Genomic DNA, 72,089 nt, shown 5'->3' with positions numbered 1-72,089 from the left:
GGCAGGATTATATGAAACATGAAAATTCCTAATTATGTACTCCAAAACCAATCTTTGTATTATACTTGTTCAAGGGTTGTCTTTTATGCTTCTGTTTTTATTTTTCTTTGCTTGAGAACAAGCAATGACTCAAGTGTATGAGAGTTTGATCTGTCATAATTCGATGTCACAGATTAAACTAGTTTTTTTTACTTGAGGAGCTTGAATATGAGCAATTTCAGTATGTTTTAGTTATGTTTTCTTAGTTTAGTTAAATTCAATAAAAATCGCATTTTGAGTCTTTTATTGAACTTAGAGGCCAAATGTGGCCTAAACGCGAGCTAACGTGCTTAGTAAGTGTGCAGGAGACTATTCAAAGGCATAGGAACTCAAAGCTGGTCGTTGTGTTGCAACACAAGGAGTTAGATGTCACAACATAGGGAGTAGAATGCCATAATTGCTATACTACCTTGGGTGTCGCGACATAGCCAAGGAATGTCACAACACACCCCTGAAGCTACCCCTGAACCATGCATACTGCCTTCGGTGTCACGACATAGGGACTAGAGTGTCGTGACATCGGCCTTGTATGGGAGGCACTTACGTGCCAGGGGCATTTTAGTCCACACAATGGAAATTAAACACTAGAATGTTAGCTGAACTAAGGTCGACGACGAAGGCAACCCTAACTCTATAAATAGGCTCTTAAAACACTTGTTTAAGGAAAACTTTTCATACTTTAAGTTTTCTTTGAAATTTTAGTTTTTAGTTTTTCTTTCTTTTAGGCCCTAGGTTTATTTTCAGTTCTTTTCTATTTTGTGTTCTTTGGAGAGCATAGATTGTAACCGTGATCAAATTATTGTGGATTTTGCACTTCAATTAATACAATTTAGGATTCTCTTAACCATTTCACTTAATTCATTATTTATGATTATCTTTATTATCAAGTTTATTGTGTTCATGAGATCTTTGAGGAACTAATCCTTTTTTGGGTGATTAGTGAGTGGAGGTGTGATTAATTAATTATTATGTATTGTTTTCTTAGCGGATTAGCTGTTTGGGAGAGGAAAAACTTAAACTCGAGGCTTGATGACCCTAGGATGTCATTTAGGTAGGAATTAACCCAAAATTGGTATGACATAGTTGTGAACACCTTAGCCCCGAACCGGTCTAGACTGTGCGGTCGAGAGATAAGTAGTTATTGTTGACTCATTAATTTAGTGGAAGATCGAGAGAGCCTGCTAAGGTAGCGACTAGTTGATTGAGTAGAAACCTGAAATAGGAATTAGTTATAATCACCAAAGCGAACTAACCATCGATTCTTAGATTTGATTAAGTTAGAACTGAAACACCTGAAGTTCACTTCACATTTGCTATTTTTATTTTCTTTATAAAAACTAAAACATCTCCTATTTATATCTTTTCGTCATATGCTTTATTTAAAGTATTAATTAGATTTATTTGCATTTAGGTTAAAGTGAATTTAGTACTCGTCTCATTTGGGTATGATCCTCGGAGTACTTAGCTACTTCGTTGTAACTATATTACTATTATAGTATGCCCAAAGACCAATCAAAAGATGATTGTAATTACGTACATGTTTTATCTTGTTTATGAATATAAGGCATTGTCATTATTATTTCAGTTTCTTTTTCCATGTATATAAATAAACTAAATTCTAATAAAGTCCTGAGAAAAATATGATTATTTTTAAAAGGTCCTTAGTCAAGTATTATTGTGGGCTTGGACAACAATAATGCATTGAGCCCAATGTGTAGTTGATTGATGACAAAGTGTTGTCATTGACATAGGGATGTCAAAATCAATACATGAGCATGTGCTAGAGAACAACATATTAGACTGGCCCATTATGAGTAAGTTTCTTGGATTATTATGTATTAGTCACAACATTACTCATAGTGATAACTATGTATACGATTCTCAAACTTGAGATCATCATTATCCCAACATCATGAGTTGTATATTTTGATACTTTCAAAAATCTTCCGTAACAAGTTATACTGAAAAGACTGATGTCGAATATGCCACAATATATTTAATGGGATATGGTTAGTAAATATAGGATTTGTCCCTCCTACATAGTGGGAGAAATATCTTAGGCCACTTGATTGAATGAGACTAGAAATGCATGGTCATACTTGAATAAGTTGATATAAGATACCATACTTATTTATTTATTATAGCCTACTAGAGATATCAAGAAACATGAAATTAGATTATGCAAGTGTGATTGTTCCATGGGTTGTGTCCAATATAGATATAAAAGATAAAAGGATATAATACATGAATGGTTTATCACAAAAAGGTTATGTCGAATTACGACTTCTTGTAACTTAGGTAGCAATGATGTATTACTAGATGCCACTCATTACTTGTATTATTAGAAATGTTCTAGTATTACTACTAATGTTATAAGAACCTCCAGGGTCACACCTTATGGTTAAAACAAACAAAACCCAAACACAGTTGGTATTGTGTTTAGCTATCACATGAATTAAATTAATTATTGAATTAATTTAATTTGAAAATTAAATATTAAACGAATTAAATCTACAAGCTTTTTGTACTCAAATAGAGAACATATTTAATATTAATATATGAATTTGATTCATATAATCTTTTAATAGGATATAGTCACTGAAATTATTATAATAAATTATTATAATTAAGATTTCGGTCAAACATTGAAATATGGTAGTTATAATTCTTTTTGAAAAGAATATAACATTTTTAATGCTTTCCATATCTTCTTTATAGGTTGATTCTGTTTTAATATATAGATACCAAATATCTCGAATTAAGGTTAAGTGTGTTTTAAAAGAAAAATAAGAAAAAGATCTAGCAGCCATTTTGGGAGATTTTCTCTAGATAAGTTCCAATAGAGTTTTTGCCATTTGTTTTAATACCGGGTGGACTACATAGAGGCCAGGATGTTTTCATTGTGGCTTGGAATCGACACCGAATAAGCAACATCCTTTCATTGTGTTTTTTCATTTAAGAATGTATATCTTCAACCTTATTTCAACCTGTTTCATTTCTCGTACTTGGATCCATGGCTGAGGATCGCTGAAATATTTTTTTCGCTTCGTAACGGGGAGTATCAGCGGTCCCGATAATACAACCTGACCCATATACTTACAGACATCGCTTCAAATCTCTGTCTATAGTTGCAGTATTCACACTCTTGATGTTGGTACGTCCGGAGGTGGTCATGACGAATCACTTCTTGAGTTTTCAATATATCAAATTACATGACTTATATACACATGACAAATCACTTACTTCAATGAGGTAAGTCAGAAAATGAACGTCACAAATGAATACATCCATATACAGATCAAAGATAAATTTAACTTGGGTCCAATCCGATGTATTATCAGTCCTGATAATCACATCTATGTCTCTATCTTTAAGAGCCAACTGTTTTGATAAATGACTATCTAAAATGTTTATAAAGCTAGCCTAAAGATACTAAATGTTTAATATGGAAATGGTATTACTGTAGGTAAGTTTCGAAATGTTTAATGATGATAACTAAGATGGAAAATGTTTATATGTTCCTAATAAGATTATTAGCATTAATTTGAAACTTCCAAAGGTTGTCATGATACTTGTCATGTGTAACATCCTATACCCGACTCAAATTATCAGATTCGAATATTGAATGTTACAAAACTTAAACACTTAGCAAAAAAATTTCAATAGTCGTAAAACCATTCTAAAACATACTTCTTTTTCCTTTATATATTGTTCTTAAAGCAAAAGAATAATAAAAGAGAATGTTTAATAGTTACATCATATTTTCAAAAGCACCATATGACGTTACAACTTAAAACCTTGTTAAAGAGAGACTTCTTCATGGCATAGAGTACTAAGCGCCATATCCCTATGGTGTCCTATGTATGCATAATATCGCAACTCGAACTACCACATTGGCACATTCCTGGCTTGGTCCCTTCAACATACCTACTCTTTAATTAGAACCTACATCACGGGTAGGCGCATGTAAGTTCAAATGAACTTAGTAAATTTTAACTCAGGTTACCTTTGCGTGTTTATTAGGATGTGAGACCCAGTTCGCATCTGAAAAATATTTCTTTTGTGAAAACAATGCTTACAAATAATTTCTTCAAAAAACTTGCTTTAAAAAGGGGCTTGCATTAAAATTGCGGAGCCATATTTCTTTCAAAAACATTTAAAAACCCAACATTAGGTTCACCTTTGGTCGCAAAGCCAACTCGTACATGATTTTTAGAAAACATTCCTTTGAACAAGTCTGCCTTAAGTTGCAAGACCGGTTCACACTTACAAACAGAGTCGGCCTTAGTTCACACAACTGGTTTGTCACTTAGAGTCTTTGTCTTGTTGAGTATATAATACCCAATCGAACTCACAGAGGAGCATGCATTTTGAGACATATGACATTAGCTCATATACAGAGCTGGGCTCACTAAGGATCAAACTTTGTCTTGTTGAGTATATAATTACCCAACTGAACTCACAAAGGAGCACGCACTTTGAGACATACCATGGGTGGGTACTCACACTACTGGTATACCAATCAGAAGTTTTACTAAAGAGCTCACAGAACAGAAAGCTAACACTAAGGCAAAGCTAAGCAGAGAGCTTGCACAAAGTAGAGCCAACAGAGAGCTCACACAAAGCGAACTTATTAGAGAGTTCCCATAAAGCAGAGCTAAAGAATTTTCTATAAAAATCTCATATATAAGTGCCTTTCAAAACACAGTTTAAAATCGCTCTTTCAGAACATTCTTATAATCAAAGGCTCGCATAAGAGCTCGTATAAAACTGTGATTTAAAAATCATCTCTTCAAAATTGTAATTTTGAAAACAAAGTTTCGTAGCTTAAATCAGAACTTTTCAAAAAACTTACTTTTGGGTTTAAAAAATAAAGTTTCTTTTAGAAAACAATATCCATTAGAAAATGTAATCGGAATACTTTGGAAAACCCAAAATTTGACAGTTACCAACCACTCACCAAAAATAAAAAACTTAAACGATTTTGGCTTACCTTTACCCTTGCTAGAAGATAGTTTGGCTAGCTCGCAACAAAAAAACATATTACTGACAGAACATTCATAACTCACACATGTATGCAAACCTAGCTCTAAACACAATCAACCCTAACAAGATAAGGACTTACCCAAATTGCTAGGAACAGAATTTCAAAATAGAGACTTGACGATAGAATATTTAGTGAAGATTTTCATCGAATCAAAGGTCTTTTTTATAGGCCTAATAGTCCTAGATATCTTGGATACCTTATCTAATTTAGGAAAGTTATTACTTGCATGTAAATTATTCCTAGATATACTAAATCAATTTTTCCAAATTTGAGTCCGACTGTATTTTGGCAAACACAGTTCACACTTTGGTTGGCAAACATAATTCACAACTTACTTGGTGAACCCAGTTCGCTATACAGACTGGCGAACTCCTAGCTTGCCAACACATTAGTGAACTTTTCTTATAGTGAAACTGGTGAACCCCTTACCAATTCAATTGGCGTACACTGTTGCTCAGGGAACACCTTCGTTGAAAATTTATTGGTGAACACCCAGCTCGCCTAAATCTTGGCAAACACTGAATTTGCTCCATTTTGGCGATTCTAGTTCACCAAAACACTAGTGAACCTTACTTCTCATGACCAAAAACATCTAGCCCCGATTTTGGGTTGTGATAAAGAACCTTACCAGCTTGTTAGTTTCCCTCCTTTTCTAGCTTAATCCTCTCGAAGTTTGCTCTATGCAAGACCTTCCATGGCCTCCTCTTTTTTAAAACAACCGAATAAGGTGAAGAAGAGAAAATGAAACAATGTTGGGAAGAAAATCATTACTGGGAAACCATTTTCCAACTATATATAGTCATCTTCGCACTATTACCAACCTTAGGAGAACCATTTATCGCTAATTATTATGTCTCAGACTAAGAAATCGACTGGTTTTATTCTAACTGAACCAGGTTTGGTTCTCAACCATGTCCAATTACATTTTTAACTTTCTTGTTTGTTCCAATAGAGACCGCCAACTTGCAGTCTCTTTCAATTTAGTCCTCTTACTATGTCATGTTTTCGAGTTATTAAAAATCTGAGTGTTACACTTAGGGTAAGTTTAGACTGATACAACACAGAATAAAAGCAACTCCGGATAGACAGAAGTCGTATGCAGATCTAAAGAGGAAAGACATTAAGTACAGTGTCGGAGATCAAGTTTGATTAAAAGTGTATCCATGAAGAGAAGTTCTGAGGTTAGGATGAAAAGGCAAGTTGAACCCTAGGTTTAATACGCCTTACCAAACTCTTAAGAGAGTTAGGCCAGTGGCTTATCAGTTAAAGTTACCTCTTGAATTGGACCGTATTTATGACGTGTTCATGTCTCTATGCTGGGACGATACCGATCTGACCCTTCTCATATTTTTCTAATTGAGGAGATAGCAGTAAGACCAAATTTTGTATTTTGAGGATTAACTTGTGCAGATTCTAGATCGTAAGGTGAAAGTTCTGAGAAAAAACAAATTCCACTGGTTAAGGTCCTGTGGTAGAACCATGGCACTAAAAAGGTCACATATGAACCGAAAGACTCGATTCGTCAATAGCATCCTCATATGTTCGAATCCAGGAAATTTCAAGGATAAAATTTCTTTTAAGGAGGGAGAGTTGTCACTGGAACGACCGACTGTGCAAGTGTACACAGTCGTGACAAGTAATAAAGTGATAAGTATATCAAGTTATCGTTTCCACAGGAACTGTACAAGCAAATATTTATGAAATATAGACTTAAGCAAATTAGTAGTAGAGAAAAAATATTTTGACGGAAGTGAGCTATTAACTAAGTATTAAATTAGACTAATATGTAAAGCAAAATAAAAGCAAGATTTTAACAAGTTTAATCAATATGGCATAGGTGGGTTAGATGAATTTCATTCCTTGACTTAGAATTATAAAAATAATGTTTATAATGTTACGGATAATTCCATGGCAACTTGGTCCTTTGTTGTCTGATTCAAACATACTTATTAAGATCAATTAATCTTTTTAGCATATGTCTAGGTAGAGGTGATCATGGGTTGGGCTACCCGGCCCGGCCTGATGGCCTGCCCGAAAAATGGGAGGGTTCGGGTAAAAAATATAAGCCCAAAATTTAGGTTTGGGCAAAAAACAAGGCTCGTTTAGAAAACGGGTCAGGCCTCGGGTAAAACTTTTTTGGCCAGAGCCCGGCCCAGCCCGAATTATATATTAAATATTTTTTTTTATTTTTAATCAAATATCTATTTTATATATATTAAATATATGTATTTAATATGGGCCAGGCCGGGCCGAGCTCGAGCTTAGCAATTTTCTTTCGGCTCGAGCTTGGACAAATTTTTAGGCCAATATTTCGGGCCGAGCCCGGGCCTAGAAAATGGGCCTAATATTTTGTCTGGGCTCGACCCAAACTCAGCCCGGCCCGACCCATGATCACCTCTATGTCTGTGTTAAATTAATTAATTAATTTTTATAAGCAGACACAAGACAGAGTGAAGTAACAATTTATTTCTATACTGAAACAAATTTAATCACAACAATCTTTAGGTTAAGCAAGGCAATAATATTGGTTAATACTATTACTCATTTAATCTAATTTTCCTCTTAAAAATATTGAATATGCACTATTTAGATCTTATGTCAATTAATTTTAATTTCAATATAATTAAATAATTAATTCAATTGCAATCTCACACTTACAATGCAAGAAGAACATAGGCCTGATTTTATCTAAATGAACAAATTACCAAGACTTATAACATCACAACACAATTCTAATAATTTAAGTAGGCAGAAGTCAACTAATCTAACACAAACAAAATTTAAGTCATTTTAATTAAATCAGAAGCATCAAAACAATTAGCATTCATTTTTTATAATATCAAAACAAATTAAAATGAAATAAGAGAAGGAAACTAAAGACAAATCCAGTGTTCTTCGGGGTCAAACTAATGTGAGTCCTTTTCTTTTTTATGCTTTGTTTTGCCAACCAAGGGCCTCCAAGATGCTGATTGCTACTGCTCAAAGGACTTGCACGACTCTTTCAAAAGGGAAAAATAAAATATAGGATAAGATGGATGAGAAGAAAGGATGAATGGTAAGTGAATGAGTGATAGATGAAAGGCAATAAGGGTGGCTATTCATACAAGCTTGGGACAATTAAAGATAGCATAAGAGAGTCTTTATTTTCTCCTCTCATGGTCGTCCCTTGATTGTAGGAAGAGAGGTTTGAATGGCTTTGCTAAAATTAGCTTAGTGCCATAAAGTGAAGGCTTGAAAAGTGGAGGGGTTGGAACGAATTTGTGAAGAATTTTAGGGGTTGTTTTGAAATTATTTTAATTAGCTTTTTGGGTTTATTTAGGCAAGGGATGGGCGGTTTTGGGCTGCTCCTTGGGTTCTTGCTTCTTCTTTCCTCAATTGGTCACTTTGGGGCTTTCCTTTTGCATCAGACTGTCCAAATTTATCAACCCAATTTTTAATTGGATCAAACTAATTTTTTTAGAGGGTCTGAGTATGTTAATTTGGTACGTTCATGGCTATTAATTCATCAGCTAATGCTTCATAGATGCCCCAACAATTTAATCCTCACAAGGTGACTTTAAGGTTGATTTTGTTTCCATTGCACAAAACTGCTCAAAATTGGCAAAATTATATAAGTTTAATATCTAAATAGCTAAACACCAAGATGTGTCTTAAATCATGTCCAGTTTAGTTATTTTATAATGAAGACACAAAATTTGGTAGAAAATACTTAAAATTTGCATGAATTAATGCTTAGAAGGTGTTGGAAAAGTCTATATATTTCAGTGTTTCTAGTCACGCCCCTATTTATTTTTGTTTGTTTGTATGATTAAGCATATATGAGTTACTAGTCTATTGGTTAAGTGTTAGTGAAATTGTCCTTAAACCCCAAATTTGAATCCCTTCCCTTGCATTTTTTTAAAATTTTTTTACATTTCTTTTGTTTTTAACCCTATTGCCGCCTCTAGGGTTTAAAAACCCTAGTATTTAAACATCTTTTTTCTCCTTTTTGCTTTCACATTGCCACCCTTGCCCGAAACACTCAAAAACTTTTCTCTCATCCATCCCTTGTATAGCCCTCTCCTTAGCCTCCTCTCATTTTTTTCCTATTTTTTTCTCTCTTCTTTCTTTCTTTCTTTTGCTTATACCGCCACCCTACTCCCTTGGACCATCGTTGCCGCCACCTTGCACCATATTACACCACCGTAGTATCACCTTGCATCGTCACCACACCACCTTGGACCTCTGCCTGCACCATCTTATGCTATTGTCGCCCCTTCTCCATCATTGTTGCATCACCACCATTTATTTTCTCCTCCTCTCTTTTCGTCTTCATTCCTTTCATTGTGGTCGAATCTCTGCTTATTTTCTCCATTTTTATTCCTTTATAGTCAAATCTCTTATGACTGCCAAGATCTCCACTGATTGTTCGTTCCTAATTTGATTACTGGTGTAGAGTAAGTGTTTTATTTTGATTAGATCTCAGATCTCATATTTGGATCTTCTTCACTGTCTTGGCCAGATCTAATATGTAGGAGTGTTGTTGTTTCAGATTTGTAAATTAGAGAAAAGAGTAAGTGTTCTTCTATTGTTTAGCAAGCGGATCTATAGATCTTTTCTCGAATCTAGCATAATTGAATCTAATATGGTGCATTTTGTGTGTTTTGTTCATTCAAAATTCAGATCTAGATGAGATTTGATCATATTTATAGCGAAGAAGTGTAGCATATTAAATCTAGTGTTGTTTGGATGTACAAATTCAGGTGTGTGCCTAACCATGAGTATGTTTGTATATGGCCAATTATTATGTGTGATTTGATGCCTCTGTTGAATGTATTCATAAGTTTCTTTACTTGGCTGAATGGTCTAGTGTCTTCAAAGTGATGGAAGAATGTGATCTTTGTTATTTCCAACATTGGTTGAATGGGGTAAGTGATGTTTGGGTGTTGGTTGATTGTGTATAAATCCTATTAAGTGATTAAATAAAATCATACAAGTGTTTTTCGTAATGATTGATATGTGATTGTATGATTTTGTATTGTTATTGCATGTCTTATGTTGTTGATCGCACGTTAAGCATGCCCAATGTTCTGCTACTGTTATTGGTTACATGTTAAACATGCCTATTTTTTCTACTAAATTGATTGCATGTTGAAACATGCCTTTTGTACTAATTCAGTTACTTTCATTGTTATGTCATAATGCATTGCATGGAGATCAGGATGATATGTAAGGAAGAAGTTTCTGGCAGTTTATTTGTAATTATGGTGGTTTATCCACATATTTCTTGCAGTTTATCTGCAAATACTAGCGGCATGTCCACAATTCAATGTGTAGAGATGGATGAGTTCTGGGGTGTAACACCCCTTACCCGTATTCGATACCGGAATAGGGTATGAGGCATTACTAAAACACATACACTTGTATACGTATTAAACTGAGTCACAAAATTTCATCCGAATTAAAAATTTTTATATTATTAACATACTTTTATAATTCTTTATAACCTATCCTCGAAATATTGTATTCATAATAAATAGAGCCTATAAGACTCGATACAAACTCATTCATATACTCAATTTATCCATTAAATTATTTCATCCTTGAATAATCCACATTATGCCAAAATCAACACTAATAACAATCATAAATCTCTTCATATTAATTTCACATATTACTACATTACATATCTCGAGCATATGCCAAAAATTTCATATACGCAACCATCAACAAACTCATTTCTCCTTTAGTCGACTAGTAAATTAGACTTAAAATTCATATCAACCATTAAATCTCACAATTTTATAACATCTCGAACCAAATGATTCTAATAACAAGATACTTTATAATCATCCTTATGACTACAAATATTTCACAAAGCATGATTATCATCCAGCATTATCTATGTACCAAAATGACTAATTCACAAGCAATAACAATTCAATGTTTTATTTCAATTCCATTCAATTCATAACTCTCCGTGTTCACAATTCAAATTAATTTCTCAATCCAATTTTCATTTCAATACCACAATAATTCTTTTAATTCAAATCATATTAATAATAATTCCCATTCAACTCACAAACAATTCAATATTGATATTTACTTTATTTTTTATTACTAACATATTATTCAAAATTTCAACAATTGCTATTAATAAATTCAATACCGATACGAATTTACTATTCAATTCTGCGTCTATCGATTATAAACGAGCATATAGCCAATATACATGAATCATTCGTATATTTTATTTTTTCCTCCTCCTCCTCTCCATTCCACATCCTTAGTGTACATAACACTCTTAAAAATAACATTCTCTATAGTTTCACTATTCATTCAACTTCAAATAAGTTGTCTAGTCGGGTTACAGTCACTAAATTCTTTTTATCCCGAGATACAGAGTTCCAAATTAAGTTTCGTTAATTTTCCCAGGAACTTGACGCACATATATTCTTACCATAACATTTTCAGAATTTTTTGCTTGGCCAATTAGTACATTTCATTCATTAAAGTCACCCTTATTTCACTGCTCAACATCTCTGACCTCTCTTCACTAAAAATGAATTATCTCATTGTACAGAATTCGGATGATATTTCCATTTGTTTTCTTTGAAAATAGACTCATTAGGGATTCTAATAATATAAATTATAACTCATAATTATTTTTGTACAATTTTAATTATTTTCCAAATTTAGAATAGGGATTCTAAAATCAATCTGACCTGCCTCACTAAAATTTAAATATCTCAAAATGTATAACTCTTTTGCTTGATCTTTTCTTTTATATAAAATAGACTCATTAAGATTTCATTTAATATCTTATTCATCCTCAAATTCAATTTCCACCATTTTTGTTATTTTTCAAAGTTACACAACTGCTCTTGTCTAAACTATTTTGTTGTAAAATGTATTCTTTCATAATTTCACTTTTCACTATCTCAATTCCATTGAATTAATCACATCTCATTCCAATAGTTCATTTCAATTCATATAAAATCCATTCAATTTATCACTATATTCAAAGCAATCCAATTTCTCATTTCCAATTTCAAGTCAATCTTCAATTCAAATCCATATATATATATTCATCACTCAATTACACTTAGTCAATTTTGCCGATGAACTTATCGGAATAAAAACAGATTTCTCGGTGGCCTACACACAATCTGTACCACCTTTATGTAATAACAGACTCTCGGTGGCCTGCACATAGTCCGTGCCACCCTTGTACCTTAACAGAATATTGGTGGTCTGCACACAGTCCGTGCCACCCTTATATCTTAACAGAATATTGGTGGCCTGCACCCTTGTATCTTAATAGAATATTGGTGGCCTGCACACAGTCCGTGCCACATATGCGACCTATCAGTCTGGTACACGTAGTGGCCTGCACTTAGTCCGTACCACACTTGACCCAATTACGATCATTCATATCTTTTCTATTCCGAGGTTCAATCGGGAAATTTTTACTTTTCAATATTTTACTAGTTCTCCTCTAACCAATCTTAATTCATAATTTGAATCAAATATTTGTTCCACGTATAGTACATTTCTTAAATAAAATAATAAAACGCTTAAGCATTAATAAAACAATATATTATCTACATACAAACTTACTATCATATTTTCAAGGTCAATATCTCGCCTTTCACCGCTTTTAACAACACATTTAACCTATTTATCACTCATATTAATCAATTTGATCCAAAAATCATACTTAATAAAATTACATTTTTGCCCCTAAACTTTTGCAAAATTATGATTTTGCCCCTAGGCTCGGAAATTAAACTTTATTCCTTTTTCTTATGTTTTATAACATACTAAACATTTTTCTCTTCTATAGCAACATCAAATTCTTGCTCTAACATGCACTTATGAACAATAATAATTTTTACCAATTATGTCGTTTCACTTGTTTTCACTGAAAACCGCTTAGCAAAAATTGTTTAAACAATTTCAAGCTTCATATTCTACCATAAAACATCAAAATAAACACATTTCACATATGGGTATTTTTCCAAATATAAACCCTAGGTTAAATTATTACTAGAATAAGCTAAATTAAGCTATCGGGACTTTAAAAACGTAAATAACATTAAAAACGGGGCTTGGAATCACTTATTATGGAGCTTGGAAGCTTGAAAAACCTAATCATGGTTTCCCCCTTGCTATTTTCGTTCATCATGGAGAAGATGGAAAAATTTTTGGCTATTTTGGCCTTTTTAATTCTTTTAATTACTAAATGACCAAAATGCCCCCAACTTAAAAATATCCTATTTCACTTATCTCTTGTCCATTTTTGACCAACAAGTTAACCAATGGTCTAATTACCATTTAAGGACCTCCAATTTAAAATTTCATAACAATTGGACACTTCTAACATGTAGAACTCATCTTTTGCACTTTTTACAATTTAGTCCTTTTGGCTAAATTGAGTGCCCAAACGTCGAAATTTTTGAACAAAATTTTTACGAAATCATTCCGTGAAATTTCAGACCATAAAAATATAATAAAAATAAATTTTTCCTCGTCGAATTTGTGGTCCCGAAACCACTGCTCAGACTTGGCCCAAAATTGGAATGTTACATGGGGAACTCTTGCTGTGGTGTGTAGCAGATGATGGGTAGGAATTTTCTCTGAAATTGAAAAATAAAGTGTAGTGTTAAACATGATGAGGTACATCCAATGTAATTTATGTTATTTGTTATACTTTATTACTGTTCACATGATTGCTATTTTATCCTACTACAACTAAAAAACTTATGTGTTAAGACTTATATTGAGCTTTATAGCTCACTCCCTAGTTTATTGTCTTTATAGAGAATCCATGAGATTAGGATTTAGACTCGACATACAAAAGATTGTCTCAGACTTTTTACTTTAAAAATATTTTTACTTTAATTTATAATTTTTATTTGGGAATTGTAATAATTTATTTGGATTGTGGCATGGTTTTTTTTGTTGGTTTTATTTCGCATTACATGCAAAAACGTTTGAAATTGAACAAACTTATGATTCTACTTAAATATGCATGAAACCTAGTTTTAAATATTAAATTGGTTAGACACACTTTTTTCCACTATGTAATTGAAATGGGATTTCTAAAAGATACTTTAATCAAGAAAATTTACAAAGTTTTCAAAATACAAAACCTTTACAAATTAGTCTCTAGATTTTAAAATGGTTTAATAGCAAACATTTTATTTTGTTTTTGTAAAATTTAAGTTCAACTAAGTATTCCAAATGACATAAGAGTTTTTACAAGATAACACGTAACCAAATTTGGCTTAAAGCCCAATAATTTTTAGTAAACTAAGAAAATTATTCAAACAGATTTTCCGTAGGGTAAACAAATGATTTCAAAAGTAAATTTCTGAATCCAATTGTTTTACTAGGCCATTACGGTGGCCCATGTGACCTTTAGAATCCAAACATAACATTTAGGTCGGGTTAGGGAGGTTACATCAAATTAGGTTACAGAAACTTGAGTTAGGTCATAAAACTCAGAAATAACCAAAATGCCCTAGAATACGATCGAAACATGGAATTTCAAGCCAGAACGAAAGGATTCGGCACAAGAGCACCAAATGATGCAAGGGCACCGACGTAGGTGCTCTTTTTCTCACCCTAGGGCATCAGTTGAGGCCAGAGCACCACTACTCACACGCGAGGCCTCCGAAATGTTGTGTTAGAGCTCCAAAATTCTCGTTTTCAGGTATACCTTTCCTCGGTTATTCGTTTAATCTTCCAGTAATCTCAAAACCCAAGTCTCAAGCTTCCATACACCTATTTCAAGTTCAAAAACACCTAAATTAAATTCAATAATTTAGAAATGCATAAATAAAAGAAAAAAAGACATTAAAAAGATAAATAAATGTAATTGAGACTCAAAATAAATAATCTAAACTAAATTGCAATATTTTACTTAAAGGTAATGCTAAATATTTGAGTAGTTTTTTTATTTTTTATTTTTGGAAATATGTACACTTTGCTCATTGTATGGTTGCCTCTTTGGTAGAGTTCAACTTAGACTCAAATTAAGCAATGGTCTAGATGTGACCACTTTCAGAGTTGGTAAGTTTGAAAAGTTAAAAATATTAATGAGATTAGATTTATAATTACCATATTTGAATGTGTCACAATGATGCTCTCCTCAGAGTGTTCATGGCATAGAAGATACTTAGGCTAGGGGTATGAAAGTACTTTTCTTCCTTTGAAGATCAGTTATTATCTTGGAGATACTATCGATGTTTTAAATATTTTCTACCATTTTGTTTTCTTCTACCATGTTTGATCAGTTGCTATTATATATCCTAAAATCTTGCACTATTTTCTGCATTTTTTTTTAATTTCCTGTTTCTCTGTAAGCATATGATGTTAGTTCAAACTTCACTTTCCCCTCTTCCATGAAGTTTTGACTACAACAGTTTTGTCGTGTTTTTCTGTCTCTCGGGGTCCCCTTGTCTTAATAATTATTCGTAGATTAAAACAGGCACTTTGGTTCAACAGGCGCGATGTGATTTTTAAATTTTGTTTGTACTTTGATTTAATTGGGTAAGTACAATTTTTTATGCAAAATAATGCCAAGTCAGTTGTATATCCAGTTTTACATTATTGCTGCTTTTAGTTTCATGCGTGGTTGCAGAAAGCTTTCTATGAAACAAAAACTAGACAGTCAACGGATATGGAAAAATCAGTAGTAACTATTTTGTTTTTCTTTCTGCTGTATTCGTTTTTGTTTCTGGTCTCTTTATTGTTGTCAGTTTCTAGCTTCTCTAGTTTTCACGGTTCCAACTTCAATCCCAGCCCAGCCCCTGTCACATTCCACACCAGCCGCTTCCTTCAATCCTTATTTCCCAGGTAATCTATTACATTTTGTTCTTCATATGATTTATTATTTGATATTCATGCTTACTGTATACAAATTGTGACATGACAATGGCCCCCAAAGACTATATTTTTCTGGGGGAAAAAAGGCTTCTTAGTCAATTTTCGGTGATCTTTTCCTAAAATCTAAATCCTCGGAAATATTATCACTGAATTTTGCCCGATTAAGGTTTCGGGCCAGGTTGGTCTCATATGGGCCCAATGATTGGGCCCATTATGTTTTAATTTTGGACTTGTTTTAGCCCATTTTTAATTTTTGTTTTAAATATTAATAAAATAGAAATAAAAAATTTTGAAAAAAAATACAAAAATATAAATTACATTTTAGCCCCTAAACTTTTCAAAAATTACATTTTGACACCTAAATTTTTCTAAATTTGCATGATGACCCCTAATATTTTGTAAATTATATTCGGGCCCCTAAAATTTTTAAAAATTACATTTTGGCCCCATATTTTCCTAAAATTACATTTTTACCCCAAATGTTTTGCGTCTTCTACATGTTGGTCCTTCTGGGCATGTCAGATCCCCCAATCAGCAGCCAAACGTGCTCCCCCCACCTCCAGCTACTCTGGCAGATGGCCTAAGCCATGATGCCCTCCACTGCCACCTGAAGACAAGAAGAAAGAGGACAAAAATCAAGAGATTAAAAAGAAAATTAAAAGAAAGGGGAGAGGATTCGGTCTTGAAGAAAAGGAAAGAAAAAAACACAGAGAGCAAAAAAAAGAACCTACATTCGGCCCCCCAGAACCGAACCTAACCACCACTCGCCACCTTCAAACCCAAACCCACACTTATCGACCTTTGGTCTCCCACGGCCGCACAACAAAAATCAATCTCCGCCTATACCCTCGTCGCTCTCCCAAAAACCATCACACCCACGGCCCTTCCACCCTCATCATCCACCATTATCGAAAAAAAACAAATCACACATAACAAGCAACAAGCAACCAAAAAAGCAAGAAAAAAGACAGTAAAAAAAACAACAGCAAAAAAAGCCCATTGTCGCCGTTGATCTCGCGCCACCATACCACCGCCGCATCACTACCGTCCCAACACCTAACAAAGCAACCAAGAAGTGAAAAAAGAAAAAAACAGCCAGAAAAGAAAAAAAATAGCAAGGAAAAAAAGAAAAAAAACAAAGGAAAAAAGAAAAGAAAGGGGAGAAGGAGGAGCACCACCGTGCCCGTCGTACCGCTGGGCAGCAAGGCATTGTCAACGAAAGCAGTGGAAGGGGGCTGAACGGGGAAGAAAGAAAGAAAAGAGAAGAAAGAAAGAAGGAGAAAAAAAAGAAAGAAGAAGGAAGAAGAAAGGGAAAGAAAAAAGGAAAAAAAGAAAAAATTAAGTAACAATCGGGTCAAATTGACCTGACCAAACCAAGACCGGACCGATTCGCCCAAAGAAACCAATGATTAGGCCCAAACAAGATCCCAAAAAATGTCAACAAAAAAAAAGCAACCTTGACCCATTCCAAAGAAAGGCCCAACAACGCAAAGATGGGCCCAACAACGCAAAGATGAGGCCCAACGCAAACGAGCCAACCCAAAGAGCCCACAACACGTGCCCATTTTGTCCAGTGACCAGGCCGATCCGAAGAAAAAAAAGTGAAAAAAAAGAAAGAAAAAGGAAAAGGGACCATTCATCAAGCCCACAACTTTGGGCTTTTGGTAAATTCTTAATCTTTTTAACTTAAATACTTGAATATTATCCCATTTTAATTCAATTAGCATTTTTATGGTATTCATGAAATATTATTTTGCTTATTTCATTTTATAATTTTAAATTTAAATAATTTCATTTTTTAGAATAGAAAAATCATTTTAATGCATAAGGCAATGAACCGATTTAATATTAAGTCATAGAATTCATCGCTATGTTGGGTGAATATCGATGACTCATGTTAAATACGGGACGTCCTTTTAAAAAAACCCTAAAAATATTCAAAAATTCTCGTGTTTTTTTAAAAAATAAAAATAAAAATAAAAAAATTTTCTCGTGTTGTAATAGAATCACGATTAAATATTAAATTGAATCGATTTGACGCTAATTCGATGATTTCATCGCTATGTTGACTGAATATCACCGGTTCATGTTAAATACAATTCGTCTTTAAGAAAAAATAAAAAAATTAGTGTTTTCAAAAACAAATTCGTGTTTCAAAAATATTCGTGTTTTCAAAAATTCCCGTGTTTCACAAATTTTTGTGTTTTCAAAAATTATTATCGTGTTTCAAAATTCTCATGGCTTAAAAAAAATCTCGTGTTTCAATCGGATCATGATTAAATATTAAATTGAACTCGTATTTTTAAAATTAAGACAACGCGCGCTTAATGAGATACCAATTTTGGGCGTCCCGAGGGTGCTAATAGCTTCCTCGCGCGTAACCGACTCCCGAACTCTGATTTTCTCTGGATTTTAACTTAGACCCAAAATTACCTTTTTTAGAAAATTTTGAAAATAAATTTTTCTTCTAAAAAGAGAATTTTGTAGGTGTCCGATCACACCTAAAGAAAAAGGATCGATGACAACTCCTCTTTCGCAAAAGAAAAAATTGAGACTCTGTTTTCAAATTTTCAGTAGTCAATTCGACTAGCGCCCGTGCCCAGAATTTTTAGGTCGCTACAGCTGGCGACTCCACTGGGACTTTTTGAGAGTCGAGTTTGATGTTGAATGCGTGTTGCCAAAATTCTCAAAATTCCTTTTTCAAATTAATTTTTAATCGTGATCCTTGAATTTTATTTTTGAAAAGTCATGCATCTGCATTCGATTTTTAAATTAATAATATTTTCTAACTTGTTTTATTTTTCTATTTTTTCAGCTTTAAGTTTTACGGTTTTTTAGTTTGATTTTTTAGTAAAAAAAAAGGGTTTGTGAGTTTCTCCCCACACACCGTGCACTTGCATTCTTGCATAACATGAGCTCTCTACTTGGGCTCCGTCCGTTTAAGTGGAAGTAAACGTTACGCCTTCGTGAGTTAACTCGTCCCTCCGCACAGGCTAGTGAAATACTTCCGGGTTACATATGACTTATGCTTTCGTGAGTTAACTCGTCCCTCCGCATAGGCATAAGTAAATGTAATCCCTTGAATTGAGTTCGTGAGCCTGTGATGGGTGATGACCGAGGCTCCGTACTAACCTTAGTAGGTGACAGTATAGACAATTTGAGTACCTTCTTAAAACTGAAACAACATATAGTAAACCGTACGAGCCACCCAGTTACATCCATGCCGAACCTCTGTCCGTTGAATAGTTACCAAAATAAGTACACGAGAGAAACGCCTCTTACCTTTTATTTCTTTTACATTTACACTTATTTGCAAATGAATCGAGTCTATTTAATAAATTGGGTCGGATAGATTGTCTGATGGTATGTGAGATAGGTTTTTGTAAAGCATGTTGGGGCAAAAAAAATGTGGGTCTGTTCCACCAAATTGCATGATTGAATAGCTTAATTTGTTAAATTTTCCATAGTCTGTATTTTTCTTTTTTCTTTTGTTTATATCTGTTGTGATCTCTAACCAAGGTTATTTGTTCTTCATTTTATTTTTCATCATGTATCATAGGCATCTCATTAGGAAGGTGTTGATTAGAGATTGGTTGCCAAAAACGGGTTTCTGATGGAGGAGTCAATTACGCAAGTAACCAAGAAAAATGTTGTAGTCCGAGATTGGTCTTTGAGGACTCAAAAAGTGAAAGGGGACAGTTTAAAGGAAGGATACACCTTTGATCTTCCCGAGCGTGTGACTTCAAATGCTCGTCAGAATGATCTTGAAGACTTGACTAGGATTTGGAAACAGTGGGACTCAAATACTAGAGGCATCTTCACTTAAAAGTACGGGGATATAACTCACTTGATAGCAGTCAATTTGAACGAGCGGTTGATCCAAGCCATGGTTCGATTCTGGGACCCAGCCTATCAGTGTTTCACTTTCAATCAGGAAGACATGACTTCGACCATAGAAGAGTATGCTGCCCTACTTCGCATTGATTAGGTGTAACTCAACAAGATATATGTGAAGGAGCCTAAACCAATGACCTTCAAGAAAAAGTTAATGAAGTTGAAGGGGATGACTGATATATAGGCTGAAAAACAGATAAAGAAGAAGAATGAAGTCAGTTGTGTTCCGTGGTTTTCTCTTCAGGAGTTAGTTCAGAATCATCCAGATGTTTTGAAAAGAATAAATCTGTTTGCCTTGGCCATTTATAGACTGATCGTCTTCCCAAAGGTTCTTGGACACGTTGAAGTTACGGTAGTGGATTTCCTTGAAAGGTTAAGGTAAGGAATCAACGCTTTCCCAACCATATTGGCCTAGACTTTTAGATCCCTAAATGCTTGTAGGAAGAAAGGGGAAGGGCGTTCCATCGGATGCGCTCAGTTACTTAATGTTTGGATTTTTAGCCACTTTTGGAAAGTGGAGTCCACACCTTTCCATATGTTCTCAAAAACATTTACTCCGTTAGAAGCACACCTTAAAAAATATTGGCCAAAGGATATCACTGAACAGCACTGGGTCTCAGTTTTTCAGAACATTCGTGCTGAAGATATAACTTAGAGGGCACCTTGGATTCGTCCTTCTGTTTTGTTATACAAGTGTGGAAACAAAGACTGGGTGCCTTTGCTAGGATTATGGGGAGGAGTTGGATATGCTCTGTTGATGATTCAAAGACAGTTCACTTTGGGACAGTATCCACCAGCTACTGATGGGTTGGCACAATCAGAGTTTGCCTTTACAGGTGAGGGTTACATGAAAAGGGTGCGAGATACTGCGAATTCTTGGAGGAAAATCTACCTAATGGAATTGGCTCTCTATGATGTTACTATCACTATAGATTATGACATATGGAGGTAACGACGAGTGAAGAGTCAACTAACCCCACCGATTGATGATGCTTGCCAGAATCCGTTCTCAGAGGAAATGTCGTCCGAGCTAGAAATGGAAAGACATGAATTTGAGCGTGAAAAAGCCAAAATGTTACGAGATATTAGTTCTCTTTAGGAGGAAAACTACCAGCTGAAGATTGATGTTCAAATTGAAAAATCTAAAACCGAGAAAGTCCAAAAAGAAGTTGAAGTCACGAGAAAGGATTTAAGGGACTTTCATTTGGAAAACAAGAAATTAAGAGGCACTATAAGGAATAGCGGATTGGCCAAATCATCGGTAGAATCGAAGGAAGAACTAAGCAACATCAAAGGTGGGATGGAATTTTGGAAAGCAAAAGCGAAGAAAGAGGAGGAAAGAGCTGCACGTGCTATGATGGAGTTAAGGAAGAAGAATGTTGAATACGAAACTGTGTCTGCAGAACTAACGACTAGTCAGTCTGAGCATCAAGAGCTAAAAAGAAAATTTTGAAGTATAGAAAGTACACTGCAAGCTCATCAGCAACATTTGGATGACCTCCTGAGAGCTCTAGAATAGAAAAATGGTCAGCATGACAGAGACATTCGCGCTTACGAAAGAGCCCTCCAAGAAAAGGATATGCATCTTGGCAGTTTGATCAATGAAATTCGCAAGGCGGCTACGCAGGTAGTGCAATTATCATATGATGCGGAAGTTCTCAGTTGCCAATACCCTCCTAGCCAAAGGTCAAGCATATCGGAGTTCCTGAAACGTATAAAGAAACAAGGCGATGTGGCTAAGAAATTTGTGTAATTGTTAAACCAAGATGAAAACTTTTTGTAATGGACTTTTTTGATTAATGAAACGCCCAATTATGGGGCTATCTTGAAATCAACACCCATTTTTACATATTTTCGCATAACTAACATTCATTAGTCATTAGTCATTCATTCATTCATTGCATGTACATATCACCTTAATCACTCGCTAAGGCTAAAACCGTCTAATTTACAGTTGTTACACTACGAGTCTGGAATCACGTCACTCTTATAGGACACACCTAAGAGCTAGAGCTATGGATGCTGAACTCAATGAAAGAATGGAAAGGATGGAAAGAACCCAAAGAGAGTTGCAGAAGCAACTGGCCAAGTCGCAGCAAGAGGCGAGAGATTTGATGGTGAGATCTCGAGAGGAATCGCTCGAGCAAATGGATCAAATGGCCAAAATGATGGAAATGATGACGGCCTTGGTCAAAGGAAAGGGACCTATGTAGAGCCCTGATATCGTAGAGTCGCCTCAGTCAAGAGCTAACCAAGATCCACTTTATCCCCCGGGATTTACTCCACCTCATGTCCACGCAATGCAAAGAGGATACCTCCAAAGGGAACCTACAGTCCTAGAACAACATCCTGCTCCATCTACTCATCTAGGGCAAGGAATGTTTGTATCGAACCTTGGAGCTAATCCCTCAGATCCAATTGTTTCAGACCTAGATGATCCTGTAGAAATAGCAAGGCTGAAAATTGATGGCAATAATGCTCAGGATAAGTATAGAATCCTGGAAGAGAGGATCAAGGCAGTAAAAGGTACTGAAGTTTTCTCTACTTTGAGTGCCAAAGAACTCAGTTTGGTCCCCAATTTGGTTCTACCCTCAAAATTCAAGGCGCCAGATTTTGAGAAGTATGATGGAACAAGATGTCCAAAGGCACATCTTATCATGTTTTGCCGAAAGATGACTGGTTATGTGAATGATGACAAATTATTGGTACACTGCTTTCAAGATAGTTTGGTTGGCTCGGCTCTTCGATGGTATAATCAGCTCAGCAGAGTGAGGATCTGATCATGGAAGGATTTAGCATCAGCATTTTGTGAGCAATACAAGCATGTATCGGATATGGTGCCTGATTAACTAACTTTACAAATGATGGAAAAGAAGCCGACAGGGACTTTTAGGCAATATGCACAAAGATGGAAGTATATCTCGGCTCAGGTGGAACCTCTGCTAACTAAGACGGAGATAACGGTCCTCTTCATCAACACTCTGAAAGCGCCATTTTATGATAAGTTGGTAGGGAGCGCCACAAAGGACTTTGCAAATATTGTAATATCTGGGGAGCTTATTGAAAATGCCGTCAAGAGTGGGAGAATAGAAGGTCCCGAGAGTCCATACAGGGCAGTAACCGTGAAGAAAAAGGAGGCAGAAACTCATATGGTTGGAACCGAGAGCCACTGTACCTCCAATTCGTACCCCACCCAATCACGACCTCATTATCGCACCCTTCAAACTTCAACTTTCCTCCTCAAAGCCCCTACTATCAAGCACCTCCCTCTTACCCCGTTTATGCCATGAATAACCAAATACCATTCACCATGTTCCCACCAAATACCATGCCTACACAAAGCCAACCCAAAAATGAACAAAGACCGGCAAGACCCAATTCTGAAAGACCTCAGTTCACGCTAATTCCTGTATCATATAGAGAATTATACCCGAAGCTATTGGAAAAGCAATTAATATCCCCACATTATATGGTACCCCTGAAGCCCCCATACCCGAAGTGGTATGATCCTAACGCTAGTTGCGTGTATCACGCTGGGAATTAGGGACACTCTACAGAAAATTGTTTGGCCTTTAAAAAGAGTGTTCAAGGTCTCATCGATGCTGGCATTTTGCGATTCGATGGTGTTAGCAATGTGACAGGAAATCCTATTCCTAACCATACTAGTGGGAATGTAAATGCGGTGACAAATGAAGATGATTGGCAAGCCAAAGGTTATGTTGCCAAAGTAAGGACACATTTGCGGAAGGTATGGGAGATGATGATTGAAAATGGATTGCTCTGCCCGTCTAATAAAATTCTCAAAGAAGAAAGTACAAAAGACCAAGGTTTTTGTGATTTTCATGCCGTCGAAGGGCATGACATCCAATCTTGTAAGGAATTTAGAAAACTACTTCAGGACACGATGGATAACAAGGAGATCAAAGTCTTTGATAGGATGGAGGGGGCCGAGGAAGGAGAAATATGTGCCTCTGATAATCAATCAATAGCTTTCCCTTATAGCGTTGATAAACCTTTGGTGATTTATTACGAGGCAAAGAAGGAAGGGGTTAGTCGAGAAGTTAAACCAAGTTTGATAATTGAAGTACCTGCTCATTTCCCTTACAAGGATAACAAGGCAGTACCATGGAATTATGATGTCAATATCGTTGTACCTGAGGGTGAAAAGCCCAAGGTTATGAGTGAAGGTGTCAGCAGAGTAGGACACTTTACTCGCAGCGGAAGGTGTTATTCTCCCGAGACAGTTGAACCAAAGAAGAAAGTTACTAACCCGAGCCGAAAAGGAAAAGCCCCAATGTATGAGATTAAGGCCGGTGTTGAGATACCATCCGAACAAGAAGTTAAAAAGCCTGTGAATGATGAGGAAGCACATGAATTCTTTAAGTTTATTAAGTACAGCGAATATAATGTTGTGGAGCAATTACACAAGCAGTCGGCGCGAATCTCAGTACTGTCTCTATTGTTGAACTCGGAGCCACATCGAAACACCTTGTTAAAAGTGTTAAATCAAGCTTACGTGGCAAATAATGTATCTGTAGAAAAGATTGATTGGTGGATGAATAATCTGAATGCGGATAATTTTATCTCTTTTAGTGATGACGAAATACCGTCGAATGGTAGGGGCTTTGTAAAAGCGTTGCACATCACAACCAGTTGTAAGGGCTACATAGTACCAAATGTGCTCATCGACAATGGGTCTGCACTCAATGTCATACCTTTGGCAATGCTTTTTAGGATGCCAATTGATATGTCCTATTTGAGGCCTTGTCATTCTACAGTGAAGGCATTCGATGGGACACGACGAGGGTCATGGGAAAGATCCAAATTCCTCTAGAGGTGGGCCCATGTGCATATGATATCAAGTTCCAGGTCATAGACATCACACCTTCAGACAATTGCCTTTTAGGGAGGCCTTGGATCCATTCTGCTGGGGCAGTTCCTTCATCTTTCCATCAGAAAGTGAAGTTTATCATGGATAGCCGCTTGATTACCGTCGCTGGTGATGAACACATCGTCGTATCTATCTCTTCTGATGCACCCTACATCGAAGTAAGCGAAGATGTTGTGGAATGTTCTTTTCGTTCCTTTGAATTTATCAATGCTACATTTGTTGCTAAAGGGAATAAGATCCCTACGCCCAAGCTGTCGAGGAATACCAAGATGGGAATTAAGCTGACTGTGGGAAAAGGAGCACGAGCGAACAAAGGTTTGGGGAAATATCAGGAAGGGATGATTAGAGCTTTGAAACCAATGCACCACCAGGGTCGATGCGGTTTGGGTTTCAAGCCAGATATACGTCAAAGAAGAAAGCAATTACAGAAAAATCAAGAAAGAAAAATTGCAAGAGCCTTAGGTCGGGAATTGGAATGGGAGCCGATGGCGTATCCTCCTTTGTCAGAAATATTTACATCAGCAGGAGTGATGTACCCACGGCAAGACAATCCACAAGTCACATTATTGATTGAAAAGTCTCTTCAGAATCTTAGCCTAAATGTTATTGACAATGAGGATGGTGCAATTGAGAATTCTTCAATGATACGCCCTTGTCCTCCTAGATTTTCTTTGAACAACTGGACTGCTGTGGATCGTCTTGTAGTTTTTAAGTCCCCTTCAGAGTAATACCCAATGTTAACCCTTCATTTTGTGTGTCATTAAGCAGTAGGGTTCCTTTTGTAAGAGCTTATGTTTGCTCTTTATCATTTCAATGAACATTAATGAAGATGCATTTTTCTTTATATTGTCATGTTCTTTTCATTTCCATTAACTTCGCAAATACTCCTTCTATTCATATCCTTTTCCTGCATGTATCTCATATCATTTCATGACATTGTGTTCGTTGATTCCAATACCTCGATGCTCCTCTATAGCTTTTTCCATTCACATTTCAGGTGCTTAGATATCATTGGCATGAACAATCCCGTTACGAATCCTGAAATCGATTTCGAGAAGGCTGTTTGTTTAGGAGAATATGAAGCTGACGAAAATGTTGAAGATTGTGTCTCGTCTCCTGACTTACTGAGAATGGTAGAACAAGAAGAGAAACAGATCCTACCCCATCAAAAATATGTTGAGGTAGTGAACTTGGGGAGTGAAGAAAAGAAACAAGAAGTGAAGATTGGGACTTCCATTTCAGAAAACACCAAGCGGGATTTAATCGCCTTGCTCCATGAGTACAAAGATGTGTTTGCCTGGTCTTTTCAGGATATGCCAGGGTTGAATACAGATATTGTGGTCCATAAGCTCCCACTGAAACCAGAATGCAAACCTGTTCAACAAAAGCTAAGAAGGATGAGACCCGAAATGCTGTTGAAGATAAAAGAAGAAATCAATAAACAATTTGACGCTGGCTTCCTACAAGTCTCCAAATATCCAGAGTGGGTAGCTAACATAGTCCCAGTACCGAAGAAGGATGGCAAGGTGCGAATGTGCGTGGATTATCGTGATCTGAATCAAGCAAGCCCCAAGGATAACTTTCCTTTACCACACATCGATACTTTGGTGGATAATACGGCAAAGCATTCTTCGTTTTCTTTCATGGATGGCTTCTCAGGTTATAATCAGATAAAGATGGCTCCCGAAGATATGGAGAAAACTACATTCATAACAATGTGGGGAACCTTCTGCTATAAGGTAATGCCGTTCGGATTATAGAATGCTGGGGCAACATATCAGAGAGCCATGGTGACATTGTTCCACGATATGATGCACAAAAAAATAGAAGTTTATCTCAATGATATGATTGTCAAATCTTAAGAAGAAAAAGAGCATGTTGGGAATCTCAAGAAGCGGTTCGAAAGGTTAAGAAAGTTCCAGTTGAAACTTAACCCAGCCAAATGTACGTTTAGGGCTACCTCGGGAAAACTACTAGGTTTCATTGTCAATGAGAGAGGTATCGAGGTTGATCCAGATAAGATAAAAGCTATACAAGAATTTCCTCCCCTGCGCACACAAAAGGAAGTCAAAGGGTTTTTAAGAAGGCTGAATTACATTGCTCGATTCATCGCTTAACTTACCAATCAGTGTGATCAAATTTTTCCACTCCTTCGAAAACATAATCCAGGAGAGTGGAACGAGGAATGCCAAGTGGCCTTCGATAAGATAAAGCAATATTTGTCTAATCCTCTGGTGCTAGTACCATTGACCCCTGGAAAACCCTTAATATTGTACCTGACCATGTTTGAGAACTCAATAGGTTACGTACTAGGACAACATGATGAGTCGGGGAAAAGAGAAAAGGCAATTTACTACCTCAGCAAGAAGTTCACAGAGTATGAGGCAAAGTACCCTTCAATTGAAAAATTTTGTTGTGCATTGATTTGGATGGTTCGAAGGCTCAGACAATACATGTTGTATCATACGACATGGTTAATTTCAAAATTGGACCCAATAAAGTACATGATGGAGTCACCTGCACTCTCAGGAAGAATGGCACGATGGCAGATCCTACAGACTGAGTATGACATCACATATGTGAACCAAAAGTTGATAAAGGGAAGCGTGATAGCTGACTTCTTAGCAAGTCGAACAATGGAGGAATATGAGCCTTTGAGACTTGATTTCCCAGATGAAAACTTGATGTGCATTTTAGAAAAAGGGGGTCAGTCGTCAAAAGAGAAATCATGAAAGATGAGCTTTGATGGTGCATCGAATGCATTGAGGCATGGGATCGGAGCAGTCTTAGTGTCACCGGAAGGAGACCATTACCCGCTCACTGCCAGATTGAATTTCTTTTGTACCAATAATATTGCGGAATATGAAGGTTGCAGCATGGGACTTCGTGCAACTATCGAAAGGAAAATCAAAATCTTAGAGGTACACGGGGACTCAGCATTAGTCATTTACCAAATCCGTGCAGATTGGGAAGTGAGAGATTCGAAATTAGTCAAGTATCATGATCTCGTTGTGGAACTGGTCAAAGAATTCAATGAAGTGACTTTTAACTACTTTCCACCGGAAGAGAACCAATTGGCTGATGCCTTGGCCACCTTGGCTTCAATGTTCAAAGCAAACAGAGAAACTGAAATAATGCCTATCCAAATGAGCGTATATGAGACCCCTGCACATTGTTTTAGCATTGAGAAAGAGTCAGACGAGCTACTATGGTTCTATGATATCTTACAATATATCAAGAATCAAAAGTACCCCGAGCAAGCAAACAAGAATGAAAAAAGAACTCTCAGGAGAATGGCGATTGGATTTGTTCTTGGCGGGGATATCCTATACAAAAGAGGAAAAGATCAAGTGCTCCTGAGATGCGTGGACGCTGTTGAAGCTAGAAAGATACTTGAGGATGTCCATGAAGGAATTTGTAGGACGCATGCCAATGGTTTTACTATGGCTAGGCAGATTATGAGACTTGGTTATTATTGGCTTACAATGGAAAAAGATTGCATTAGCTACGCACGAAAATGCCACAAGTGTCAAATTTACGGCGATAAAATTCATGGGGCTCCTTCGCCCCTTCATGTCATGACTTCTCCGTGGCATTTTTCTATGTGGGGCATGGATGTTATAGGGCCAATCTCCCCGAAGGCTTCTAATGGACACCGATTCATCTTTGTGGTTATAGACTACTTCACAAAATGGGTAGAAGCCACTTCGTTTGCTAATGTGACAAAGACTGCAGTCTGTAGATTCCTAAAAAAGGAGATCATATGTTAATATGGTCTGCCTGAAAGAATCATTTCAGATAATGCTTTAAATCTGAACAACAAGATGATGACAGAAGTATGTGAGCAATTTCAGATAAAACATCATAATTCCTCACCCTATCGCCCGAAGATGAACGGAGCAGTAGAAGCAGCTAATAAAAACATTAAGAGGATTATCGGGAAGATGACTGAGACATATAAAGACTGGCACGAGAAGCTACCATTCGCTTTGTACGCATACCGCACTTCTGTGCGGACATCTACGGGGGCAACTCCTTTTTCTGTGGTCTACAGAATGGAAGCTGTTCTGCCCATCGAAGTGGAGATCCCATCCCTACATGTCTTAATGGAATCAAAACTAGAAGAATCAGAATGGTTTCGAGCTAGATATGATCAGCTAAATCTTATTGAGAGAAAATGCTTGAAGGCAATTTGTCATGGACAGATGTACCAGAAGAGAATGATCACAGCCCATGATAAAAAGGTGCGGCCAAGAGAATTTCGCGAAGGAGAGCTCGTACTACGAAAGATCCTCTCGATACAAAAGGACTTTCGAGGGAAATGGTCACCGAATTGGGAAGGGCCATACGTTGTAAAGAAGGCATTCTTAGGAGGGCTCTAATTCTCACTGAAATGGATGAGAAAGAATTACCTAATCCAGTGAACTCAGATGCTGTGAAGAAATATTATGCCTAAAAAAACAACAAAAAAACAAAAAAACAAAAAAAAGAAAAAAATCAAGATGAAAACACGAAAAAGGCGTCTTGATAAATAAAAATGATTAGGATGAAAACCCGAAAGGGTGTCCTAATGAAATGGGCTCGAGCTTAAAGGAGCAAAACGACTTGAACGGGGAGTTGAATGACGAAGTCACAATATTTGAAGCATTCTCAGAAGCTCGAAATATTCTACACAAGAAGTCTTACTCGAAAAAGATCCAAGATACAGAAACGAGGAGAAGTTCAAGCACCGAATATTTAGAGCATTTGTGGAAATTGAATTCACTTTCCTTTCTTTACGATGCCTTCTTTATTTGTTAAACTTTCCTTGTCAATTTCCTTTGTTTGTTTCTTTTGAAAAATATGAATGTGATGTATTTCTTTCATATCTACTTTGTCTTTTTTTATGCATCTCGTGTCTGATTCATTTAAATGATAAATAGTAAGATGACATACTCTAAACAAAAGGAATGTTGAGCATTACCTGGATGAGAATTTAATAAGTAGCGGGCCCCAAAGCAAGAACAAAGTTCAACAAGGGGTAAGAGGGTGATATACGAAGAAATGTGGATTACTCGCAAAACTTGAAGATGAGTACAGAACCTGAGAAAAGGTCAAGAATGGAGGCAATGAATGAAGGCTCTCACAAAAATCAGAAAGGGTTATGTGACAAACAACCCAGAGTGCATAGCAGAATCATGTAGACATAAAAGCATTTAGGACAAACATTTGCATATCATAATAATATCATACATGACATATACAGATATATCAATAGAGCAAGGAATTTTGGGAAAAAGTTGTACAGAATCAATGAAGAAGAAAGCTTTTAGTTTCACCTGATTTTTTTGAAACCCTGTTTTCTTTCAAGAATTATATTTTTCAATTTCTGTTTTTCAAAAATCAACTCATATTGCGAGAGGTGAGTTGAGCCTCAGGTCATATACCGAGGTATCTGCAATTTCTGTTTTTCAAAAATCAACTCATATTGCGAGAAGTGAGTTGAGCCTCGGGTCACGCTGAGGTATTTTCAATTTCTGTTTTTCAAAAAAATCAACTCATAATGCGAGAGGTGAGTTGAGCCTTGGGTCACATGCCGAGGTATCTTTAATTTCTTTTTTTCAAAAAAATTCAACTCATAATGCGAGAGGTGAGTTGAGCCTCGGGTCACATGCCGAGGTATCTTTAATTTTTGTTTTTCAAAAAAATCAACTCATACTGCGAGAGGTAAGTTGAGCCTCGGGTCACATGCCGAGGTATTTCTTTTCAATTTCTGTTTTTCAAAAAAATCAATTCATATTGCGATAGGTGAGTTAAGCCTCGGGTCACATGCCGAGGTATCTTTAATTTCTGTTTTTCAAAAAAAATCAACTCATAATGCGAGAGGTGAGTTGAGCTTCGGGTCACATGCCGAGGTATCTTTAATTTTTGTTTTTCAAAAAAATCAACTCATACTGCGAGAGGTGAGTTGAGCCTTGGGTCACATGCCGAGGTATTTCTTTTCAATTTCTATTTTTCAAAAAAAATCAACTCATATTGCGAGAGGTGAGTTGAGCCTCGGGTCACATGCCGAGGTATTTCTTTTAAATTTCTATTTTTCAAAAAAAATCAACTTATATTGCAAGAGGTGAGTTGAGCATCGGGTCACATGCCGAGGTATCTTTAATTTCTATTTTTCAAAAAAATCAACTCATATTGCGAGAGGTGAGTTGAGCCTCGGGTCACATGCCGAGGTATTTCTCTTAAATTTCTATTTTTCAAAAATGAACTCATATTACGAGAGGTGAGTTGAGCCTCGGGTCACATGCCGAGATATTTTTCAATTTCTATTTTTCAAAGGTCAACTCATAATCTGAGAAGTGAGTTGAACTTCAGATCGCACACCAAGCTATTTTCAATTTCAGGCTTTCAAAAAAATATAGACAAAAAAATTTTGGACAGTCAAACAAAATTCAGTGCTTTTAAGTCTTTGCTTTATCCCTGTTTCATAGCGATGAGCAAAGAGGGGCAGCTGTTATCACTAAATTTTGCCCAGTTAGGGTTTCGAGCCAAGTTGGTCTCATATAGGCCCAATGATTGGGCCCATTAGGATTTAATTTTGGACTTGTTTTAGCCCATTTTTAATTTTTGTTTTAAATATTAATAAAATAGTAATAATAAAAATTTTTGAAAAAAATACAAAAACATAAATTACATTTTAGCCCCTAAACTTTTCAAAAATTACATTTTGACCCTTAAATTTTTTTTAAATTTGCATCTTGACCCTTAATATTTTTTAAATTACATTCGGGCCCTAAAATTTCTAGAAATTACATTTTGGCCCTATATTTTCCTAAAATTACATTTTTACTCTAAATGTTTTGCGTCTTCTACATGTTGGTCCTTCTGGGCATGTCAGACCCCCCAATCAATAGCCGAGCGTGCTCCCCCCACCTCCAGCTACTCCGGCAGATGGCCTAGGCCATGATGCCCTCCACTGCCACCTGAAGACAAGAAGAAAGAGGATAAAAATCAAGAGATTAAAAAGAAAATTAAAAGAGAGGGGAGGGGATTCAGTCTTGAAGAAAAGGAAAGAAAAAAACACAGAGAGCAAAAAAAAAGAACCTACATTCGGCCCCCCCAGAGCCGAAACTAACCACCACTCGCCACCTTCAAACCCGAACCCACACTCATCGACCCTTGGTCTCCTACGGCCGCACAACTAAAACCAATCTCCGCCTATACCCTCGTCGCTCTCCCAAAAACCATCACACCCACAGCCCTTCCACCCTCATCATCCACCATTACCGAAAAAAAAAACAAATCAAACATAACAAGCAACAAGCAACCAAATAAGCAAGAAAAAAGATAATAAAAAATAGCAGCAAAAAAAGCCCACCGCCGCCGTCGATCTCGAGCCATCATACCACCGCCGCATCACTACTGTCCCAACACATAACAAAGCAACCAAGAAGTGATAAAAGAAAAAAAATAGCAAGAAAAAAAAATAGCAAGGAAAAAAAGAAAAAAACAAAGGAAAAAAGAAAAGAAATGGGAGAAGGAGGAGCACCACCGTGCCCGTCGTACCGCTGGGCAGCAAGGCATCGTCGACAAAAGCAGTGGAAGAGGGTTGAACGGGGAAGAAAGAAAGAAAGAAAAGAGAAGAAAGAAATAAGGAGAAAAAAAGAAAGAAGAAGGAAGAAAAAAGAAAAAATTATTTAACAGTTGGGTCAAATTGACCCGACCCGACCCGCACCGGACCCGATTCGCCCAGTAGACCAGTGCCCAGCAGACTAGCAGATTAGGCCCAAACAGCAGGCCCAAAAAAAACTGATGCAACAAAAAAAAACAAGCAGCAACCCATTCCAAAGAAAGGCCCAAGAATAAGCAAGAAGAGTCCAACAGCCCCAGGCCCAACGCAGATGTGAGCCAACCCAATGAGACCCATAGCACCAGGCTGTTTACCAAAGCAACCCAACAGCCAATCCAAAAAAAAAAGAGAAAAAAAAAAGGAAGAAAAAGGAGAAGAGACCATTCATCAAGCCCATAACTTTGGGCTTTTGGTAAATTCTTAATCTTTTAATTTAAATACTTGAATATTATCCCATTTTAATTCAATTAGCATTTTCATGGTATTCATGAAATATTATTTTGCTTATTTCATTTTATAATTTTAAATTTAAATGATTTCATTTTTTAGAATAGAAAAATCATTTTAATGCATAAGGCAACGAACCGATTTAATATTAAGTCATAGAATTCATCGCTATGTTGGTGAATATCGATGGCTCGTGTTAAATACGGGACGCCCTTTTAAAAAAAACCCAAAAATATTCAAAAATTCTCGTGATTTTTTTTAAAAAATAATAAAAAAAATTTTTCTCTTGTTCTAATAGAATCACGATTAAATATTAAATTGAATCGATTTGATGCTAATTCGATGATTTCATCGCTATGTTCAGTGAATATCACCGGTTCGTGTTAAATACGATACGTCTTTAAGAAAAAATTGAAAAATTAGTGTTTTCAAAAAAAAATTCATGTTTCAAAAATCTTCGTGTTTTCAAAAATTTTGGTGTTTCTAAAATTTTCATGTTTTCAACAATTCCCGTGTTTCACAAATTTTTGTGTTTTCAAAAATTATTATCGTGTTTCAATCGGATCATGATTAAATATTAAATTGAACTCGTATTTTTAAAATTAAGACAACGCGCGCTTAACGAGATACCAATTTTGGGCGTCCCAAAAGTGCTAATATCTTCCTCGCGCGTAACCGACTCCCGAACTCTAATTTTCTCTAGATTTTAACGTAGACCCAAAATTACCTTTTTTAGAAAAGTTTGAAAATAAATTTTTCTTCTAAAAAGAGAATTTTGTAGGTGTCCGATCACACCTAAAGAAAAATGATCGGTGGCGACTCTTCTTTCGCAAAAGAAAAAATCGAGACTCTGTTTTCAAATTTTCTATAGTCAATTCGACTAGCGCCCGTGCCTAGAATTTTTAGGTCGCTACAGGAAGCTTGTGTAAGTTTCCTTGTTTCTTGAGCGTGTGAAGCGGATGGGACTTGAATCTAGGAAATAGTTTCTTTCTTATAAATTAGAACAATCAATATTAAGCCTTTCATGTATTCTCATTGAACCCCAAAGAAGACCTGAAAATTATGTGCAGATACACAAAGGGTACAACTTCAAGTCCTGAGAGTTTACATAAGAAGAGACACCTTCCCATCAAAGGGCCGTTGAAAGAGGAGTTCACATTTCCTGCCTGTTCAGCCCCATTCAACAGTTGTCGTGCCTCTACCATTGTTGAGGTTGTGCAGTTCAAAATGATCTTGTGTTTTTGTTACTTTGTAGTTTTCAATTGTCCTCATCGTCTCATTATACTTTTGCTATTAATTTAATACATATGCAGGTTAGTAAAGGTCCCTTCTTAGTTGCTTATTATGGAGGGACGTCTGAAGGAGCACCTGATGTCAAAATTTGGCTGCAGACTATGGTTCCAAGGCCCCTTCCACTTTCTACATGTGCTTCTTACTAGCGTATTGGTGGTTTGATGCTATTTGGATTATTTTAAGAATTTTTATGTGTTTACAAAAATTTGGCAGGGTGGCCGCTGGTATACACCTATTGTTATGGATGAAGAACCTAATGTTCCAATGTGGAACCCTGTACTATTTAAGCTTCCATCAGATGAGTTGTTATTATTCTATAAAGTAGGCCTGGATGTTCAAAAGTAATTCTCTAAGCTTCAGTTTCTGTTTTTGCTTGCATACATGTTTACATAAGTTTGTTAACACCGCTAAGTTAACTCATTTTATTGCATTATCAAGATCTAGATGAGCTTTATAGGATTTTCCCTGCATGGGTTGGTGTGAATCCTTGCCATGCCATGCCATGACAGATCTGCTGAAAATTAGCAACTGAAGCTAAAAGTTTGGCTGGTCGGAGCCCAGAGGAAAGAAATACTTAAAGTTTAGGTCTCCTACATGGTGAAGTGGATAACATATAAGTGACTTGCTCGTGTGATTTAGTTGACCAGAAATATTCAAATATAATGCTATAATTTAGATTCTGTAACAAAAATGCTCTTTTGTTGAAGATTTTAGTTGTTGTTGAATTGTTAGTCCTCCAACTTTTGAACATTTAAGATTCAATTTTGAGTAGTGTAGCATTGAAATCGCTGGTTTTTTTGTTTCTGAAATATAATTTGACATTCTTCACTTCAGGTATCAATATTCTACAGCACATGTCATCATGATATGTAACTTTAGTCGCAAGCAATGAATCATTTGCAACATTTTCTTGCCTTTTTCTCACTGTTGGCTTAGTAAAATCCAGGTGGAGTGGCTGCATGAAACGATCATATGATAAAGGTGTTACTTGGACACAAAGAGAGCAGCTTCCTCCAGGCATATTAGGACCATCTAAGAACAAGGTCTGATTATTATGGCTATAAGTATGACCTACATTCCAATTTACTGTGGTATGAAAAACTCTTACGTGTTCCATTCCCTCATCTGCAGCCTCTGTTGTTGCGGAATGGGAATTTGCTGTTTGGATCATCGGTGGAGAGTTGGAATTCTTGGGGGGCCTGGGCCGAGGTTGTAATGAGGATTTCAACTACATTAGCAGTTAAGAGTCCTTATTATGTATTGACAAGTTTTGTATATGGCATGGAACAGGTGACGCCGGATTCTGGAAGAACCTGGAAGAAATATGGCCCTATATATGTTAAAAGCCAAGTCCTCAGTGTGATTCAACCAGTTCCTTACCTAACTGCAAAAGGGCACTTGCGTCTTTTAATGCGATCTTTTAACAACATTAGTAGAGTTTGTATGGCAGAATCATTTGATGGTGGACAGGGTTGGGGTTATGCCATACCTACTGAACTTCCCAACCCAAACTCAGGTTGGTATTAATGGAAAATTTGAACCATTCTGATTTCGATTGTTTACAAAATACCTTTAACATTGTTGATCAGGTATCGACGGGGTGAAGCTGAGAGACGGTCGTCTGTTACTTGCTTATAATACAATCTCAAGGGGTGTACTTAAAGTTTCCCTATCCAAAGATGATGGTGATTCATGGCAGGACAGCTTGACATTGGAAGAAACTCAAGGAATGGAATTCTCATATCCTGCTGTTATCCAGGCTAGTGATGGCTTAGTTCACATCACTTACACTTATAACAGGACCCAGATTAAGGTAACTGAGTAATTGATTCCCTTTTTTCATTTTCGCTAGAAGTATAATATTTCCATTATAATTTTCTATTAACTTTGCCTGAAATCTGTCTTTGCAGCATGTTGTTGTTCAACCGAATTGACCAAGTGGTTTATTTATACCCTCCGTCAGTCAGAAAAAACCAATGGTTTAGTTAGAGCCCTGGGTATAACCATTTTACAGCTACCTGGATCCCCCTTTTTCATCATTCAAATATCTGTGCTAGTGCCACAGCTTTTGATGGAAAATTGTGATGTAAAAAATAAGTGCTTGTTTTGACAGGCTTTGTGCAGATCCAATGGCAACAGCATCATTTGAATGCTTTCAAATGTAGGGTGATATCAGTTTGGTTTCATCAAGTTTTTTTGGATTTTTTGAATTGTTGATCATAATTAGCTTAGTTCTCTGTTTTTTTTTTTCATTTTTTTATTTGTTTTAATAAAATAAACATTATTTTATGGCTTTTGAATATTATTTGACAAAATTTTGAAGTCTTTTTCATAAATATTTTTAAATATATATATTCAAGAAATTTTAAATTATTTCACTATTTTAAATATAAAATATTTACTTTTATATGATAAAATTAAAATTAATTATACGTTGAATAAAATAATAAAATTCGGTAAGCAATAAAATACGAGTGTCTTTTGGCAAAAAAGAAAAATTTCATGCTACAAGTAATTTTTTTGTCTGCTTTTAATATACTGAATTAGCAATAAATAATTTTAATTGGTAATATTTAACCACTCACATATCTTGTTTTAAGAAAATAAAAAAATTTCTTATTTTGAAATATATATATATATATTTTATATTTTACTCATTCCTATATTATTATACTAATAACCAAATGGGATGTGAAAATAAATGTGCTTACAGATTTGGTTCAAAGGGTGTACTAGTAAGTCCCATTCCCTTCCAAAATCATTGTTTCTCTAGAAGCAACCACTTGATTTTCACACCAAAAGCTTCTCCATATTCAAAATCTGATTCAGATTCTGTTAGAATTTTAAATAATATATAATATAAAATTAAAAATGTAAATCAGGATTTATCATGTCAAATCATCAAGAATAAATAAATAACAGAACTAGATGCAGAAGCGTACCTGAATCCATGGATTCCTTGAAATTTTTTGGATCTTGGGGTTTTGATCTTCCAAATTAGCACACAAGAAATTTAGAGAATATTTACTCTATCTTTCCTGATTATTTATAATCTTGTCATATTAGTTCTAATTCCTAATTAGCCCATCATTAATTAGAATTTGATTAGAACTCAATTACTAGAGTATCTACACATATTTGACCCATACTTTATTTAATAATTAAAGCCCAATAAAACTTTAACCAAATTAGATCACTTTTAATTTGGGTTAACCTATCATGATAGTAAATAATAATATTTAGTTACCCTTATTATATATGTTATGTCCATATTTTCTAACAATCTCCCACTTGGACCACATATATTTACTAATTACTCTATAATTACATGTCATTATATAACCTTATGAGCTAAAATTTTACTATCATATCCAAAAGGTATTTCGAACAATCTCGTCCATTAATTATGTTAACATAGAACCAAGGTGACTGTCATTACATATATTGTAACTAAATCCATCCCTAATCACGTATATTAACACAACAAGATGACATAGATCAAGTATGGATGTGTAGCATGGAAATTACATACAATATGACCTAAACATGTCTATTTCCAAGTGGTCTTTCTTAAACCTTAGTGAGATCAAACCTTACCAAAATCAGAATGTGAATAAACCAAATAAATTTTATTTCTGCAGAAAAAAACTTAATATCCATAAACTGAAATAACTAAAAATGTGTCTATAACATAAAAGCATTTAAAAATACAAACTCCCACTAAAATCAAATATCCTTAAATGACATTACACCCATACGAGCAATGTGCTCTTATAAAACCTTAAGTGTAGTCCCTTAGTAAACAGATCCGCAATCATGGAGTTTGTCCTAATATGCTTTATAGGCACCTAACCACTCTGAACTTTTACTTTAACAACCAGGAACTTAAAGTCTATGTGTTTTAACTTTGATGTGCTCCTGTTGCTATTGGAATAAAAGACTGCTATTTGTTTTCACAATTTGCACCTTAGTGACAAAATCTTGTATCTATATTCCATCAAAACCGGAGTCTGTATACCTGATGATCTCTAACTGATTAGACCTTCGATATGTGAGCATGTAATCTTTTGTTTTTTGAAAATAACTTATAACCCTCTTAGATGTTATCCAATGGTCCAAACCAGGGTTGTTTAAAATATCTGCCTAACATCCCAACAGTGTACATAATATTCCAATGTATACAAATCTGAACATACATTAGACTTCCCACTGCTAAAATGTAAAAAATCTTATGCATTTTTGTAATCTCAAAATCATTCTTAGGGCATTGATTGAGACTATACTTATTATTGAAAAGCAGTATGCCTTAACATATAAAACCAAATATAGAACCTTACTCCCACTAAACTTATGGTGTATACAATTATTGACAAAATTCATCTCTCAACCGGATGAGATAATCATTTAGTAAAATTTGTAATACTATTGACGAGAAGTATGCTTAAACCAATAGATGAAGTTCTTTAATTTGCAAATAATTAACCTTGCATCATCAGACACAAAGTTTTCTAGTTACACTATATAAATGTATGATCAATGTTACCATTGAGAAACCGTTAACTTAATATTCATCTGGTGCAACTTAAGGTCAAAATATTCCACTAAAGTCATTATAACCTTTCCTCTAGTGGACTTTTTTAATGACATTCATTCTTGAGGTTGTTGAGTTTGTTCTTCTGGAATAATTACCTTATCTTGAATAAGGATTTGTTCAACATTGTCTTATTGAGATTCTAGATTCACTTATTAATCAATGATAGGTATGAAAACCTAAACATCATCAAAAGTGATAGTAGGAACTGAATTAGAATTCAATTCCTCCTTAAAAGCAATGTCTCTAACCTTATTTCTCCCTCCAAACTCAACATCCTAAAAGAATGTTGCAATTCTCATCTCAAAAATATTCCTAATTGTGGGATCATAAAACTCATAGCCCTTAGATTGCTCAGAATTTCCTTAACCCTTATACTTTATAGACATCAAAGAAGTCAGAAATGATGTCATTTCAACTTTATCGTTTTTAGCAAAATGTTTCTCAATTTCGTCAAGGAAACCTTGGCTTGAGTAATCTTTTCAGATTCTGTGTCCCTAAACGCTTCTGAAATGTTGTGCTTCATGATCATTAGGCTCATGCAATTTGAATGATCCTACCTCTCAAAATCCCTTTTAACATAAGGGGTGTTTTTCGCAGTAAGAGGTGCGGGTTGTTCTTCCCTTAGTGTAATGTCTATGTTCATATAGCCAAGTACTATAAGTAAATGCCTTTTCCATTCATTGAAATTAGTCCCGTTAAGTATGGGTATAGAATTTATATTAGCCGATATTGTGGTAGTAGAAGATGAATTAGCTGAATATAGAACAAAAAATAAATAAAAATAAGCTCACATCAATATTCATAAATAAACAATAAATTTAGGATAATGACTAATCCCATCTCAAGATACCAAACACAAAATTAATAACAAATCTTTGGACAAGAATATTAACGATGGCGAGACTCTTATTGTAGTAATCAAACATTGACAATAAATTATGTCAAACAATGAATTGATCTTTCGACTAACATATTGCTCACATAAAGTACCTTATAATTGTCACACATTTATCACAACAGATGTCGTTGAAATTCTACCAAATATTAACTTACCTTTGGGTCAATTAATAAACGCATCAATAATAAAACATATAATCATCTTGATATTTTAAATAAACTAATCTACACAAAAGAGGTCACTTTGGCGACATTTTGTTTTAACTAATCTATTTAAAATATTAAACATCCTTAATTAAAACCTAAAGCTAAAATTTGAATTTATTTGTTTCAAAATATTTCTTTTAATTTCATCTTTCAATCAAATTAAAAGATAATAGTATATATATGTATATATATTTATCCCAAAACAACATACAATGATGTTGGCAAATATAATAATAGTTGAATAAATCATAAACCATAAATAACCTCACATAAGACTTCAAATTTAAACCAAAATAATTTGAATAAAGGTAAACCTCATCACAAGATATCGGACACTCCATTAATATTTTATCTTTGGACAAAATATTAACTTGTAAGTGATATATTGGTGTAATAATCGAACATTGACAATAAGAACATGTTGAACCATAAAATATTCTTTTGGGTCAATTTATTGCTCACATGTAAAATCGAATAACATCACATGTTTATTACCATAATTGCACATGTAATATTATTAACCTTCATTTGGGCTGATCAATATTAACATAACTTAAGTTACATGCACACAACCTTTTATATTTTAAAACAAAATAATTTATACAAAAAAATCACTTTGGTGACTTATTGCTTCAATTAAGTTATTTTAATATATTTATAAACATATCAATATTTAAATTTAAAATTTACCCAATAGTCAAATGTTAAAACTATTTTTTATTGCTTTATAAACTCCAAAATAACCCAAAATAAGGTTGTCTTAATAATACAATAAAAACCGAAAACTTTAATCTTTGACTTCTTTTTTAGTTCCAAAATCACATATATCAAAACCAAATAGAATAATATAGTGGTTTAAAGCCAAATAATTAACAAACACATGTATTCATAATTTCGCATGAACAAAAACACCAAAGCAATTCACGCGTATGCATGTATCCATAATTAAATAGAAAACTTACCTTGAATTTACCATGTAAATCCAAAGTTGTATTTATGATTAAACAAATATTCACATGAATACTTGGAAAATATTTTCAAGCCAATAAATCTGAAAAACAAAATCATAATAGTTGGCATATCCCACAATTCATATAATAAACCATATCATCATAATTTAACCAAATATTTGGAATCATAAGATGCCAAAACCTAAGATTATAAAACCAAACATAAAACCAAATTATTTAAATATGTATATAGTTGACATGAATTTGCACCAAAGCACCCGTAAAATTGAATATATAACCATAGCAAATAATAATAACAATAATAATAATAATAATAATAATAATAATAATAATAACTTTAACTATATCCATCAAAACATAATTTCACCAATTAAACTATAAAAGATATCTTATTGAATAATGGTTATAAGCACATATTCACACAAACTATAATAATGTATTAATCCTCAAAATCATTGATATATATAATATATACACACAATTATAATAATAGAAAATAATATTGACTTGCCTTACATATTTCATGTAAACTCAAATTTATATTAATGATAAGATTAAAGATATTATCATAAAACTTCTTTATACGCACAAATACTTCAAAAATCCATAACCACCAAATATAAAAGAATCCCAAATTGTATAAAAGCCTTCATATGCTAACTACTTATGAAAATTCATAGCCACTATATAACAATATAACAAAACCCAAATCTATTATTCCTAATACTCAAACATAAATTTCAAAGATATTACCATAGATAATCAAAATTAAAAATTGATTCTAAGAGTTGAACACATATTATTGCAATTGAAGAATAACAATCAAACCAATTTTCATGAAATCAAGAATGCATGATTCTTAGTTTTGGAAATTCTAGAAGAATAAGTTCACTTAATTCCTCATTATCGAATAACAATGAAAGAAGATTGAAGCATAATTGAATCTAGAGAATCAAATAATAATAATTGAAGTTGTATGAATACTCAAAATATATATGCTGCGATCTCTTTAAAATATATAATAATCGACTAAAGAAAAAAAAAACATGCATTAAAAAAATCTGATTCTTTTTTTGTTTTATTACAAAGAATATATAACACAAGCAAAGCTTTTATATATATACACGCAAATCGCATTAAAAAAAATCAAAGTAATACTGCTGAAACATTAATAACTGAACCTTAATTGCACAAATCAATAAACAGTGCATTAAAGCACCAAAGAATTCTGATATAAATAAGCGAAGTTATGCCAAAAAAAAAAGTACAATCAACAGAATTTACCAAACTTTAGTGCAAGCGTAGATTAATATATAATCGTAAACAGGGATCTAATCGCACACTTTTTTTAATATAAATAATTAAATTGAAAATTAAACCCTAATTAACATAAATCCAAAAGATTTAACATGTATGATAAAAAAAACCAAATCCAAATATCAAATCCATAAAATTTGAAAAAGAAAAAAAAAACCAAATCAACTAAAAAATAATAAAGAATCAATTCGTTCTCAATGATTTAACATGACGAGGCTCGGATGCCACTTGTTAAAATTTTAAATAATAACTAATATAAAATTAGAACTGTAAATCAGGATCTATTATGTTAAATCATCAAGAATAAATAAATAATAGAACTAGATGCGGAAGCGTACTTGAATCCATGTATTCCTTGAAAATTTTTAGATCCTGGGGTTTTGATCTTCCAAATTAGCACATAATAAATTTAGAGAATATTTGCTCTCTCTTTCTTAATGATGGGATATTAGAAAAGATATATTGTATGTAATTTGGGGACCATAACTCTAATATTATAACCTTGTCATATTAGTTCTAATTCCTAATTAGCTCATCATTAATTAGACTTTGATTAGAACTCAATTACTAGAGTATCTACACATATTTGACACATACTTTATTTAATAATTAAAGCCCAATAAAACTTTAACCAAATTAAATTATTTTTAATTTGGGTTAACCTATGATAGTAAATAATAATATGTACGTACCCTTATTATATATGTGATGTTCACATTTTTTAATATCATCGTCACCTACTTTTAGCATATTAGAACACGAGGCGAATTCTGTTGAGATAGTAATATCCCAAGAAAGCCGTTGTTTCACCTTCCTTTGGGTTTAGGAACAGTAGTCGTCATTGGTATTCATAGACCACTTTGGAACCTACTTCAGATCACTATGAGGTAGGGGCTATTGTTAGACCACACACTGTAATGAGTTCAAAACCTATATGCAGCAAAAATGGCTTAGGACCTAAAATAAAGACATACTCCACAAAATGGTAGGCTGGCCTACAATATAAAATCCAAAGAGGTTTCAACCCAAACAAATGGGAATAGGCTCAAGAGTCTTACACATCTTCATTCCAAGCTCAGAGAGCTTTTACATGTGTCACCCTCCTTGCTTCTCCATGAAATAATAAAAGAAGCTCAGTCCTACTAGCTCTGGCAGCTCAATCACTATGCAAAACGAAGCTTCTAATGTCGTTAAAGATGCAAAGAAAACAAACTAATCAATGAGGAACGACAGATAAATCCGAGCGGAGACCTGGTCAACTTTGAGCAAACCCTCAAAGTTCTCCAAATACCAAAGGCTTAAACTTTGAGCAAACCCTCAAAGTTCTCCAAATACCAAAGGCTTAGGTATTGACCAAGCATCAGAATGTACCTGGAAGTACAAACTCTGGTGCCCTCTTAACATATTTTCTACTTTGTACCTCCTGGAGCTTCAATAATTAATTTTCTAACTATTCGTCACAAATATACCTCAACAATGTAACATATATATGTTTTAAATAAATAACATGTGCATAGCATGAGTCTAAAACTATGTATCTTTCTATATATGTAAACCTTGAGAACTACATTCCTTTCTTTTATAATACTAATAATAACGGATACGATTACACGATTAGTTTCCTCTTTTAATAAGACCAGAAATTTGGTTTTGATAGTAGGTTTTAGTTCTTTGATCATCTATAGATTCAAATCTATTCATTTATGTTATGATGAGTAAAAATTACACAGTCGAGTTAAAACAGAAAATCAGAGTGATGAATCCCCGACACACGAGGATTAAAATTTTAATATCTCGTATTTTTAAGGCTCGTGGGTTACACAGCTTGCATGCTGAAACCCCACATACACGATAATAAATAAGCAGCTAGTAAGGTTTCAGAGCTAAGCTAAGTTCTTGTGGTCCAAATACTAAGGTTTCGATCCTTAGGGAAATGCTGCTCAAGATCTGGGATTCTAGATCCTGACTTAACCAGAAGGTGGTGCACTGCTCACATGCTATTGTACTTAAAAATGTCTGACCCCCAGTGGAGAAGCTCAGCCAATATATAATTTCTATTATAATGCGTGAAATCAGATCAGTCATCATCGGGCTCCGCAGAAAAGTCGGGTTCCTCTGGTTTTTGCAATTTAGGCATCTCAACATCTTTGATTTTTTGAGCTCCTCTCCTAGTGTTTGCTGCAAACCTCGATGCTAATATTGTGACTCCAAGGTTCAGTTTTGCCTGAGAAGGATTGGAGCCTACGATGAAATTCTTCTCTTTCTCCTGCCCCGTCTCATCATCCTCTTTCTCATCCAAAGACAGTGATTCTGTCATCAGACTGTTCTCCATCATCCTCCTTTTGTACCGATGCCAAGCAGCCTGTATGAAGCAGGCTGCCCATGTCCTCCAATGGTGGGAGTAAAACCGGAAGGTATGCTGTAATTTCTTGCTATGAAGCCGTCTAAATTGGTTTGCTACGAACTTGAGATCTTCAGCACGTAGTGCAAATGCTTCAACCTCAACTAAAGCTCTGACTGTTCTTGTTGAAGAGGGTAAGTTCAGGGTGGATTTTGGTAGCAAAGCCCATGCAAGCAGTTCCTCTCCACAAAAATCTCCAGGTCTCAACACAATTGAGTTGAAGAAACCAGTTCGACCACCATTTGTTGTAGAACTCTCTAATCTACCTCTAATAATGAAAAGCATCTCTGTCACAGGGTCACCCTCACGAACAAGATAAGTACCCTCAGTGCTCAAGGACGATACTAGGCGTTCACATATTGCATCAAGCAGCTGATCATCCATTTGGGAGAAGAAAGGGACCTACAAATGAGAACAACTTCAATGAAACTAATTATCATTTAATAAAGAAATGTCACACAGAAGATTACACAATTCTTATGTATAAACACATTAATGTTTTAGAGTCAAATCTAATATAAATGTCCGCAGCAACATTATTGAGGCTGACATATTAACGTTTGAAGGAAGATTAAACCATTAGAAGGAATTCTTGCAAAATGTAGAGTGCGCATGGGTTCTAATTCCACCTAAGAGACGGGTTCCAAGGAAAGACTGTATGGCTAATGAGGTGGATAACCTATGTTAAAACAGAAGAGGCTGGTTTTTAAATTGATAATTATATGACATAAAATACAACATGGACAATCTCCCATCAAGACTGCTTTTCAAGTAGAAACATCTATAATGTAAGTGAATAAGGCTGGTTTGAAACTCAAAAAGAAATTCGTATGGGAAAGCTGCATACACGTCGAACAAGGTCCAAGCATAAGTGGCGTTGAATATCACGACGAAGATCAGCAGGTAAGCCATGCAAGATGGCTTCTTCATTAACTCCCCGAGTTGCAAGCCATTTATACTGAACAAAACGTCTAACACGATGTCTTAAATCTTCAGGGAGTTGGCGATGGCTCATCCACTCCTCAGTGTCCCTTCGCTTAAGTCTCCATTCCTCTAGTCTTACTGTGAGGGATTGCAAATAAGTCTGTATCAGAAAAACAAATGTAAACTATCAGACTGTATAAAGAACAAACAGAAATAATTGTTTCAATGATGATAAAATGAAGCTTAATGTAGGATATTCTGAACTACAAGAAACTAGATAGGAATACACCCTCTCTTCCTATTTCATTGTTTCCAATTGGGGGAAGAAAGAAGATATGAATTGCTAAAAAAGACAACTGAAGAAAGATAGTCCCACGAGGTCAAGACAATTTTGACAGAAGAAACTAAGTAATGGAGAGATAAAAAACACAAAAATCCATTCATGAGCACAGCACCAGGATGATAGACAACATATACCACTTCATTTGAGTTACTAGAAACAGTATATGAAATTTGATTTCGTAAGGCAAAACTTAAGGATGCAAACTTTTTATACCTGCATGTTGCCAATCAAGTGGGCAAACAGAACAAGACCCAGGATAGAAATAAGTATAGCAAATAGGGTCTCCCCAATAAAAGTGCTTGTTGACAAATTCTGGCCATATGAACTGAGACAATAAGAAAATAATGTATTAACATTAGCAAACACAAGAAACTCATTGAATGGCACATGCTATCTTATTAGATCAGCTAAACCAATACTTTTTGTAAAGCAATTTCCTGTAAAAAATATAGAAAAAGGTGCAAATGCTCTACGAACCTTAAGTAGCATTTCATGATATTAGGCATTAAATAACTGACATAATATGGAATGACAAGTTGCTGGTCATCATCAGTTTAAATTTCAATATAGTAACTAGATCCTACAGTATGCCTGTCTTCTACTTCTAAGAGGCACATAAAAAATGCAATCTATTTATTTTGAATGCCATCTATTCCAAATTAGCATAGAGAAACATAAAATTGATCAGTAGACATCTCAGATACACATCTTAAGGGGAAGGTTTACATCTTTGTGTCTACTATTCCAAGAATAGTATCTCATCAAGCACAATGATAAAAGTGGATAATGCAACATCACAGGCAATATATCGAGGGGACCACTGAAATTGACATAATTTCCTTGATGTGCTACAAATGTCTTTGAGATCGAGTAGCTTCAGAGTCATTAAGCAGGTTCCCTTCTAAAGCCAAATGCATATTGCAATATGCCTCCTGCCTCAACATGGTCAGCACAGTCCTGTTAGCCTTCAAAAATGCTAACTGGCTGTTCCCATGGGCTTGTGTTTCTTTTCTCAAACAATTTGCTGAAACGGCTCAAATTTTTGGTGCTAAAACTAGAAAGGGAACAAAGGGGGAAGCTGTGGAAGGGGGATTTTCATGGAACTTGTCTCCATATCTTTCCATCAAAATTCGGCTAGAATCACAAATATATAGTCCAGTGTATAACTCTTATACTTTGCAGTGATGCAAGGTAATAGACCAAATAGAGAGACAGAAAGAAGGTTTCGAGGAAGAAAGCTGAACTGAATAAATTATGTTTAGCAAGGTATTTCCAATCCCAAATTCATAGATGAACCATGACATTTTCCTTATGGCCATACAAACGAGCATGTTATCATAACAAGTAGATGATGTGAAAATAATTTCAAAATAGAACACTTACTAGCATCACTAATTTTTCAACTATTTTGGTGGAAAAGATTAAATTAGTTAAAGATACTTTCACAATGGCTTTAGGACATAACCTTGCCAGAAAATAGAAGCCTTTCTTTGAGTTCTTATGGGCAAATTTATCAGTCCAACAACTCAAACATTTCTCATGAGTGTTTCGGAATGGAAGGAATTACCATTTTTACCTTGCATAATCGCTTTATGGCTCACTGCATCTTTAAAGGCAAAAACAGTTTGCTGCCAATAAAAATAAACATGCAATTCTACAGAGCTGAACTTCCATATAAGTGCAACAACCATGCAGCAATTGCATCATAACAGTCATTTGATTGCACTTAAAGCATATCTGACTAGACTCTCACAATATTGTCATAATATCACACACAATGTGGTTGGGGAAATTCCATAGAGCTACCGTATTAGGACACAAACTGTAATTTGTAAGCGAAGCAACAAAATCTACTAATCAAACAGTTTGGTTGCACTCATTAGCCACCAGGGGATTACCCAAAAAAATGCAACAGTATATTCAGAGAATAAAGACAAAGCTAATACGAATTTGAAAATCAATATTATTGTCCATAAAATTTAATAAAACCATACCTAAGTTGCTGTAAGCCCCACCATAAGCAATAGAAATACTTCTCAAGAAAGCCCTTTTTGACGACATTCTTTTTTACTGCACTTTCAAATATGCCATACTGGAAATCAATATCATTGTTGGGGTCACATTGCTTGAACACATCTGTGACTTTTGCCCACGTATTGCGATCACTACGGCCAAAAGTGTCGCAATCTAAATAGGACAGGTTACATCTGTGAGGAGGAAATTCCTTTTTGCAAATTTTCTTCCAGCATGAAGTATACCTGTCAACAGAGAGCACATACCATGCTGCCCCTACGACCTACATGAATAGGCATTTTTTTTGTGTAAAAACTAGCAGAGGGTAGGAGGAATTAAATGGCAAGAAAAAACCAGGCAGTCATTGTCAAAGAGAGAAAATATACATGTCGACACGAAAGCAAAGGAAAGGCTAATAATAGAAGTAACAAGGCAACATACATGACTAGCTAACATGTATAAGAGAAGATTGTAGGCAGCACCCGCCCACGCCGTCTTTGTAACCACTCCAGTTGCTTTAATAATTTGAGAACTTAAAGGAAAAATCAAATACAATCTGGGAATGTACTGAATCAGAACAATTAATGCAAGGGCATTGTTTTTATGATCAGTCCGAGGACTTCTTGTTGCTGGAATGATAAACCAGATAACTATCTGCAAAAAAATGATTAAATAAACTGAGATATCATCTTTTTCATCTTTAGTACCAGATGCATTAAACTGAAAATCAGACATGTAACTATTAACCATTTTATCCAAGGATTGGGATGTAGTGACCAGGGTAATTTCAAGATCTAGCATGGTATGTTTTGCAGAGCCTGCCGAGAATTATTACAATAATTAAGAAAAAGGAAACAAGAAAATTATGCTAGAAGACCACAAACTTAATAGTGCTTCAATAAAAGGATAGGGGAATACATGGAATTAACCATGACATTTGAAACCAAGGCAGAAGCACCCAACTTCAAAATATCCTTGAATGGCAAAGGGTTAATTACCATAAATAAATTAAAAAGGGGAGACAACTAAGCTTCTAAACAAATGTAAAATGCACTCACACTCCAAATAAGAAACAAAGTGAGTTAAGAACAACAAAACATTTTACGCTCCATATCTGTTAATTAAGGAAACCAAAATCCTTATCGTCTAGAATAGATGATTACATAACCTCTTCAAAAATGTATGTTTATGCAAAATGAGTAGAAGTATCCATAATATTTTGAAAAAAATGTCATAAGCTAGTTGGTGGATTCTAGACAGCAGTGTGGGAAACCATAAAACCACAATTAAAATCCAAGACATAGTGCTTCAAGTTTGGAATGGGAGTTATTTACAATCTATTTTACTATAGTCACCGTTGAGTTCGTGTGGTAGAGTGGCACAAAATAACAGAGGCAACTAATTTTCTTTTTTCTATCGATGATTAAAGTAGGTAACTAATTTTTATGATAGGCCTTTTCAGAACAAGAGTTGCTTATTAGAACAAATACCTGAGGAAGAGGAAGTGTTGCAATGAAATCAATGAAGAAATCAGATCCAAGATACCTCCGTGCAATCTTCTTAGGGTCCATTACAAGTTCACCCCTTCCAAACAGTCTAGTTGATGAGTTTGGTGCAACATAACCTGTTCTAAATTTTATGATTATGTGCAGCAAATAAAAAATATCGGCAACAGTTCGAAAGCAGGTAACAACAATTCGCAAGTTTGTATCTGTCTTTACGCATGAGGTCTTTGCATCCCCTCCAACGGCAGGTAAATAAAAATACAATGGGTCGATGAAAAGTGCCACCAAACAAGAAATAATGAAAACCCAGTTCCATTGCAATACAATCTCACTGCCAGGATCAAGAATTCTCTTGTACCAAAGTGCATTGTCCTGTGGCAAAACCTTTGACCGTCCGATTTTCCCCATTTCAGGAAGTCTATTTCTTCCTCCATCCATTCCAATCTCCGGTTTTAGCACTGAAGAAAATGAAATCTTGTACCCAGAAGATGACTTTTCAAGGAATGATGGGTCATTCTTTCCCCATGGTGTTTCTTTATGTCGTTTTCCATCAGAGTAGAACCTATAAATAAACAAGTTCCACCACAAATTGGTCAATAAGAAGTATTTCATAACAATTCAGTTTGACAAACCTTTGTTCTCAGTTTTCGTTCATGCTTAGTACAACAATATAGTAAAATCATCTGGAATGTTCATTTATTTCCAAAATTTTCACTTAAATGACCAAGTCCATTCAAAGGATAAGTCTCTTTAGCTTTCTTTTTTAAATGGAATTTATGTTTTACTATGATCTACTCCCGAGAAAACTGAAAACCAAATATAATAATTCCACTTGAATAAAAGTTCTAACTTCAAGCAAAAAGATAACGCCCAAATGTAAAAGTTTCCTTCACTACATTGAACACAGCCAAAATATTTTTCAATAACATTCCTCATTTCAATCTCCTCCAGTGACACCCAAATAAGAAAAATATTACCCAATTCATCCATATCAATTCATAAAGGTCCTAGTTATTATTAAAATTCCAGCTTACTGTAGTCCCTAATGAAAAATCCAAAGCTGCCAGAACTTTCCAAGCTACCAAACAGCACCCTTTTTACAAAAGAAAACTGCCCAGAAATAAATGTTATATGGGAAACAAAGCTAGCAACGAACAGTAAGCATAATAAAAAAATTAGCATACGACTCACCTGACAAGCTTGTCCTTCTTCAACTCCATTACCAGCAAGGAGCAGAAGAAGAAAACGCTGTAAACCCGATCTCCAAAACCCTAAACAAACATACCCCAAAAACAAAACTGAGATTATTAATACTTCTATCTTCCCTTGAATCTGGGGTTTGTTGAAACTGCAAGAAAAAGAAAGCTAATGGGTCATGAGAAAACATAAAGAATTATAAATATTGTTGCTGTGTTTCATGGGTGGAATGGCAAATTGGTAGAGTCACGAGTCGTTCTTTTTGTTTAGATATTCTAACATCTTTGTTTCCTTTTTAATATTTTACTGTTAGATTTTGGACGCTATCGGTTAGGAAGAAAGACGACCGTAAGTCAATAAATACAGGTTGACTACAAACAAAGCAGCCCAGCCCCAAACTCTAAAGTGAAAGTTTCTACATTTTTAAACGTTTTAAGCTTACACTAAACAGACTGTTGCTTTTGTTTGGTTAAACATTAGCATTATTACAAGTGAGAGAGAGAGAGAGAGAGAGAGAGAGAGAGAGAGAAAATCCTTTTCTCTTTTCTCTTCTTTTTATATTTTTGCAAATTAATATTTTCTTCCCATTGAAATAATTGATCTTCTTTATTTATTACTTTTTTTTTGTTTGTTTCTTTGTTGAATTCCAAACATTTCTCCTCCTCTCTTTGAAATAAGGGGCGCTTTGTTGCCAGTACTCTTCAGTTTTCTGTTGAGGTCTATTCTGTAGAGGTACTTAAATTGGATCAGTGATCTATTTTTAGGTTCCGTCGTAAACCTAATTGTTTCCTTCTAATTACATAAATCAATAGTTCAAATTGCACTCAAAGGTAGGGCATTTCCCATTTTTATAGGAACTCCTGTACCATAAACAACGGTATCTCCAATTATAGCCCCTCTGGGATGTAAAGTATATCTCTTCTCACCATCCTCATAGTGTATGAGATAAATGTATGCATTTCGATTAGGATCGCGTTCTATGGTTACGATTCTATCATATATGTCTTTTTCATTTCGTCAAAAATTAATTTTATAGTATAGACGCTTATGACCTCCCCCTCTATGCCTTGCGGTAATGGTTCCTCTAGCATTACGACCTTTACCACAACGATGCTGTCCATAAATCAGATTATTTCATGGATTGGATTTCATTTGACTGTCTACGGCTCCATTGCATGTGCCCGGGGTAGAAGTTTTGTATAAATGTATCGCTATGCTATTAAGTATTTTGATTTAAGTTCTTTTCATTCTAAGAGGTAGAATGGAATAACCCGGTTGAAGCGTAACAATCATCCGTCTGTAATGCATTGTATGTCTCATAATAGGTCCTATCCTTCTACCCTTTCTGGGGAGTTGATGACTATTCATTACTATTACCTTAACACCAAAGAAGAGTTCGACCCAATGCTTTATTTCTGTCCTAGTTGATCCTGATTCGACATTAGAAGTATATTGATTTTTCACCAATAATCGAATACTTTTGTCTGTAATTACTACATATTTGATTCCATCCATAAATCTATTTTCTTCCCTATGAGTTCGAGTCTCAATAAGAATGCTAGTTCTTACTATTAATTGAGTATTCATTTATTTCAAAAATAATCTAAATTTAAATTATTATTATATAAAAAGAAATAAAAAAATTCACAAAATTTTAACAGGTTTTTATCAGCAAATTATATGGTAAGGAATTTGTAGGTATTTCAAAACTGTCGTTGAAATTTGCAATAGACAAAATATTATAATTGGTGGATACTATCCTAAACTCTCGCTTGACCACCAAATTCAATTTACTCATAAAGATTTATTTCAATTTCTAATTTTATAAAAAAATTTTAATCTTTCATTTGTCTAGTTTTTAAATTTGTGTTTTTATCAAATTATCTCAAAATAAATGAAAATTTTAATTTTTAACTTCCTAATGTAACTTACATGTGAATTGTCACGTAGATGACATATTAATATTTAATTAATTTTTAAGAATTTAAAAATTTTAAAAATATAAAAAATTAAAATTAAAAATTATTTAAATTATTTAAAAATATAAAAGTTATTTTTAAAATTTTAAAATTAATTAAAATTAACATTTCTATCAATTTTAATGATTTGATAAAATACAAATTAAAAATTAAAAAATTGTATTCAAAAATTAAAAGAGAAGAAAAATTAAATTATGTAGAGATAATTTTTCTGCCTTCGATTTATTTGGATTGAAACACCTCATTATTGGCGGCGGTAAATGGGTAATTTTCAACATGTGACTGTTTTTAATATATATATATATAAAAGAAAACGTGGGACTGTTTTTAGCTCATAATATTACGTTTTTGGGCTTATTTGAAGTGCTGATGTCCTGGACTTGGATATGTTGAAACTAGAATACAAATTTTTTTCAGCATATTTCAGATTCATAACCTTTTTTTATTATATATAATACTTACTTTTCTTTACGACCCTTACCTTTAAATCAAAAGAAAGATGCTCGAATTTATGTCCTAATTATCGCGTTCCATCAACTTAATTAAGACTTGATAAGTGCATAAATTTCAATTTGTGATATTTTTAATCATATTATTTGTAATTTTATTTTATTTATTATTGATTTAAGTGAATAATTGAAAAAAGTAAGTTTAAAATTTATTTTGGTAATCCTTTTTATGCGGATTAGACTTTCAATACAATATTATTTAAATATTTTTGCCATAATTTGAGCTATATAACTCCGTTTTAGGGTATTAATATACTCTTTCGAAAGAAATAGAAATATCTAACAAAAATTATTTCATGACTCGAGCCCCAAAACATATAGAAGGTGTTCAAATATGGCCTGGAAGTTGGGCAGAAAAAATTGCAAAAATTTTGCTTTATTTAATTAAGTGCACATTGAAATTTTATCCATTTTGTAAGTTTCCCCTATAAATGGACATTATTAGGTTAAGGCCTAAGATGGATTTAGATTATTTTACTTTCGTATTTTCTTTATTTTATTGATCGCTAAACTATTTTTCTAGTCAAAGAAACTTCAAAGTTTGATTCAAATAGTTTGTGAGATCTAATTGTTCTTAATATTTTATTTTTCTTTAATATTTGCATGTCTTTTGATTTAATTACAAAGATTCAAGTCTGTTGCATATAGAGCTCGTATTCAATTGCTTGGAATATTTGTCTTATTAATTATAATTATTAAATTTGCAATTCTTTAATTGATTCTAATACTTATAATGAACAACATAATTGAGTATATGCTACAATATGAAATCTATGTTGTGTGGGCATGCGGTCTAACTTAAATAAACACCATTAGTGTGTGCTTGTTAGTTAGGATTAGGTCTCTCTCATTATAAATGTTGTTGACCGCCGCCAAACATGCAAACGTTTGACTAAAAAAATAATACACCGAATATATAAGAAATTAAAGCAGCGGTGTCCACAAGTATACAAGTCAAATCGTAATATAGTATGTGTTACAACGGAACACAAGGAAGTATTCTGAGGATCATACTCGAGGGAGGATAAATTAAATCTATTGAAAATCTCATTACAATAATATGTAACACCCTTTACCTGCCCCAAACAATGGTCTCGGGTATTGGATATTACAATATCCCGAATTAACACTACAACTTACTTAGTGTTAACATCTCAAATTGGGTTGACACAGTAAATTTTACAATTTAGGTCGATCGCTGTAATTTATACTGTAACACCACATACTTGATTCGATCGTCGAACCCGACCTATGGAATGTCACATTAGCCACATTAGTGACTCTTCGGCTGAACGCCAACCAAACCTCCAACACACCACATAAAACAAGTTTGGATTTAAGAAAACACTAGCTCAAGAACACACATCGCTTGCTTCAGGGTATTCAGTAGTAGTATTATGCGAACGTACAACATTTGCAAAAACTTAACTTTTCATTCCCTGAAGACATAAAATATTAAGATCATGTGAACCCTAAGTCATGCAAAACAATGCACCTCGCAGAACACAATAATTCAACTATTAGGTATCAGGGTTTGCATTCTAAGTCTTCGTAGTGATCTGATCTTGATCACATCATGTGATTCGACTAAAAAGACTCGAGATTGACTCAAACACGAAGGGCCCAAAGTTAAAATGAAATCTATCATTCGAGTTCTTTACGTGATATTTACATGATTGGTTTTTTAACGTGTCATGTTTATTATGTTTTAGTCAACAACATATTTATATATATTTTTATCTTTGTTTGTGTTGTGTCTTGTGTGAAAATGAGCTTATGTTGGTTCTATTTATAGCTTTGTAGGTACATGGCCGGCCAACTAAAAGACACTATGTGACTGTTCGTATTCTTCTCCAAATTCATAAAACCAAACATACAATGCTCCTAAAGATTCATTTACCATGCATGGGCGACTTAATTGAGGTGTATGTACGTTTTGGAAGATCCATGCATCACAAGGGAGGATGAATGCATTAATAGCATTCCATTAAATTTGTGGATGCATGTACGTACAAGGGGGATGAATTTCTAAATATTCAAAGTACATTCAAGATGCATGGATGGTGGGGGGAATGAATATAAGTTAAATTGGGCTGAAATAATGAACAACAAAATGCATGGATAAATCTGACTCTTCAATTAAAATTCATGCATGAATATCATTTAATGAGGTGTATAAACGTCCAAATACATGCAATTACAAGGGATGAATGTCCATGAACATCCATTTGAATGCATTTAAAGTGATTCATGAATCATTTGGTTCATTGTACGACTTCTTTATATGAACCCTTTAATGACCGAAATTAACCATTCAACTACCTAGTTATTTCGTATAAATAGTTGTCATATGTAAAATTTTGAGGTTAATCAATGAATGAACATTTTTATATTGTGAGATAAATCTCTTTGTTCTTTAAGAACTTATCCGAACTTATCAAGATTCATCCTTATGGCATTCAAACCTTTTTCGATCTTATCACTTCTGTTTTCCTTCTAAGTCTGTGTGTGTGGCGATCAATCTTATACCAATTGGTTCCTATCTCATTTATAGATAGTGGGTTACGATTATTCTTGTTGTTTTATTAAACTTTTTGAGTCTTAACATCTTTATTGAAACTGGGTCTCATTGTTCTATAATGTAGGTTCCTTTCTGGGATTGTTTCGTATTCCAAAGTTATTTCCATTTATTCTATTTCGAGAGAATTATCGTATACAAATGATCGATTAACTTAAAATCATGACTCGTTATTTCATCGCGTAGCGAGGTTCATGTCATTTGGTATCAAAGCTAGTTTCTTTTCAAGTATTGTATATTTTTCTCTCTCGGGTTTCGAAAAAATAAAAAAATCATGAAAAAAGGAAAAAGACGATTTGAGATTCGCAAAAAAATTACAATAACAAAAATTTTTCAAGCCAAAAATATCAATTGATTTATGTTTTTGAGCCTATTTTACACCTTTTTGTGTAATTTTGCAATAGCAAAACTTTTTCGAGCAAAAAATTTTTGTTTTTCCTATATACCCAAAATACCTTCTAAACACCCTTTTAAGCCTTTTGAAACCATTTTTACCAAATCGATTTTCAAACCTAACATTTTGTTTTGATTGTGTCTCATCCCAACAATGCTTCAAGATTGTGTTTTGTTAAGTTCTTATCATATCAGGTTCTTAAAGAATTTAAGAGAATCAAGTGAAAAAAGGCATGAGCGTGTGAGATCAATCGAGTGGTAAAAGCCAAGGTTGTGTGTAAACACGAGTTGAGTGATTTTTATTTCTAAGTGAATTTCCGCGAGGTTTGTTTTGGTGAGGTACACGTCTTTCTATCAAATTTATTCTTTGTTTACTAATCTTTTTTGTAAATCACGTCTCTAGAATAATTTTTAGATTTTGAATTGCAAAAATAGAATGAAAGAAATGCGAAGATTTATACAGGCTAAATTTGAACAAGTCCACAAAAGATTAGACCGGGTGGAAGGATGGTCTCCAAGGAATCAATCACATACGGCTCCTATTGTGCAATGAAAAAAAAATGATTTCACTAGGAGGGATCAATGTTTTGATTCTTCTTCAGCATGAAAATCAAGTCGTGATTTTGAGCCTAGCAAGTTCGCATATTCCCGAAGCAATAAAAATAAAGGTACACAAATCAAGTATGCAAGTGTTACCTCGCGTATGCCGAAGTTTCATCTACATTAGCAAGGGAAGATGAACGTGTTTCAAATGCCAAGCATTCTATTCATTCCTAAAGGATGTCTACTTGTTCGGATCCTTTAACTTTAACACCAATCTGTAAAGATCAAGTTTGATTGATGAGAGATTCAAAAATCTATGTTTGAAAGAAAAAAATTGAAATAAAAAGAGAGCGTGGACAAGAAAAAGAAATTGAAATAAAAAAATAAATTGAGGGAAAAGAAAAAGAAAGATTATTGATGAAATAAAATTAGGAAAAAGAAATTGAGATTGAAAAAGAGGAGAATGAAAAGAAAGAACATGTTAATACAAAAGTGAGGGATGTTTTAACTAATCAACATTTGAATTTGCTTTGTGACATCTCTTCATTACAGGTTTCTAAAGGTCATTAGTGGAGTTCCAACTTCATTATTGTCCTAATGAAAGACGGTTCCACATTTGGGAGAAAGGTAAGTTGGAAAATGACATCACTCCACAAGTTCAAGTGTCAGAAGGTAAGCAAGGTAATGAAATTTTGAAAGTTGATTTAAGAGGTCATATCTTGAATGATGATAATCATTCTTTTGATTTTGTTTTTCATGGCCTTTCCCATGGCATGTTTGATCAAATGAATAGCGTTGTTAAAGAAGAATTGTCACATAAAATCTTTAGTTGTCTTGATTTTGATGGATATGTAAAATATTTGATTTTTCATTAGAAACATTCATTGTTGTATGTGACTTTTCAAAAAAAATTTGTGGGTATTACTTATCTAAAAATTTATATGCCTAAGTTTTCTTTGTTTAGCATGGGAGATATGTTTTTGAAAGAAAGATTTATGCTTCATCATGGTTTGGGAAATCAAAATTATGTGTTTAAGCCTAGAGATTGTTATTCTAAGCCATTGTTGAAGGGATTTGGGAACTCGTTCTTTATTTTGCATAAACATGTGAATAAGTTACTTTTGTGAAATTTTGATTATTTGATTTAGGATTTTGAAGAACTATATTCTGAAAAGTTTTGTTCGAAGAAGTGTTATTTAAGACAGGGACTCGAGCCACAAAAATTTGTTTTGAACAATGGCGTGGTTAATTTGGTTATGATTAATATTGATAGTTTGTTGTCAAAAAATAAGTTTTTGATTCATGTTAAGATGGTAAGGCAAAATCATGTCTTTGACCCCAGAGTTTGTTTTTGTGCAATATTTTTAAAAGGGGAACTAGGTAAAAGTAATGTGATCATTTGCTACATCTTCGATTTATTTTGTACCGATAGAGGTCACGATGTCAAGGAAGACCCTTTCGAAGAAGGGGAGATTAAATGAGCTTTTAACTCTTTAATTTTTAAAGCTTTGTTTTATTTTCAGGTTTTCAGAAGGAATTATCTCAAATTAACTCACAAGGTGTGTCCTTTAAAGGTCTATGATCTTCAAATATTTTTCTCGAGCAAATGGCCCGATTTGAGGACAAATCACTTTAAAGATAGAGGGTATGATATGATCTTGATCACATTATGTGATTTGGTTAGAAGGACTCGAGATTGGCCCAAACATGAGGGGCCTAAAGTTAAAATGAAATCTATCATTGTAGTTCTTTACGTGATATTTACATGATTGTTTTTTTAACGTGTCATGTTTATTATGTTTTAGTCCACAACATGTTTATATTTTTTTATCTTTGTTTGTGTTGTGTATTGTGTGAAAATGAGCTTATGTTGGTTCTATTTATGGCTTTGTAAGTGCATGGCCGACCAACCAAAAGACACCATGTGACTGTTTGTATTCTTCTCCAAATTCATGCAACTGAACATACAATGCTTCTAAAGATTCATTTGCCATGCATGGATAGCTTAAGGGAGGTATCTATACATTTTGGAAGATCGATGAATCACAAGGGAGGATGAATGCATTAATGATGTTCCATTGAATTTGTGGATGCATGTACGTGCAAGGGGAATGCATCTCCAAAGATTCAAAGTACACTCAAGATGCATGGATGGTGGGGGTGGGGAAATGAACATAAGTTAAATTTTGCTGAAGCAATGAACAACAAGATGCATGTATGAATGTGGCTCTTCAAGTTGAAATTCATGCATGGATATCATTTAATAAGGTGCATGAACATCCAAATACATGTAATTACAAGGAATGAATGTCCATGAACATCCATTTGAATGCATTTAAAGTGAATTCATGAATCATTTGGTTCATTATACGACTAGTGTACATGAACCCTTTTAATGACCAAAATTGACCATTCAGCTACCTAGTTATTTCCTATAAATAGTTGTCATATAAACTTTTGAGGTTAATCAACAAATGAACATTTTTATATTGTGAGATAAATCTCTTTGTTCTTTAAGAACTTATCCCGAACTTATCAAGATTCATGCTTGTGGCATTCAACCCTTTTTGATCTTATCACTCCCGTTTTCCATCTAAGTCTGTGAGTGTGATGATCAACCTTATACATATTGGTTCCTATCTTGTTTATAGATAGTGGGTCATGATTATTCTTCTTGTTTACCAAACTTTTCGAGTCTTAACATCTTTATAGAAATTGTGTCTTGTTGTTATATAACGTAGGTTCCTTTCTAGAATTTTTTCATATTAGAGAGTTATATCCTTTTATTCTATTTTGAGAGAGTTACCTGTTAAGAATGATCGGGAACTTAAAATCGTGACTTATTATTTCAATACGTTGCAAGGTTCATGTCATACAGAGTGAGTCTCCTTAAACAAGATAACTTTCGCAAACTACCCCTATGCGTTTATATTCTACGAACATGTATCATAGGGTCTCTCCTATTCCACAAATCAGAAATTATCAAGGATTCACAGGTAGTAGTTCACCAATCCTTAGGGTTCATACTTAGCATAGTTTGACAACCTTATTAGTAAATTTAGCGGACTCTATATAAGTTTGTCAGTTTAGATTATTTTGTGTTGTTGCTTATGGCGAATACTCTACTAGAAATTAAATACATAAGCATAAACTTGTAATTTAAGAAAACATCAAACCATGCTTGGACTATATTCATATAGTTAAAATTTAGGTATATATATATAGTTTTATTGGTTCTCACAAAGAAGAAAAGAAAACATAAAAAAACTATGTCCTAGAACAATCTGCGAAGCCAACAGATATAAAGATATCTCGAAGCCCAAGCAGAATCCCATATTGCCTTTATGTCCAAAGTTCGCTTGTACCATTTTTCCAGTTTTTATGGTTCGCCTGGATCACTCGCCTCATCGCAACACCTCGTGCGATCTAACTATTTACAGTGTTTAGAAATGAGTGTGTGAGCTTTTACAAACTTAGTGAATATACAAGAAAACCACATAGCACACATAAAAACATAAGTTAAACAAGGGTTTTAACAAGTTACTATTCTGTAAATTGGGTTCACCATATTTACGCGAAGTCTAGTGCACGATTACCTATCGTTAGTTAGCTTAAAGCGGTAAAACATAAAATTTTTGAAAACACAATCTTATTCATATGTTTTTTTTTTCTATTGGATAAACGGATCTCCTTATAACTCCTCACTTTGACTCAAAGAGTTTTAACATGTCTCATAAGTGTAGCATAAAGCTAAGCACTCTCTAAACACACCAACATATCCCGTTGAATGGAGCTTAGCTCGACATTCCCTTATTCCTCCTAAACTGTCCCAGGGCCTCTCACCCAAAACACAAAATACAAATGTTACTCACAATCCTATGGCATGCCATTATATCTAACAGTTTCGGAAGATTATAATGTCAAAGCACTTACTGAAAATGGAGTTCGCAGGTCATGAGGAGCTCACAAAACATTATTCGTTACTAGCTCACAATATAGAGCTCGCATATCAAATGCATATTTAGCACAATCACAATACAGAGTTTTAGAGAAGGCTTACTCTCGGAACTTACGATTAAACCCTAATCTCTTGATTAACTTTATGGTTCACACATACAAGTGGTGATCCCTAAACGCTCACTAGTTTGCTGAAAGCTTTACACAAGCTTCGTTTTTCCCTTGTCTTTTCTTGTAACTAGTTCTGTCAGTTTCGCAATTTCACAAACATACACAAGTCACTAACAAACAAAGCACATTAAAACTCATACATAAACACAAACGAACCAAAGTTTATGCATGCTAAGCTTTTGACGAACCTAGTTTCCTCTATTGCGAACTTTTCTTAATTACTTCTAAACATCACCAGAATAGAGAAACAAAGTCTTACCTTAAATCTTAAGAGCTAAGTTTTGAGTTCTTATTTTCGTAGAAACTTGACAATAAGAGAAAGAAGTAATCGACAAAAAAGTTTGAGAGAGTTTTGTTGTTCAAAAGATTTTAAGAACTAAGTGTTTTTAATAAAAAGATCTTAATTTATAAGAACTAAGTGTTTTAATGTTCTTAGGATTCCCTAGTCGTAGTAGGAGTAGGAAAGAGTTATATGCATGAATGATGTTGTGAAGAGGAAAATAAGTTGATTTCCTAATTTTGGTATAATTGCCCTTTGACTACTCCTAATTTTGACTCTTGCCCTAAAACAGTGATTATAGCTCGTTAGACCTATTGCTAGGCCCAAACCAATTATTACAACTCACCAAGCCCATTGGCAACCCCAATTCGTAGGCTTACTGGGGAAACCTAGCTCGCTAATCCCCAAACTCTTAGGCCTTATTCTGGGATGTTACATATGCCAATAAAGAATTGGGTCTTTACAGACTTGATAATTTACCCTATCTAACAGTATTTACAACACCATCAAAATTTATTACAGTCTCTATTAAATTAATCCTTGAGGCATTACCTTTATAGGAGCCCCACTATATGCATACACAGCTACTGAATTCCACCTAGCTCCCAACAAAAACTGGCTTGGTCCCTCTCACAATCCTAGATCTACGTTTAACCTGTATTTGAGGAGAAAACTTGCAAGTTCGGGCGAACTTAGTGAGATCTGCATAAAATAAGGTATACAAAATTGTAAAACAATCAGCCTATATTTAACTCCCTGATAACCATGTTCATTAATTCAAACGATTGACGATTGGCAACTACTAGATGATTTCTGCCACTGTGATCTTTCTTAGAAATTTCATGCCTTCATAGTTTCTGAGCACTAGGGCTTGCTTCTATTACGGAGGTCCTTACCTTTGTCACAAAAATCCCTAAAGAAAAATTCTTGATGCATACTATCTTAGCCTTGGAAGCATAACAAAAATTCACGTCCTCTCTAGTCCCTACCACCTATTTACCCCCTATTTTCCCTCAACTTTGGGTGGGCTTTGTCAGCCATCCAGCCTTGACACTCACTTCCCCCTAAGAGAATCTGATTTGGCCTATTAACCATTCATCTGATTTCCCCATTTTTTTTCTAGGTATACATCTGCGTACTATTGCATATTTGCACATGCCTATTTAACATGCATGGAATCCGCAGCTTTCCTGGCAGACTAATATATGTGTATTCTATGAATAACCTTTCTCTTAGGGAGCTTCTTTTCTCTCCACTCTATCCTGGTTGAGACATAGCTTTGGTTTCTTAATATTCTTATGGCCTATATCCCTTGGTCTCACCAACTGCATTCTTTATATGATTTATCACCCAATCATTTGTGAAATTCACTTTCAACCTTGACATTCCTCATGAACCGAAAGCATTCAAATACCAATCCTCATCTCTAACCTTTTGGCAGATTTCCCTTGTCTACCATCTTGGTGGACTACACTAGCGATAATAGTCCAACTATGGTCTTACACCTCATGTGTTCGCCGTTTTAAATGTCTTGACGGACTATCCCATGTTTAGTGTCTTGGCAGACTATCTATGATACCATCGTGTCTCTTAACTATGGTTTTGCTCATTCTACCGTCAAATCATCTCTTGCTGCCATAGCATCTTTCAACTGTGGTCCTACACTTTATAACACCATGTTTGATGTCCCTGCAGACTACTAGGATGCCACAGTCCAACTATGGTCTTAGTTCTATGTACCATGATGTTATAGTGTCTTTCAGCCTGGTCTTAATCTTTTTTTCATGACGTCTTAACATCTTTCAACTATTGTCTTACTCATTGTAGGCGTATAGCCTTAGATTGGTCTCATGGCCTAGCCATGGTCTTTACTCTTCCCATTTTATTCCATTCATTCCTCCATTCCACCATTCTATACCTTGAAGCTCAAACACCACAGTGTTCCCTCCACAAGGCCCAGAGTTTCACACATTACTATTTGTACTAAGCAAGACCGTACTGCAGTATCTAACAAATCCATCCCTTTTTCTTGTTCCTAACTTTTCTTAACCCAAAGTTAGTCACCCCTTTCATATTATGCATGTTCTAGTCATAAATACCATGCAGAACATCATTAAGTAATGTACTACACCAAATATTCATTCAACAATCATCTACTCTTTCTACCAACATTAACATGGTAATTTCTCATAACCGCTTATAGCAACCAGAGGACAAAGTGCAGATACTCACCTTTTTTCTTACCTCATTAGCTTAGCCTCTTCAAATGCTAGTGCCTCCTTTCGTGTTGTAACATGGTGACCAGTCTCATGTTCTTATGCCTCCGTATGGTGTCCTGCACACTCACCAAACATGTTAGCCTTCCTTTAGGCCTACTTTGGCCCTTAAGGTCATATAAATGACTCCAATCACATTTTTTATTAATCAAAAACTATAATTGAAAAACTAAGTAAACATAATAAAATTGCTTATATTCAAGCTCCATAAGTATGAAAACTAAGCAGAATCCCAAAATAGCATGACTGCCTTCGGTGTCACGACACAAGGCATAGGATGTCATGACATTGGCCCTATACTTGAAGTATTAACGAACTGAGGGTGTTTTGATCTGCACAATGAAATTTAATGTAAAAACTTCAGCCAAGCTAAGGCTAAGGACAATGACCAACCTTAAAACTATAAATAGCCCTCATTAAACAATTGAGAATCATCTTTTCTATATTTTAGAACTTTTCTTTTAGTTTAGCTTTCAATTTTTTTGTTTCTTTTGTACTTAGGATTTCTTTTCAATTTTATTCTCGTTCGTGTTCTTCGGAGAATCTAACTTATGGATTCAACAAACTCGTTGTGGAGTTTTGCACTTCAATATCAATACAGTTCAGGATTTCTCTTAAACTTTTACTTTTGATTTATTCTTCATGTCTATTTTCTTTATCAAGTTTATATCATTTATGATATCCATGAGGAACTAATCCTCTTATGGGGGATTAGCGAGTGGATGTGAGAGTAATTGATTTTTATGCAGGGATTCTTAACAGATTAGCTAATTGGGATAGGAAGAATGTAAACCATAGGCCTGAGAACCCTAGAAAGTCATTTAGGTGGGAATTAACCCAAAATTAGTATTGCCTATCCGTGAACCCCTTACCCCAATCCAGTTTGGACTGTGAGATTGAGATATAAGTAGTTCTAGTGGAAGATCAAGAGATCCTACTTGGTTAGTGACTAGTTGATTGAGTAGAACCCGACATAGGAATTAGTTATGACCACCTAAACGAGTTAGTCTTCCATTATTAGATTTGATTGAATCGACAAATTAGTTTTCTATTTTATTGTTTTATGCAATTTATTTATTTTCTTATAGAACAAATTATTTTCAATTTATGTTCCATCGTAATATAATTTAATTAAAATTCTATTAGATCTATTAACATTTAAGTTGTTATTAATTTAGTACTCGCCTCCCTTGGGTATGATTCTCAGAGTACTCACCTACTTCGTTGTAAAAAACTATATTACAACCTGACACGTATACTTGGGGAAATTGCCTAACTTTCATATTTGGTTGCAGGAAATTTACTCTAGACATTTGTACATCCGGAGGCGATAAAGGCTTAAAACCCCTCATATAACATGAATGAGAGTCAACCTTAGTAGAAATACAAGGGTGAGTCGTTCACCCCTCTTCTACTCTAAGTAGGATATTTTTTTCTATTTAAAATAAACCTCTACAACTCTACAAGGATTTTACCTTCTCTTCTTATAAATGGATGCCATCGATAGAGCTATTAACACATTTTGAGAGATTGTTATTTGGTAGAAAAATAGTGAGAATTTATTTTCAACTTTTAAATATTTTTTTTCAGAATAACAATTTTATCGATTTCATTTAAAAAAGAGAGAAATTTTTGTTTTTACCCAAAATTTTTTTCTAGTTCTGTATTTTGGTTCAATTGGTTCGAGCCCACACTCGAAGTAGTTCGTGGTACAAGAATAATGGAGAATATCATTTGGTTGAAAGCTGGAAAACATCAAGGATCCGCTTATTAGAAAATACAGGTGCATATTCGGTTAAGGTTTATTGCTATAAATATCACAAACCGGGTTAATTTTCAAAATTTAATTTTCTGTTGTGCAAGAAGACTGTTTCCAAATTGGGTTTTTTCAAACAATTGGTATCAAGAGCCAGGTTATGTTATGTTCATGGTGTTAAAACAAGATCGATTCTCTCTCTTCATCTTGTTTGATTAATATTTGATAAGATGTGACATTCTTGTAAGTATTCGCATGTTTAGGGAAATGTATTTGATTGGATGCAATATTATATATATTTGTTATATAATTATTATTTTTTGCCAAGGTTGTGGTTCTTAGGAAATAGACCATAGACTATCATCCCCATGTAGGATTATTTTTTAATTTTTAGAATTCTTGTAAGTAGGAAACATACATTGGATATAAATGTAATTTTTCAAAAAAGGAGTCCATGATCAGGAGAAGATGGAGCGATGGCGGTCCAAGACACAAAGAATGCCTTGTGATGAAAATTTATGTAATTTTTTGTTTTTCATTAATTTTCTAGAAATAAAACCATGGATGTAATACCCTAACCCGTATCCGTCACTGGAATAGGGTTACGGAGGATTATTGTACAAACAAAACATTAAAACATACATTTTATACATTAATACAAACATGACATAAATTATTAATTCACTTACATATCATCCCTAAATTGAGCCATCGAGGCCCTAGAAATACATTAAAAACAATTTGGGACTAAATTGGAAACATTTAGAAAGTTTAAGAAAAAGTTAAAAAAATTTGACTGTAGGGGTTATACAGCTGTGTGGTCAGGTTGTGTGCCTCACATGGTTGAGACACACACTCGTGTCTCAGGCTATGTAACAATCAAAATAGGGACACGGCCGTGTCCTAGCCCATGTCATTACCTGTGTAACTCTCTGAGTAAGGCCACACAGCCATGTCACATGCCTGTGTGCCAGGACGTGTGGTAGGCCATATAATTGCATGACTTGCATGAAATAAAATCTACAAGGGGCATACGACCGTGTGTCACACATGGCTGAGTCACCCGCCCGCGTCTCAAGCCGTGTAGACATGAATTTGGCAAAAAACAAGCCATTTCCTACACCAAATCATGCATACATTTATAGGCCTTTTTGTGCACATAAATAAGACTTCAACCTTACCAAAGCATGCATATAATGACCATTTCAATAGCCTTAAATTAATCAACCAATATGTCATTTCAAGGCACCTCACAAGCAAACATCAAAGCTTACCTACACATGCATATTTGTTCACATTTCCATAATCAAACATAATTCAACTTCTAACAAATCATGCCACAAATATGACCATGAACATTTCATCACAAACATACCATTTGAGCCATACCATTCATGGATCATAAGTATCCAAAATGACATAATGTGGCAAGCATAATAAGATATCAATCCAAACAACTATACATGCCAAAATCATCAACTAAAATTCAACTAAATACCAATACAAGTCCACCTATACATGCCACTATAACCTTGGCCAAAACATCAAAAACTACCGATATCTATGTTGGATAGTGTGATAGATCTCCAACGAGCTTCCAAATTGATTGAGCTTCTGATTATCTATAAAACATAGGAAAGAAACTACGTAAGCACATAATGCTTAGTAAGTTCGTAAAACATGAAACACAACTTACCGTTTCATTTCTATAACATTTAGTATAAGCATAATTTAATCTAACCATAAGCTTGGCACAAGCCTAAGCATCATCATCAATACACAAGTTAGTGCATTTAAACATAATTCACTTGAATTAAACATAAGGTAAGCCATTTCCACATGAACATACGTCATTGGATCCATTCATCTTTTCATGAGCATATACATTATTCCATTTGGAAACTTACCATATCCTTTCCTTTCCATTCCTGTTGAACCATTTAGAATATCATTGGATACTCGGGAAAGCTCACACGAAGTGTGCTTAAACATATAACCGTAACCTTTCCTTTACATCGTTGCTCACTCGAGCGTGAAATGGGCCTGCTCACTCGAGCTGTGGGTCAGAATGTAAGCTACACGATGCTGCTCACACGAGCTATGGAGCATCTGCAACAAATGCAGGACCTCAGCCATCGGTAGGAAATTCAAGACCAGCACCCGAAACATGAAATTCCTAATGACATGTCATTTGTATCCTATGAATTCCTAAGGTTCAACCGGGATTGATTAACCGTCATAGCATGATTTTGGATATACATTGTTCAATAGCATTTTAAATACATATTAACATATAATTAAACAACAAAAACATAATAATCCGTACATATGAACTTACCTCGACGAATAGGGCGAAAAACAAGATCGACTAATCAGAGGCTTTAGCTTTTTCTTGATCTAGATCCGTACGTGGTCTATCTTGATTTAAATAACAAATTTAATTCATTTAATATCTCTAGAATTCAATTTAGTTCACATTTCATACTTTTTTGAAAAATTACCATTTTGCCCCTAATGTTGACTCTTTACAATTTAGTCCTTAAGCTCATAAATTGAAATCTAAACATTTTCATCTTTTTCTCAAGCTAGCTGATTTCTCTAGGGACCTATATTAACTCATACAAACCATCATTTTATATATTTAACTTGAAATTTTACTAATTTTAAAAACAAGTCCCTAAATGCAATTTTCATCAAAAATCACTTTACAAAACTTGTTTATTTATCAACAAGGACTTATAATATTTCATTAAACATCAAAAATCAAGAAATATCATTCATGGCATAACCCTAAATCTTTAACAATTTTACAAATTGATCCCCGGGCTACCTAGGTTAAGCTACAAAAACTTCAAAAACATAGAAATCAATAAAAACGAGATCAAAAATCACTTACATGCAATGAGAAAGCATGATAGAATCAATGAACCCTAAAAATAGTGAATTTTGTTCTTTAATTTTCGGTGGAAGAGTTTTGAAGAAGATGAATGAAATTGGTTTTATTTAATTTAACCTTTATATACGCATTTACCTTTTTACCCTTTAAAAATTCAAAATTTATATAAATGGTCTAATTACCATCTAATTCCTCTTAATTTAAAGTTCCATATCCATTAGACCCTTTAATTAATAGAACTTTACTTTTACACTTTCTACGATTTAGTCATTTTACTTAATTAAGCATGCCAATGTCAAAATTTCTTAACGAAATTTTAATATGACCTTACTAGCATCCATAGACATTAAAATAATAAAATAATGATTTACTCATCTAATTTTTGGTCCGAAAACTAGTATTTGGATTTCACTTGAAAATCGGCTATTACAATGGAAACCTTGATTAACAATTTAATTTTATTACTCATATCTTTATATATTTGTTTAATAATTATGTATGATATAATTGTGATATATATGTATGAGATTATCCATATTTGATCTATCAAAGATAACAAGTGTGGTAATAAGAAAATACATGTGTTGTATTGTTTCATTCACTTATTTAGGTTATTCGAATACTATGAGAAGTGTGGTAATGAAAAGGTGTATGTCTAGGATTGGGTCTGGCAAGGAAAAACTTGGTTTTTAAGTGGTCAAATATGATTCACCTCCCTTTCCTGGGAACCTACATGGTGCACGGTTCACATTCACTTCTTCTATTTTTCCCTTAAAAGAAAAATTGTGGAGAATCAAAATTATTTTATTGACTCTTGTGAATAATTGAATGTGAAAATTATAAAATTGCTATAGCATGTCATGTATACATGAGGTAAGCATGCCATATAGTTTAGGAAAGAATGCCACATGTACTTGTCATGCATATACTAATCATATATGATTGAAACTGGAAATTAAAAACCTTGCATGTTTTTAAAATATTAAGTGGGAAAAGGTTCCTAAATAAGACCTATGACCTCCATCAATGGAATTTTGTGATGGCATGGCAAGTGCACTATCCCATGGTAGGATTGTTATGTGGATTTCATTGAGTAGATTTCCTAAAAGTAAGAAGAATTCTCTTGTGATCAAATGATAATTAGACTGACCCTTGTGGTAGGCATTACCATGCGATAAGTTAAGAAATTCTATCTTAAAAAGAGGACAACTAGTCAAGGCATGCTACTCGATGAGATTGTCCCACAATGACTCATTTGTGGTGTATTATGCGATAGGTGTTGAGTTGATGGTTATACACTCAAGATCTTTTAGTTAAGTAACTCCCCACGAAGCTCTACTTAAGTTAGAATAATGGCTGAATGCTACATGATTATTAGTACGTGTGAATGCCTAAGGAAATAGATTTATGTACTAATTGCATGGAAATCCATGTTTTTACTAGTTGATCATGATCACTTATGGTCGCTTGATTCAATGGATGTGGGAATTATTGTTGCAATGAATTACAAATGCTTTCAAGGTTTAATGTTAGACGCATGCATCTTCTCTGTGCATATCTTAATGTTGCAAAACGTTTTCAAAAATTTGCTTACTACAAAAATATTAATATATGAATGTTTTATTTTCAGTTCGCAAATGACACCAACTCCCTTTTTGAACATACTCATTGAAAACAAATTGAAAGGAAATAACTATAAGCAATGATGTGAGAAACTTAAAACAGTTCTTGATAATAAATGCACACCGGCCACTCAAGTTGAGGCTAGAGAACACTGGGAAGAGTCTGATGAGATAGCTCGTTGCTATATGCTCATAAGCGAGACTAGTACTCAGTATAAGCAACTAGAGAGATGTAAGACTACTAAAACAATTCTAGATAAGCTACAAGACATGTTTAGAGGTTAAGCTGCATTGGCTTGACAATCTACCATAGCTAGCTTGATGACTGCCCAGCAAATACCTGACATTCTAGTCAAAGACTGTAACACCCCTAACCCATATTCGTCACCAGAATAGGGTTACGAAGTATCACCGTAAACTCTCAACTTAAAACATACAATTCCAAACATTTCATAAATCACAACATAATTCATTCATACACATGCATATCGTCCCTTATTCGAGCCCTCGAGGCCTTAGAAACACTTTAGAAATGATTAGAGACTAAATCAAAAACATTTAGAATTTTATGGAAAAAGATAGAAAATTTCACACTGTAAGGGTCACACGGCCATGTGGTTAGGCCGTGTGACTCAAACGGTTGAGACACATGCCCGTGTCTCAAGCCGTGTGGAAATTTAAAGTAGGAACACACGGCCGTGTCCCAGCTCGTGCCCGTGTAACTCTGTGACTTCGGTCACATGGCCAAGCCATACGCCCGTGTGCCAGGCCGTGTGCTAGGTCTTGTAACTGCCTGACTTGCAACCCTTTGAAACCTATAGGGAAACATGACTGTGTCATATGGTCGTGTGTCACACACGGCTGAGACACACGCCCGTGTCTTAAGAAAAAGGCAAACTTCAAGCCATTTATTTCACCCAATTCAAGCTCACACCTACAAGCCATTTGCACATATAATCAAGCTTCAAAACATACCTAAAACATACATGATAAGGCTAATTCAATATGATATCTATCCATACAACTAATATGCCAAAAGGCACCTCAATCACAACCAAATATACTTAAACATAAGCATAATTTAGCCATTCATTACTCATACATTTCTAACCTATTTCGATACCAAAACTTACCATAATGACCACATGCCAAAAAACATTCAAACATACCAAGTTGGTCATTCAAAACATATCATCATTTGAACATTTCTACACCAACCATCAAAGCATCAAAATGCCCAAAAGTTCACCAACCATAATACCACATTTACAAGCCAAATTAACAACCATCTCATCAAAACACAATTCACCTATACATGCCATTATAACCATGACTGGAAACATCAAAATCTACCAAAATAGTCGTTGGATAGTGTAATAGGTCTCTGACGAGCTTCCAAATTGATTGAGCTTCCGATAATATAAAAAACATAGGAAAGAAATACAACGTAAGCATATAATGCTTAGTAAGTTCGTAAATTAGGAACAAAACTTACCATTTCAATGCATAAACATAAAAATAGATATGAATCAATCCAACACCAGCTCGACACAAACCTAAGCATCACGAACAACACAAATTAGTGCTTAATCACATAACTTAGCCAAATTCATCACATGGTAAGGTAAAACGCATAATCATAATACCTATGAATTCATACTTTTCATAACATGACTATATGTACTTTGATCCTTAATACTTCATACCTTTCCATAATTTCATAGTGTAATCAATCGGAACCTTTACCGATTCATCCCTTTACATGCTCGTTGAACCACTAAGAATAATATCGAATACACGGGAAGCTTACACAAAGTGTGCTAACATATGGTCGAAACCATTACTTTCTTTTTCCTTTATGTAAATGCTCATACGAGCCATAAATGGGCCTGCTCACACAAGCTGGCAGTCAGAACGTAGCTACTGGATGCCGCTCACACAAGCTGACGAGTATCCGCAACAAATGTCGATAGTCAGCCATCGGTAGAACGTTCAGGACCAGCACTCGGGTCATGGTAACCCTAATGACATGTCATTTGTATCCTATATATTTCGAATGTTCAAATGGGGTTTAGTAGTTGTCGTATGTCGTTGGATTTTCACCGTTATAGGATACAATGAATAACATAATAACATTTAAATCAAATGCATTAAAACACTATTTAAACATACGAACTTACCTCAACCACAAAAATGATGAAATAGGATCGATTAGTTCGACACTTTATCTTTCCCTCGATCTAAATCCGTACGAGGCTTAACTTGATCTTAATAAGAAAATTCAATCCATTTAATAATCATTCTTTTCAATTCAGTCCAAAATACATACTTTTGCAAATTTACACTTTTACCCTTAAGATTTTAACTTCTTTACAATTTAATCCTTAAGCCCGTAAATTGAAATTCATGCAATTTCATCAGCATAAAAGGCTAGCCGAATTCAATATACACCCATAGAAACTCATACAATTCATTATTTCATAATTTCACCTTGTATTTTACACACTTTACAAATAAATCCCTAATTGACATTTTCAACAAAAATCACTTAACAAAAGTTGTTTATTTATCAACAATGATTCATTTTCTTCCATCAAACATCAAAAACCACATGAATACATTCATATAAAAAACCTAACCTTTTAACAATTTTGCAAATTAGTCCCTG

General features: G+C 34.5%; 3 protein-coding genes across 3 annotated transcripts; 2 read left to right on the top strand and 1 right to left on the bottom strand.

Annotated features, from left to right (window-relative positions):
- The first annotated feature begins 22,716 nt into the window (after window positions 1–22,716).
- Window positions 22,717–27,475, top strand: LOC105778992 (uncharacterized). The gene is made up of 7 exons (XM_052629231.1): window positions 22,717–23,004; window positions 23,273–23,353; window positions 23,397–24,547; window positions 24,631–25,467; window positions 25,741–26,291; window positions 26,403–26,482; window positions 27,245–27,475. The coding sequence occupies exons 1-7, from the start codon at window positions 22,717–22,719 to the stop codon at window positions 27,473–27,475; spliced, it is 3,219 nt and encodes a 1,072-aa protein (XP_052485191.1).
- Window positions 27,476–33,861: 6,386 nt separating this feature from the next.
- On the top strand, window positions 33,862–36,203 carry LOC105781019 (uncharacterized). The gene is made up of 8 exons (XM_012605582.2): window positions 33,862–34,016; window positions 34,118–34,196; window positions 34,306–34,433; window positions 35,039–35,135; window positions 35,224–35,301; window positions 35,383–35,608; window positions 35,682–35,905; window positions 36,003–36,203. Exons 1-8 carry the CDS (start codon window positions 33,862–33,864, stop codon window positions 36,024–36,026), a joined length of 1,011 nt encoding a protein of 336 aa, XP_012461036.2. The 3' UTR covers window positions 36,027–36,203.
- Window positions 36,204–43,762: 7,559 nt separating this feature from the next.
- Window positions 43,763–50,858, bottom strand: LOC105779931 (cyclic nucleotide-gated ion channel 17). Its single transcript, XM_012603950.2, has 7 exons — window positions 50,456–50,858; window positions 49,250–49,826; window positions 48,201–48,413; window positions 47,741–48,042; window positions 45,960–46,071; window positions 45,327–45,563; window positions 43,763–44,881 (listed from the first exon to the last, which is right to left on the bottom strand). Exons 1-7 carry the CDS (start codon window positions 50,482–50,484, stop codon window positions 44,156–44,158), a joined length of 2,196 nt encoding a protein of 731 aa, XP_012459404.1. The 5' UTR covers window positions 50,485–50,858; the 3' UTR covers window positions 43,763–44,155.
- Window positions 50,859–72,089: the final 21,231 nt, after the last annotated feature.

This window comes from Gossypium raimondii, chromosome 4 (genome assembly GCF_025698545.1).
Source record: "Gossypium raimondii isolate GPD5lz chromosome 4, ASM2569854v1, whole genome shotgun sequence".
NCBI classification, from domain to species: domain Eukaryota; kingdom Viridiplantae; phylum Streptophyta; class Magnoliopsida; order Malvales; family Malvaceae; genus Gossypium; species Gossypium raimondii.
This window is presented reverse-complemented; position numbering and strand designations above follow the sequence as displayed.

Coding starts and splice junctions, on each gene's coding strand:
- LOC105778992 (XM_052629231.1), top strand. CDS start 22,717: ATGGAAAAGAAGCCGACAGGGACTTTTAGGCAATATGCACAAAGATGG. Junction 26,292..26,402: donor GCGAATGTGCGTGGATTATC/GTGATCTGAATC, acceptor ATGGCTTCTCAG/GTTATAATCAGATAAAGATG. Junction 26,483..27,244: donor GGGGAACCTTCTGCTATAAG/GTAATGCCGTTC, acceptor GACCCAATAAAG/TACATGATGGAGTCACCTGC.
- LOC105781019 (XM_012605582.2), top strand. CDS start 33,862: ATGTGCAGATACACAAAGGGTACAACTTCAAGTCCTGAGAGTTTACAT. Junction 34,434..35,038: donor GTAGGCCTGGATGTTCAAAA/GTAATTCTCTAA, acceptor AGTAAAATCCAG/GTGGAGTGGCTGCATGAAAC. Junction 35,609..35,681: donor ACTTCCCAACCCAAACTCAG/GTTGGTATTAAT, acceptor ATTGTTGATCAG/GTATCGACGGGGTGAAGCTG.
- LOC105779931 (XM_012603950.2), bottom strand. CDS start 50,484: ATGGAGTTGAAGAAGGACAAGCTTGTCAG. Junction 46,072..47,740: donor TGGGGCTTACAGCAACTTAG/GTATGGTTTTAT, acceptor TTATTGTCTCAG/TTCATATGGCCAGAATTTGT. Junction 44,882..45,326: donor GCTTGGACCTTGTTCGACGT/GTATGCAGCTTT, acceptor TCTCATTTGTAG/GTCCCTTTCTTCTCCCAAAT.